General features: G+C 40.0%; 3 protein-coding genes across 4 annotated transcripts in view; 2 read left to right on the plus strand and 1 right to left on the minus strand.

Moving 5' to 3' along the window:
• Window positions 1-3,544: 3,544 nt before the first annotated feature.
• Window positions 3,545-28,774, plus strand: tmem164 (transmembrane protein 164). Its single transcript, XM_004557320.5, has 6 exons — window positions 3,545-4,431; window positions 14,673-14,722; window positions 17,070-17,136; window positions 18,771-18,849; window positions 24,511-24,611; window positions 27,323-28,774. The coding sequence occupies exons 1-6, from the start codon at window positions 3,994-3,996 to the stop codon at window positions 27,527-27,529; spliced, it is 942 nt and encodes a 313-aa protein (XP_004557377.1). The 5' UTR covers window positions 3,545-3,993; the 3' UTR covers window positions 27,530-28,774.
• A 9,664-nt stretch (window positions 28,775-38,438) lies between these two features.
• On the minus strand, window positions 38,439-56,628 carry ammecr1 (AMMECR nuclear protein 1). The gene is made up of 6 exons (XM_004557319.6): window positions 55,063-56,628; window positions 50,256-50,366; window positions 46,190-46,304; window positions 45,466-45,556; window positions 45,251-45,347; window positions 38,439-43,569 (listed from the first exon to the last, which is right to left on the minus strand). The coding sequence occupies exons 1-6, from the start codon at window positions 55,533-55,535 to the stop codon at window positions 43,455-43,457; spliced, it is 1,002 nt and encodes a 333-aa protein (XP_004557376.3). The 5' UTR covers window positions 55,536-56,628; the 3' UTR covers window positions 38,439-43,454.
• Window positions 56,629-62,392: 5,764 nt separating this feature from the next.
• Window positions 62,393-71,812, plus strand: part of kif4 (kinesin family member 4) — a 17,348-nt gene continuing 7,928 nt past the window's right edge. Inside the window, exons 1-19 of one of the 2 annotated variants that reach the window (XM_004557317.5) lie at window positions 62,393-62,609; window positions 63,385-63,529; window positions 63,657-63,771; window positions 63,954-64,144; window positions 64,227-64,316; window positions 64,434-64,600; window positions 66,014-66,108; window positions 66,249-66,368; window positions 67,999-68,174; window positions 68,306-68,367; window positions 68,480-68,612; window positions 68,794-68,852; window positions 69,028-69,133; window positions 69,390-69,497; window positions 69,642-69,818; window positions 70,082-70,185; window positions 70,278-70,422; window positions 71,507-71,617; window positions 71,759-71,812. The exon at window positions 71,759-71,812 is cut by the window's right edge and continues 30 nt beyond it. In XM_004557317.5, the coding sequence (XP_004557374.1) occupies window positions 63,407-63,529; window positions 63,657-63,771; window positions 63,954-64,144; window positions 64,227-64,316; window positions 64,434-64,600; window positions 66,014-66,108; window positions 66,249-66,368; window positions 67,999-68,174; window positions 68,306-68,367; window positions 68,480-68,612; window positions 68,794-68,852; window positions 69,028-69,133; window positions 69,390-69,497; window positions 69,642-69,818; window positions 70,082-70,185; window positions 70,278-70,422; window positions 71,507-71,617; window positions 71,759-71,812 (2,136 nt within the window). In that variant the 5' untranslated portion in view covers window positions 62,393-62,609; window positions 63,385-63,406. The remainder of the gene's footprint in view (window positions 62,610-63,384; window positions 63,530-63,656; window positions 63,772-63,953; window positions 64,145-64,226; window positions 64,317-64,433; window positions 64,601-66,013; window positions 66,109-66,248; window positions 66,369-67,998; window positions 68,175-68,305; window positions 68,368-68,479; window positions 68,613-68,793; window positions 68,853-69,027; window positions 69,134-69,389; window positions 69,498-69,641; window positions 69,819-70,081; window positions 70,186-70,277; window positions 70,423-71,506; window positions 71,618-71,758) is intronic. The other variant, XM_004557316.5, reaches the window with a different exon arrangement.

Raw genomic sequence — 71,812 nt, forward strand, 5'->3', positions numbered from 1 at the left:
TGCAGGTGCTGTAATACCGCTCTAACTGGTTTTAACTCATATCTTTTCTTCCTTATGCGATCTCACTGTCGATGTCAGGAAATTAGATAACCAAGAAATTATATCTTATCTATGTCATAACTTTTCAAATGAACCTCCAGTGCTCGTCCTTTCCATTTTCCACAAGGAAGCAGTTTTGGCCACAACTACAAGTAGTCAAACATGCCACCAAGCTATGGCAAAAAAAAAAAGAAGTAAGTACATGCAAATCAAAGCGAGCACCTTAGGAGACACATTAGTTTCATCCCCGGTCTTATTTTTACTGCTCTTTCTTTCCTTGCCTTATGAGTCCATTTTCATCCAATCCCCACGACATCATCCAATCCACAGCGTCTCTCCTTGCATGTTTGTGAAAAATATTTGCTACACTGAAGTGCACTCCAAACCAATTAGTGAGGAGAGTGCAGACGTCACTACCCTCTTCTAGAATGGAAATTCAATGCTAAGCAAGGAAGAAAGAAAGCAGCTTACAAATGAGTTCTCCGAGGACTTTCATGAGCCTGTTCCTCATCCTTAATAACCTGGTTTTCGAAAGGCAGTATTTTGGTCCCATTATAATTTTAATCATATAGCCTTTATGTTCCTCTGGCCTTTCTTGTCCATAGATATGAGATGATGGAGAAAAGTTTGGTGGCATGCATTGGTGGGGTTTACATGGAGAGCTGAAAAGATGGCAAATAACTGCATGAATTCAGTTCAGTTCAATTCAATTTAATTTAATTAAGTTTTATTTATATAGTGATAAATCACAACAACAATCACCTCAAGCTGCTTTATATTGTAAGGTAAAGACCCTACAATAATATAAAGAAAGCTCCAACAATCATATGATCTCATACAGTGGGGCAAAAAAGTATTTAGTCAGCCACCGATTGTGCAAGTTCCCCCACCTAAAATGATGACAGAGGTCAGTAATTTGCACCAGAGGTACACTTCAACTGTGAGAGACAGAATGTGAAAAAAAAATCCATGAATTCACATGGTAGGATTTGTAAAGAATTTATTCGTAAATCAGGGTGGAAAATAAGTATTTGGTCACCTCAAACAAGGAAAATCTCTGGCCCTCACAGACCTGTAACGTCTTCTGTAAGAAGCTTTTCTGTCCCCCACTCGTTACCTGTATGAATGGCACCTGTTTGAACTCATCATCTGTATAAAAGACACCTGTCCACAGCCTCAAACAGTCAGACTCCAAACTCCGCCATGGCCAAGACCAAATAGCTTTCGAAGGACACCAGGAAAAGTATTGTAGACCTGCACCAGACTGGGAAGAGTGAATCTACAATAGGCAAGCAGCTTGGTGTGAAAAAATCAACTGTGGGAGCAATCATCAGAAAATGGAAGACATACAAGACCACTGATAATCTCCCTCGATCTGGGGCTCCACGCAAGATCTCATCCCGTGGGGTCAAAATGATCATGAGAACGGTGAGCAAAGATCCCAGAACCACACGGGGGGACCTGGTGAATGACCTGCAGAGAGCTGGGACCAAAGTAACAAAGGTCACCATCAGTAACACACTACAACGGCAGGGAATCAAATCCCGCAGTGCCAGACGTGTTCCGCTGCTGAAGCCAGTGCATGTCCAGGCCCGTCTGAAGTTTGCCAGAGAGCACATGGATGATACAGCAGAGGATTGGGAGAATGTCATGTGGTCAGATGAAACCAAAGTAGAACTTTTTGGTATAAACTCAACTCGTCGTGTTTGGAGGAAGAAGAATACTGAGTTGCATCCCAAGAACACCATACCTACTGTGAAGCATGGGGGTGGAAACATCATGCTATGGGGCTGTTTTTCTGCCAAGGGGACAGGACGACTGATCCGTGTTAAGGACAGAATGAATGGGGCCATGTATCGTGAGATTTTGAGCCAAAACCTCCTTCCATCAGTGAGAACTTTGAAGATGAAACGAGGCTGGGTCTTCCAACATGACAATGATCCAAAACACACCGCCCGGGCAACAAAGGAGTGGCTCCGTAAGAAGCATTTGAAAGTCCTGGAGTGGCCTAGCCAGTCTCCAGACCTCAACCCCATAGAAAATCTGTGGCGGGAGTTGAAAGTCCGCGTTGCTCGGCGACAGCCCCAAAACATCACTGCTCTCGAGAAGATCTGCATGGAGGAATGGGCCAAAATACCAGCTACTGTGTGTGCAAACCTGGTAAAGACCTATAGTAAACGTTTGACCTCTGTTATTGCCAACAAAGGTTATGTTACAAAGTATTGAGTTGTATTTTTGTTATTGACCAAATACTTATTTTCCACCCTGATTTACGAATAAATTCTTTACAAATCCTACCATGTGGATTCATGGATTTATTTTTTTTTCACATTCTGTCTCTCACAGTTGAAGTGTACCTCTGGTGCAAATTACTGACCTCTGTCATCATTTTAGGTGGGGGAACTTGCACAATCGGTGGCTGACTAAATACTTTTTTGCCCCACTGTATATGTATGAATTGCATTTAAGTGAACAGCTGTTTTTAGCCTAGATGTTGCCCTTGTGGAGAAGTGTTGATATATGACTAAAGCATGTCATTTTCTCTCTCACGCACATAGATTGTATTTTCTCTTGTTTGTGTCCTTGTACTCGTGTTTTGGTGTCTTCTCATTCCCGTCATTCTCAACCAGCTACAATAGATGGTTTGGTAGCAGAACTAGCTTCTGATGGATTTCTTACACTTCAAGAAAATCTCTTCTTCCCTACTATCACTTTCTGAGTGCTTTTTCATAAGGATCATGACTGGTATTCATCTTAAAAAAAGAAGCACATTGGGGATTATTTTTGTGAACTGGTGCCAAATAAATAAAGTTAAATAGAACTGAATTGAAAGCATTAGTGATTTGTACTGATAAAGCAACGGAGACTTAAACAGAAACATTACTATGCCTGTATTGACTGGCTGCTAAATTTTTCCTCTCCCAAATGCAACGAGATGCTTAGTATTAGGTTTCCGTATTTTCCCTGAACGCCCCATCGGAAAGTGTCACGTGTGTCAAAGAAGAGACTGTTTTATGTGCCCTCAAGAGAGACTCAGGCAGTGTGTATATTCATTGAACCAAGTTAATTCCTCGGGTCACTCAAACTTTTTTTTTAGTTTCTTTTGAGTTTTTTACAATTTAATTGCACATTCAAACAGTCGTAAATATCACCTGTGAACATCAAGTGATTAATGAGACGTAACAACATAGCTTAGATATACAGACATCAATATCTCGAACTTTAATATTAGCATATAATTGAACATGGTATCGATTAATTTGGAAATTCACATAAGAGGAAAACTGCATTCTTTTTTTCATTTTGGATGTAAGATTTATTTATATTTCGGCTTCCTTCTGTACAGCTGTGTACTGTATTTATTCTTATTGTATTCTAATTTTTGCGTCATAACTTTTGCACTGTCCACTTCCTGCTGTGACAAAACAAATTTCCCACGTGTGGGACTAATAAAGGTTATCTTATCTTATCTTATCTTATCTTCCTTTAGCATTGTGATGAGCCTGTAAGGCAAAACTCGGGGTCAAATCTATAATGTATACCTGTTCGTTTCAGTAAGGCTCGGTAGATGAGCTAGCTACCTAACGGCTGTCGGCGCTGTTGCTAACACATGCTAACTATACCAGCTCTCCAGCTTGATGTGTCTGAGAGCTGATAGCCAGCGCACTGGCTTGCTTTGTATGATGCCGACTACAGTTTAACTGTCCATGCTAGCGAGCTAAGTGTGTGAGGAACGTGAAAGAAGAGAGGCTTGGCAGCACCCTCTAACACCACCACCACCACCGGCAGCATCCACTGGTAATCTTGACTACGGCTGTCTGTTGTCGCTAGCTGAAGTTCCTCCTCCGTTTGTGGATGAGGTAGTTTAGCTAGCTCAGACGAACCGGGGCGGCAGTCTATACATGTCTATCTGTCGACCACGAGGCGAGCTGCGAAAGGCAAATCTTGCAGTTCATGTTTCGCCAAGAGGTCGGTGTGGCGTCTTTTATTCCATCCTGTTCGTATCTTTTCCAACACGAGAAGAGGAATATGTCCAGATATAACATATACAGCCTGCTGGACTGGATCTACGGCGGGGTGGACCCCAAGTTTGAGGGCAACGGGGGCCCCGAGTGTGCTGCCTTCCTCGCTCCACAGCAGCGCATCAGCGAGAGTCTGGTCATCGTCCTCATCTCCTTGGTGGAGATTCTGGTGGCACTGAAGAAAATAAACATCTCCAAAGAGCTCAGAGTAGCCGGGAAAGACTGCATAAGGGCAAAGGAGGATAGTCTGGGCAAGAACCTGTTGCTGGTTACCCTGTGCATGACTTTCGGAGTGGAGGTTGGCTTCAAGTTTGCAACCAAGACTTTGATATATCTGCTGAATCCTTGCCATGTCGTCACCATGGTGCAGGTAAGCATGACACTGGAGGGAAAGAGCTGATGTGTGCCCTTTAGGATTACGAGTATGACTAGTGGGGATTTATTAGAAGATGTCATCTTCTCTTCCGAGCTGTCCTCTCAAAGCTGATGGGTTGATGGGGTATAAATTTTAGTGTGCTGGCTGGACTTCGAAGCCCTTGTTTTCATTAACTGGTTGTTGACCTGATCTCACCCATCTCCAGCTCTGGTGGAGCACCCTGATCGATATTTTGCAATCACTGTCTCTTAATGGCTTTATGGCGCCTTGAGATACATGAGCATGCTTTTTATTGAGCCATGCGAGGCTTAGAACAGGGGAAGAAATTATAAACTAATATATGTAGCACATTTAAAGCTTTTTAATAAAGTAATAGAAGCAAATTGATTCTAAAAACCACAGGAAATTCGGTAAGAAAGTACAAGTTTGAGCCTTGTTTGGACATCATTGTTCCGTGTGTTAGGGAGTTGGTCCAGTGCTGCCACGAAAGAAGACATCTCAAGTTCATTCCTTGGCTGTGAAACCAGAGCTGTCCCCCTCTTTGTCTCCAAATATTATTTTATGAAGCTGTTGTATCAACAGCCTGTAAGCCGGTGAGGTCAATTCCAGCCTGAGGTCGATGTCAAACTCTTTAATCAGCATTAGGGAGCTGTGTCTTTGCTTTTATGTGTTAAATAACACTTAGATCATGGTAAATGGACTGGTTCTTATGTAGCGCTTTTCTACTCATCTGAACACTCAAAGCGCTTTACTCAACTTGTGCATTCACCCATTCGCACAAGCACATTTTTCTAAGTGCTTTATAGCTAACATTCACACACATTCATACTCCGATGGATACACCAGAGAGCAATTTGGGGTTAGTATTGTCGCGAAATCGATCAATGTAGAGCAGTGAGACAAACCATGGAGGGCCCAGAAAAATAGGTTCCAGACATTAGTCACAGTTAATGGTACATCTTGTACATCTTTAATGGCTACAAACAGACATAGAACTTCTCTTTTCTATAACACCTTCCACACAAGGTAATAAACTTCAAGCCCTCAGGGTCTCTGGGGCTAATTATTGACTGTGGTCATCTGTTGCCAAGTAGAGTAAAATATAGTGAGACACCAAATGAGTTAAGGCCTCAGGCCTGACACATTCCTAGATTATATGTGTTATATGTATTGTAAGCATGCATGCAATCATCCTTCTATGTTCTAGTTTCCCTCAGCATGTATCACCTGGACAGTCACGCCAGTGACGCTTAAGACCCTTAATGAACCGAACATCAACTCGAAATAAGCACAAATATGCAATGTGTATGAAATCCTTCTGACCGTACTTGTTTTTTTTTTTTTTTGTTTTGTTTTTTTCTAAATGACATCAGAAACAGCAGTATGCGACATTACGTGATGGCAGAGCTTCAGTTCATCCTTTGTCATTTTTTTTTTTTTTTTTTTTTTTTTTTAATATATAGGACAGGGGGAATGAATGAGAGAAAGAGGGGGAGAGAAAGAAAGAAAACCAAAGGGGAGAAGAGACGGTGAGAAGGGGGGGGAAGAGAGAGAAAAAAAAAAAAGAACTCCTGGGTCACCTGTATGGAGAAAAAAAACAAACAAACAAAAAAAACAAACAGAGGAGACAGCAAACAACAAAGAGCAACATAATAATAGAGAAAACAAAGCACCATCACAATAAACTAGCTAGTCATAGATATCAATATTTACTAAATAATAAACGATATTGTGCAGCACGCAAGATAGACAGCGCACAGTGTGCTTTGAGGCAGCAGCCAAGAAAGCTTTAGTCCGTGTCTGTGAATACCCATGTGTGCATACCTGTGTGGATCAGCATGCTTGCATTCCAAAGGTTTCTCCATGTAATGATCTGCTAGGGAGTGTACTTGTAATAAAAGTTAACATAATGGAAGGATCCTCAAATGAACATCTTCAATAGACAACTTTAATGCAATATCAATATCCCAATAGGGCTGCCACGATTTGTCGACTAGTCACGATTACGTCGACTATCAAAATCGTCGACGACTGATTTAATAGTCGAAGCGTCGTTTGAAGCTTTGTAAGATCACAAAAGACGCAGGAATAAGTGGCAGGATTTAAGAGTGTAATAACGGACTGAAACAGAAGATGGCAGCATTGCATATACAAGGATGCCAGCTGCCGTTAAACCCCGAAGAAGAAGAAGAAGCAGCTGTGTCCCAGAATTCAAAGCGCGGCCCAGCGCAGTTTCCAACAATGGCGGCAGCTAGTTAGTTTTAATGTTACTCTTATTATTCTTTCTGGGTCACAAAATAAACGTTTAACATATTTTCAGGCGAGAATGTAGCTGTGTAAACCTCAAATATCTGCTCAGTTTATCAGGACACCACATATTTTCAAAAGCGCTCCGACGTTTTCGGAGACATCTGTTACCCACTAGCTCGTTAGCGAGCCGGTGAGAACACCGGACTCCCCGCAAATCGTTTTCAAACCCACCGCCGTCTTTCGCTACTCAGGTTAAATATATATGAGTCACTTAGATAACTTAAAATGTTATTGTTTGGCTTTTTTTTTTAGTATTTTATTTGTTCCTGAGTAAATCAGTTTGTCTGAGATTAAAGTTATAGTTTTTACACAGCTGAATAAACTCAAGCAGACAACTGATTATCAGAAGTGTGAGATGCTCCAGAATATACCCCAGTGTCCTGGGGTATATTCTGGAGCATATTCTGGGGTATATTTTAGATAGCAAGGAGTTTATTAAACTTCACCGAAACAATCTGCAAATTTCATTAAAATTTAATAAACTATCATCTTGTCTTTATTTTTAGTTAGCACAGACCTTAAACACTTAAAGCTGTAAGCTAATGATAGTTATATAAGAGCAGATGCTGCTGGTGCAATAAGCTGTAGTTTTACGTCCAATGGATGATGATCTGATTAGTCGACTAATCGCAAAAATAATCGGTGACTAGTCGACTATCAAAATAATCGTTTGTGGCAGCCCTATATCCCAAGGATATTTGGCATGCAGACTAGGGGAAGCCAGGAATCAACCACCAACCTTCCGATCAGTAGATGACCTGCTCTACCACCTGAGCTACAGCCGCCCCATCATGAGTCAAAATATGCAGTACCTGCTTGTTTACACATGCAGACTGCTTGATCTTCATGGTGCATGACTGCCATGTGACAAGTCATCATGAAAATTGAAGAGTAGAGCAAAGCTGATGTGCTCAATGATGATGGATTTTTCAGGTTTCAGGGAGGTAGCATGACAACCAGCGGACACTGAAGAATTGCTGGCTGTGATGAAAAATTGACTGACTGTAGTAAAATGTCCTTGATGTAAGGGCGAGATGGACAGCAGTGTATGTGTTGTTGGTGTTAAAAGGGGCGTGATCAAATGAGGAAATGGGTTTTAAAAGGAAGTTGTACAGCTTTCACAACTTGTGAAAATCATCTACGTATAGATTTTTTTTTTCTCCCATCCAGAGGAGGGGTGGGTGAGGGGGTGTTGACACTGGCACCAACTGATTATTTGTAGCACATGCTTGCTGGAGCTTGAATCTGATGTGGGGAGAAAAAAAGCTGGAAAAGAGAAGGCGTCATGCATTCCTGCATTCTTGCTTTATTAAAGGTAGTGCCTGTGGGCTCGGCTGTCTTTGTTGAACATTCTTCTAAAGAAATCGTGGCTTATTAATTGTTCTTTGTTTTGTTTCATGCATGCATGAGCTCCTATCGTGATCACACTTTCCTCATGTTGCATCTCTAGCGTATGGGTGTGGTTTTAATCCCTTTCAGGCCTGATGGAAACCTCAGATAAAAACATCTAAAGAGGGATGCAGAGCTCTCCAAGCACCCATTTATTTCCTGTCTCATTTGAGCTTGTTAAAGCTGTGCATCTGGAAACAATAGTGAGTTTCAGTTCACTCTTAAGTACACTCAATGAGGAACGAACACCACCTCTGTGCTGTTGAAAAGAAAATACCCTCTCGTTGCTACACTGCGTCAGTTTGCGTGCCTTTCAGTGTTGTTATGCAGCAGCTGGTTTTCATGACTGTTAACCAAATCCACATTTTGAAGAGGACTGGCATTATTCTTGAAAACACAAATTTGGTGTGCTAGTGAGTTTGATATTTTCCTTCTCCGAGCACAAAGCAATGCGACTTTGGGAAAATGTGGCGCTTGTTGGCACAGTCATAGTATCTGTAGGTGGAGGAATAGAGGCGGTGTCAGTAGGAGCTTTTACAGAGCAGCAAGTATGAGCAAATATCAAGGTGAGAAAGCCCCACAGGGGATGGAGTTTAGTGTGTGATGACTGAGTGCTTCACATCCAGCAGCACGGGTTTTTCGTACGTTTTCCACCACATAGTACCGCAGCAGTCATCGTGGCACGCTGAGGGTCTCCCGACTGATCAGTTTATTATCGTGTATTTCCGTTTGAGGCCAGCGGAAATGGGTGTGGTTCCATAAACAACTAAATCAAATAATGGGTATATCAAGTTGGAGAAATCGATATATGGAGGGGCACGCACTTTATGCTTCTTCTATGGCTTGCGATTGGTGCTAATACGAAGACAGTACGAACTTCCCCTGCCGTTTTATAGATTTCTAGATTTCAGAACTAGCTTGCACAAAGATAAAGAACAAAGAGCTTGAACATAACAGCTATTAAAAGACCTATTATACAAATTTCCAGGTTCATAGTTCTGTGTTCTGCTTATGATGGACCTCTGTGCAAACTGTTCATCAGTCCGACCTTACTGATTTACACTTCAATGGGGAATGAAAAACACCATGAACCCAGAAGGAGAAAAGTCCCAGCATTTATTTTTGTTTGTTTCCATCACGTATAATGCCAGCACTGACAGGTAGTGTCAGTGCTGGCATTAACTACCAAATGCCAGCACTGACATTTATGCTTGTAACCGCTTATGTAGGTTACGTTGTATGTTCTACATAGATTCTGTGTTGAACTCTGGTGCGGTCCCTCTGCTGTCTGAAACTGAAACAAGCCATTCTGTTTTTATCGACATAAAGAAGTTTTTTCATTGGCTCTCCCTCATAAATATGTTTGTACGTGAGCCACCTGCAGCCCACTATCACCTTAAGTGGATCAAACCAGTGAAACATTTAGAGTGAAAGTGTTTACACAGCAAGTCCCACAAATATCTTCATATAAAAAAGTGCAGTTTTAATAACAAGTCTGGTTTTCTACATGACAGAAATTCTGCTGTAAATGAAAGAAATCTGTCAGCATTTCTGAGCTGTAGCTCTAAGCTGTGTAAAATGACCAAAAATGTTGGTATCCAAGTTTTTCTTAATTCACAGACAGTGGATTCGCTCTGAAAATGGAAAATTATGTACTAAATAGTCATTATGTTATTTAAATGTTTATTTGTTACTTCAGTGCACTATAAATGGCCATGCAGGTCTTTATCAGTAGGAAAAGCTGTAGGAAAAAAATCCTATTTAAAAAATACAGTTAGTCTAAAATCCCTCTTTCACATTTTCTAGTGGGCCAGATTGGAGTCTTGGCAGGCCAGTTCTGGCCCCTGGGCCTTATGTTTGACACCCCTGACGTAGAGCCTTGGATTCTGTCTGAGCTCTTTGCTTGTCATCATGAGTGTTCAGGGATAAAGGTTAAAGGCATTTACATCCATACAGTGTAACGTTTATACGCTGTCCAAATGAGGCATCGCCTGCCACTGGATTCTCCCTTTTTCTTTTTCTTCTTTTTTTCCCCACAAGTTAAAGACACACGACCTTCTTTTATCAAGTGAACTTTCTTCCCTTGTAGATCTCGCCAGGCACAGCTGAACTCGCAGCTAACAGATATCACGTGGGCACGTGATAAATGTTGCTGTCGGCTGCAGGAAACGTCAAGTCATCTGTCTGCAAAGCAGGTATCTTGCATTTCTGCAGCAGCTTTGAATGGATGCGCGTAGGCTGCCGATAAATGGATGTATCGCAGTATTAACAGTCTGTGTATGGCAAAAATAATCAGCACCATTATAACAGATCATCGGCCTCATCGTTAGGTATAGCCACATTTAATGTAGCAGCTGTCGCAATAACCCTGAGCATCACAGTATGTTTACTCATGTGCATCGCACTCGAAACACTGCGGCATGTCACTCTATGGTTGCACTCGTTAAAAGGAAGTCTGACTTATTAGCAATGATGTATTTTAATCTATAAATAACTCCTTTATCTTTCTATGCAAACAACTTTCAGCTGTACCCTTACCTTGACACAAGTTGGTACACACTGTGAAGGTAGTTTAAATGTCCCCATCATATTCGCCCGTGCTGAACTATATTTGTCTGCAAGGTCATGTTCTCAAATTTTTTATTTATTTTGTCTTGTTGAATGACTGCTTTCCCTTTTACTCCCTGTAATTCCAGAAAATGCTTCGAGTCAACACTACTTAATTATTGTTATATTTATTTCTGGTCTTTTCCTTCTCCACTGCTAGTAGAAGGGCAACAGGAACCTGACAATATTTGGGGCACAATGTTCCAGCAAGCTGTACCTTGAGATAAAATTGTGTTTCAGCTGTAAAATTAATAGGGAAAAGCAGCAGTTAGACTTAACAGTGTCTTTATTAGTACAACAAGAGCATCAAGGCTGGTTTGACTCATTACTGTGATTATACAAGTGGAGATAATTCTATTAACTGTTGTTTTTGTTGTTGTTGTTGGCGGGGGGGGGGGCGGTATTATTGGTGCTCTGAGCTTTCTTTGCAGTCTAGACCCTTTCCCTGGCATTTATTTACATAGTCATATTTATTTCCTCATATTAGTTCTCCACATTGTGGACACTCTGCTCCGTTTAGCCATGGGTGCACCGCTGCTCTGCACAGCCAACAGCAACATGCCTGGTTCTCCGCTCATCCACTTAAATATAAAATATCAAATATGGAGTTACCTATAGTTCGTTGTATGTTAATCCTATCAATTGCTTCATCTAGCTAGTTCTGGCTAACGTTAGGGCCTTGATATCAAAATATGTTTAAACAAACAACCTGTTGCTAGGCAACCAAGGATGCCATGAGCATTTTTCATTGATTTCTATGGGTGTCAAAATGACTCTTTTAGCAATTCTTTGTTTCTTGCACACCCTGAAATTCACTATATGATGAATGAACCCATTTTAGAGTGAAATCTGACATGCTGGTATTTTTATTTCTAACAGAATTACATGGGTTTGAAAATTACAAGGGTTCTATGATATGGGAGCATTTTGATGCACTTGTGTGGTTGAGGTTTGCATGTTTTAGTGTGGTTGACGACTACAAAAACACCCACTCGCAATGCGTTGCTTGATGAGCACATGACGCACTGTGTGATGTGTTTCCTGCAGAGAAATCCTACAGCTGTAAACTGTGTAATAGACCACAAAGAACAAACTGGACTTATTACAGATTAGCTTCACCAGCTTTAGCTTCAGTGTATGTGAGGAGTGGGCCCAGTTCCAGCCTTGTTAATCCATCCTACAGCTCAGGTAACAAAACAGGCTCTCATATTAATTATGAAAAACTTGCTTCACACAATTCCGTCAGCACGCTAAATAGTTAACCAGCCCAGTTTGTTTGCTTTCAGCGGCAGAGCGAAATTCACACTGCATACCAGTCTGTCTTTTGTCACTGAGCTCGCCTCCTGGAAGGTTCATGGTCACAACTCTGTCAATGTTCACAGCAATCAGGAAGTCATTTCCTGTCAATGCCAATTAACTCAATGAGCATCGAAGAACATGCCAGTGACGACGCACGGGAGAGAACTGCGTTTCCTGAACCAGGAAATAAAAATATCTAGTACCTACTTATTAATTGATGGCCTTTCTCAGAGAGCGCAAATATGATTCATTTCTGTACCTTTTAGTTTGTTCAGTGAAAAAATGAACGTCAGATCTGGCATTAACTGACACCTAATTTTTACTGTGCATACCTGATTTGCATATTTTTGTACTTGCATCACGCAGATTTTATACCTTTTTTTTTTCCTTTCTTTGTTTTTTAATCCAGGACTTCTTTGAAAATATACAGCAGTCACTGGATTACACTTAAGTAGTCTTTCTCACCTATAAATAGGATCATGACTTCTTGGGCCAGTGTCCCACCCAGAGATCAATCCTAGTTATAGGCTTAAGTGGGATTTTGAATTGAATTAACACAGAACGTCTTTCCCTGAATACTTCTTGGATCAGACGCAACCTTAGCATAATTTCAAATGAACTCAACTTATTTTGATCGAGGAATATCAGTGTCCGTCCAAGGTTGGAGTGCCGGCATGACCACATGAATTTCTCTTTCTTTTTGCTTGCATAAAGTCAACAATCAGAAGTGTTTATGGGCTAAATCTTCTTGCTCAGTAATTTGCATGAAATCCATTTCTGAGTCTATTCCCTTGTGTGCTGTTAAAGTAGAGCTAATGGCACCGCTGGAGCCAAGACCTTTACTGCTGCCACATACAGAAAAGCATCCACTTACTTCTCTTAAAAATGTGTGCAAATACAACCCTTTATAACATTTGACATTAATGTTATTTGCTGAATGTTGACTGTCAGTTTTTTTTTTTTTTCTTAGTTGGCTCGTACTGCAAAACTGTGGAAGTTGTCGTTATAAGAAAAATACTTCAGCGAATGTTGTGAATTATATACTTCTATCCTTCACGGCATTAATGTTCAAATAAAACAATATTTTGCAGTGAAGGCTGCCCTAAGGCTCTGGCTAACAGTCAAGCAAGGAGTGACAAACATAAGAAAGGCAAATTTAATGTTCTCCTCTGATTCTGTGATGCAAAAAGTGAACAAGGTCAAGCCGTTACAAATAAGTAAAGGATCAGAGGGTAAAGTGACACTAATGCCAAAAGGGTAGCGTTACACTAGCGATTAACAGGTGCCATAAACTGGTGATTGGCTGAAAGGTGATGGAGAAAATGACGGCATCACTGCCACGTTCAGGCAAAATATTAAATCGTCACACAATATCAAAACTGATTGACACAGAAGTGTTCATATGAGACTGAAATGAGCTAAAGAAACCTTACATAGTCTGTACAACCAATTATATGCAACATTTATTTGATAATAGCTCGCAACTCTATGGCATGTTTATTTTATAACGACTTCTTATTCATTTAAAATGAGAGACTTGAGGGCTCCAAGTTGCAGAACGTTGTCTAATTGCTTTGATAGCTCAGACATGAGACAAATTATCAAAGTGACAACGTTTAACTGCCAGCAACGTATTGCCAACCCCTGTTTACAATGGAGGCTGACAGTAATGACATCTGCAGGAACCAACAAACTGTCAGCTTTGGCAAGCACGTTTTATCCACGGCAAAACATTTTCACGCATTGTTTCCTTCTCGTGACTTTATTGTGGTGTTTTAAAACGCGAAACATGACTCGCGTGTTAGAATGAGGGGGAAATATGTAGAAAAGACTGAAGATGTAAATATAACTATGAAAGTCTGAGTGTTTTTTAATAGTCCCACACACGCTGCAGATTAATAAAGTTGATAGGCACGCCACAGATCAATCCCGGAGACGCATTTAAAACAAAAAACAAACCAAATATATCAACTGTGTGTTTGGAGAATGAATCTCGGGTCAGTTTCTTTTCTGTAATTCTGTTTCCAGCCTTCAGGCAAACTAAGTTTTCGTGTGTCAGATGGTGTTTTGAACAAATTCCTGTTTGAACTATTCTCGGGGCCCAGTAGCCCAATCACCATGCACAGATTGCAGGCTGTCTTTTGATCCACTCTCCTTTACAAGAATAAAGTCAGATTGTTGGTAGAAATCATTTTTGGCAATGGAAATATATCAGGAAGTCACTTCACCTTTGTTTTCAAATGCTGCCTCCCTTTTCTTGTGAAAGCTGACTTCCAAGTAGTGAGCTGTGAACTGAGATTGTTTAGCATGAAATCAGCTCATTAGTGCCAACACCCAGCAGCTCTAATGCCTCAAATTCCATCCTAATTGTGGGCCTATCCTCTTGTCTGAACCTCTTCTATGTATTTTTTTTTTTTCTTAATTTGGACTAAGGAGACCTCACAGTTGCCTTTGGGATGTTCTGTTCAATGCTTCTGCTCTTGTGTTAGCACAAACTTGTTAAAGCAGTTCATTTTCTCTTGCAGAACTCGGAGCTGAAAGCTCTTAAAAGCCTTCGAGCTGTTCCATAACAACCGTATGAGCTTAATGCAATAATGTCGTTGCTCATTTCTCTCTGCTTTCCTCAACAGATCTTCCTGCTGGCCTGCCCGCCATGTAAGACAGCTATGGTTGTGTTCAGGTGAGCGTACGTGCACTCCTGGGTTCTTCCTGTTTAGTGTTTTCAACTTGTCGTCTACATTTAAGTTAAACTTTAAAGGTCTGAATTGGCAAAATATAGAGTTTTTTAGTGCAGACTGTAGAAAGGCCACGACTGCCATATGAGCCGCTTGTCCTGCTGAATGTAACGTCTAATGACTGGGCAGACAAAGCTCATGGTTTTTGTTTTCATATAATCCAAATTGTGGTTGACGTTGATTGTAATTACTTATTGGTTTCCCCCATAGTAAGCAGTTGTATAGTAATGTATTTGGGTTTATAGTCTCCTCTTCAACAACTCATCCGGTCTGAGCAGTTAATTATTCAGCAGAAATGACTCTGGTTTTGCCGGTGGGAACACGATGTGGGATTTACTCAGAAATAAATACAAGCAGGGTCACTTTCTGTTCCAGTAGCCCACGGGAGCCTCACAGTGAACACAGTGTACAGAGTCATAGCAACTTTATGAAACCACAAAAAGCTGGTTCTTACATGGGATAGAAATGTGAAACATGCCCCAATAAATATCCAATCGTTTGAAGAATTACTGAACTGCCAACATTATTTATCCACCAGGTCAAGATGTTCGTTCACATAGTCGGCTAGTTCATTTGTTGTCGTAACAACATATTTTAATTTGTCTCATTTATGTAAGAAATAGAGTCATGGCCTTTTGTTCGAGGCGCTTGTCATTTGTTTGTGTAAACATGGCATTTTACTCTGTGATGGTGGTGTGGAACCAGGCCCACTAACTGAAACATGCAAACCTCAAGTTTATTTCACCACATTTACAGTTTCAAAGTGACTGCCGTGTAGAATGCCCCAACTAATCCTGCTGCCCACCAAAGAGGGTTTGGTCTTCTACCTGCAATGAGCACAGCACATAACAAGTTTAAAATAGATCCTTTTTTATTATTTTAATATTTGACATTTTTGATGTGCTACATTTCCTGTGACTGCTTCACAATAACAGTCACTGTACCTTTCTGTAATGTGAAGTAGTAGCTGCTGGAAACGTTTGCTTGTTGCGTGTAAAGCTCAGATTCTCCTGCAGTAGCAAATGGTAAATCTATGTTTAAGATTACATCTTTATCCCTTTTATGTATGAAGGCAGTTCAACAACCACTGGACTGTACTTGCCAAATAAAAATTGTAAAATTAGCAGGAGCAGCGTCATATTAAATAGTTACTACATAAAGTAGATGTTTACGCTACAACAGTATCAGAGGTTCAGGTCTTGGCCTATGACATGCAATTAATTACAGTGATGGAAAAATATAAGGTCGCTAATGCTCGTTACGCTTTGTAAATTTTGAATTTGAATGAACCGCTTTTCAGAAGAGTGACAGCCGGACTTATTTGAAGCGGCATTACTTCGGCACTGCTGTTTTCCCGGCGACCTCGTCTGTCACAACAGTTATTTTGGCTCATTTGACAAAAAGAGCAGTCACAGGAGATAGATGGAGCTCCACACTCTGACACACATGCTCCTTGGCTTCTGTTCTGTATTTGGAGCCTCTTAACATTAATGTTAGTTCAAAAGACACATTTTTCCTTATGCTGGGTTTATTTATACAGGTTTACTAAATAAGCATCGCAGCTCCCACTAGGAGCAGATAGGCTATATGTGTGCGCTGGATGGTGCAACTAAAAGCTTCAAACCAAATTATACTAATTAGTCTGAATGAGTAGATGGATGCACTGATTTGTTAAATCGTGACATCAAAGCAAATTTATTTTGAGAGTGATCGCCTGAAACTTTACTGACCTGACTTTAGACAATAAGCGCTCCCACAAGAAACTGACCTTAACAAAGAGTAAGAGACAGCTGCTGCTAACAGCATCAGGGAGGAGTCTGATTGGTTTTCGGCAACATGGGATAGAATCTAAGCTGTCCTCCACCTGTTCCTCTGTCCCTTATATCAGCTGGAATTGATTCATATGTCAGTAGTGGCAGAGTCTTCTATGGGTTGAATGCTTTGGGGAGGGCAAATGGCCTGCAGAAGTCAAGAGGGGAGTGTAGTAATAACAGCCCTTTTCCCTCCCTCTCCTATTCTGTTTTTTCCTCTTTTCTTTCATTGATGATAAATCTGAAAGAGATGCTTTAGACAGACTCACACTTGTTAGAAAGCCTTTATTGTTTTAACCATAGCTCAACCCCGGTAACTTCTCTCCTCTGCGCTGCTCTGTGTCTGGAGAGGGAAGAGAGCAAAGTGAAACCAGAAGGACAGGAGAGAAACTAACATGACTCAGAAAGGTTTACACAGATTAGGTAAATAGCAAGTGACCTTGTAGGTATTTTTAATGTCTGACATTTTTATTGTTTTCAGGCTGCAGGTCCACATGTTGAATGGTGCATTACTTGCTTTAATGTTCCCTGTAGTCAACACCAGACTGGTAAGTAGACCGTGATCTTCAGATCTCATTTATGAGCAGCCCTCTTCTAGCCTTTGTTAGGTCTCCAAGGTGTACAAGGTTAAGTGTCGCACTCACTGAGCAGCTAAACGAATGTTATCACTTACCTCTGGAACGGCGATGTTGTGTTGAAAAAGACTACACTGTGTCTGTGCAGGTATCATTGGTTTCCTCTATAATATCGTAAGCTCTAGAACTTGCTGTGTAAAGAGACCTATGATGATGATTATGTTATGATTTGGCGCCGTATAAAACGATTGAATTAAAATTGAAAGCTCTGACTCACTCAAGGCGCAGCTTGAGTGGGTGCAGGAGATATTTCACAAATTTAAACTTGATCTGTTTGAATGAAGTCACTTTGGTAAGTTTTAAACTTAAAAAAAAAAACCAGCATAGCCATTAAGACTAAGTGCTTTTCCTTTTATAACAGTTCTCACAGAAATAAGGCTGAGCTGTTCTGCCATATCTGCAGTTCCCTATCAGATAAACTTGTTTTTCTCAAGCAGGGAATGAAGGCTTACACAGCTGTTTTGCATTTTATAACATCAATAAACTTTATGTCAGTATTTCTTACAGAGCACACTAAACTATGATTGCACCCTGAACATTACGTGCCTGCCAACCAACAGGAAAAGAGGCAGTTTACATCAGTCACTTGTAAATTAAAAAAAACACTGTGGACAAAGATCTCATGCGTTTCTTGAGTTATACCATAAAAGGGAACCCATATTATGCTTTTGTGGTCGACACAGTGGATCATCTGTCTCCATCTAAGCCTGTTCCTACCATTCTCCTCGGTCACACCAACCCTTTACATGTCCTCCTGCTTTACATCCATAAATCTTCTCTTTTGCCTTTTCCTGCTGCCTGACAGCAGGACAAACAAAGGGTGTAGCCATATTCAACATCTGTTGTTCAATATTTGCACTGCATCTGTCCTCTGCACATATCTAAACCATCTCAGCCTTCCCTCTCTAACTTTTGTCTTTAAAATGTCCATGAGATTCACTTGTTTCTAAACTATCCATCTATCTTGGGCTCTGCAGCTCTTCCTGCTGTCTTTTTGGTTGCGCCACTGTTTCTAAACCAGACATCATAGCAAGTCTGACTGCAATCTTGTAAATCTTCCCTTTCACTTTTGCTGCCATTCTTCTTTCACAAATCACCGCGACACTCGTCTCCACCCACTCCACCCAGTTTTAAAAAAACAAAAAAAACATGGTCAACATATGTACACGTAATCCCTGAGAAACGAAAGCTCCAACTTCAAACTGCTGTAAACACTCAAGTTTCATACAATTTTATTATTATTATTATTATTATTATTATAGATTTTGTATGATGACAGTGATCATTAATGAGGCCATACATTTTTAGAAGAAAGGTGCCTTATAAAGGCAGCTAAAATAGACAGACGGTGTACCTGCTGTTCTTCCATCTCTTTGTTCACTTGGGTAATGTTCTGTCATGGTTGCTTGTTAAGCAGTAGCATAGCTGGAGACTGTAAGGCCACAGGTCTTTAAGATTTCAGGGCCCAGAGCAAGTTGGGGGCTGTTCTGCTATATCTGGGTGCTGTAAAAGAATTAAAGTGGTTTGTTTGCTTTTCATTTTCTCAGCTGCCATTTGAGAAAGAGATCTATTACATCCAGCACTCCATGATGTACCTGGTGCCTGTTTATCTTTTCAGGAAAGGAGGTAGGTGTTTCTTCATTCTGACTTTTCACATGTCAGCCGAGCAAAGTGATAATATCTCCATGGATGGATTCACTTTTTGTCTGTGTCATTTGAGATGCTGTGGATACCAGCTTTTTGTTTTGTCTGTTCAGTGTCTGTTAATGAAAGATTGTTTGGTCATTTCCACTTACATAGATGATACTGAAGAGCAACTATAAAACCAGTTTAACTAAAAGGAGTTCTCTAAAGAGCTTGGAAGGAAAAGCGTCTGGACTTCTTTAAGTTGCTTGAAGACGTTTCACCTCTCATCCGAGAAGCTTCTTCAGTTCAAAGTTCAAATGGTGTCGAATCCCAGATTTAACATGTGTCCTAGGGGAGTGTCCCCCCAAGAGGGTCATTCAATTCAATTCAATTCAATTTTATTTATATAGCGCCAAATCACAACAAAAGTCGCCTCAAGGCGCTTCATAGATACAGAGAAAAACCCAACAATCATATGACCCCCTATGAGCAAGCACTTTGGCGACAGTGGGAAGGAAAAACTCCCTTTTAACAGGAAGAAACCTCCGGCAGAACCAGGCTCAGGGAGGGGCGGCCATCTGCTGCGACCGGTTGGGGTGAGAGAAGGAAGACAGGATAAAGACATGCTGTGGAAGAGAGACAGAGGTTAATAACAGATATGATTCAATGCAGAGAGGTCTATTAATACATAGTGAGTGAGAAAGGTGACTGGAAAGGAAAAACTCAATGCATCATGGGAATCCCCCGGCAGCCTACATCTATTGCAGCATAACAAAGGGAGGATTCAGGGTCACCTGGTCCAGCCCTAACTATATGCTTTAGAAAAAAGGAAAGTTTTAAGCCTAATCTTAAAAGTAGAGATAGTGTCTGTCTCCCGAATCCAAACTGGAAGCTGGTTCCACAGAAGAGGGGCCTGAAAACTGAAGGCTCTCCCTCCCATTCTACTTTTAAATACTCTAGGAACAACAAGTAGGCCTGCAGAGCGAGAGCGGAGCGCTCTAATAGGGTGATATGGTACTACAAGGTCATTAAGATAAGATGGGGCCTGATTATTTAAGACCTTGTATGTGAGGAGCAGGATTTTGAATTCAATTCTGGATTTAACAGGAAGCCAATGAAGGGAAGCCAAAACAGGAGAAATATGCTCTCTCTTTCTAGTCCCTGTCAGGACTCTTGCTGCAGCATTTTGGATTAGCTGAAGGCTTTTCAGGGAGTTTTTTGGACATCCTGATAATAATGAATTACAGTAGTCCAGCCTGGAAGTAATAAATGCATGAACTAGTTTTTCAGCGTCACTCTGAGACAGGATATTTCTAATTTTAGAGATGTTGCGCAAATGGAAGAAAGCAGTCTTACATATTTGTTTAATATGTGCGTTGAAGGACATGTCCTGGTCAAAAATGACTCCAAGGTTCCTCACAGCGTTACTGGAGGCCAAGGTAATGCCATCCAGAGTAAGAATCTGATTAGATACCATATTTCTAAGATTTTCAGGGCCGAGTACAATAACCTCAGTTTTATCTGAATTAAGAAGCAGAAAGTTAGCGGCCATCCAGGTCTTTATGTCTTTAAGACATTCCTGCAGTTTAACTAATTGGTGTGTGTTATCTGGCTTCATGGACAGATAGAGCTGGGTGTCATCTGCATAGCAGTGAAAATGTATGCTATGTCTTCTAATGATACTGCCTAAGGGAAGCATGTATAATGTAAACAGAATTGGTCCTAGCACTGAACCCTGTGGAACTCCATAATTAACCTCAGTGTGTGAAGAGGACTCTCCATTTACATGCACGAATTGGAGTCTGTTAGATAGATATGATACAAACCACTGCAGCGCAGTACTTGTAATACCTACAGCATGTTCTAATCGCTCTAATAGGATATTATGATCAACAGTATCGAACGCTGCACTGAGGTCTAGCAGGACAAGCACAGAGATGAGTCCACTGTCAGAGGCCATAAGAAGATCATTTGTAACCTTCACTAAAGCTGTTTCTGTGCTGTGCTGAGCTCTGAAACCTGACTGAAACTCTTCAAATAAACCATTCCTCTGCAGATGATCTGTTAGCTGTTTGACAACTACTCTTTCAAGGATTTTTGATATGAAAGGAAGGTTGGAGATTGGCCTATAATTAGCTAAGACTGCTGGGTCTAGAGATGGCTTTTTGAGTAAAGGTTTAACTACAGCCAGCTTGAAGGCCTGTGGTACATAGCCGATTATTAGAGATAGGTTGATCATATTTAAGATCGAAGAATTAATTAATGGCAGGACTTCTTTGAGCAGTTTTGTAGGAATGGGGTCTAAAAGACACGTTGATGGTTTGGAGGAAGTAATTATTGAAGTTAACTCAGAAAGATCAATTGGAGAAAAAGAGTCTAACTTAATATCAATGGTACTAAGAGTAGCTGTAGATAATATTACATCTGTGGGATGATTATTGGTAATTTTTTCTCTAATGATAAAAATTTTATTTGTGAAGAAGTTCATGAAGTCATTACTAGTTAACGTTAAAGGGATGGTTGGCTCAAAAGAGCTCTGACTTTTTGTCAGCCTGGCTACAGTGCTGAAGAGAAACCTAGGGTTGTTCTTATTTACTTCAATCAGTGATGAATAGTAAGATGTTCTGGCTTTGCGGAGGGCTTTCTTATAAAGCAGCAAACTATTTCTCCAGGCTAAATGATGATCCTCTAGATTTGTGACACGTCATTTCCTCTCCAGATTACGAGTCATCTGCTTTAGGGTACGTGTTTCAGAATTATACTCCCTGTTGATCCTCCACCTAATCACACGAGCCAAGATGTGAAAAGGGGTGTAGGTCACAATCAGCCAAGGTTTCGGGTGAACCCGCTATAAAAACCTAGCTCTTTAGACTACAATGACCTGGATGACATAAAAGGAGTCTCATACAACCATATACAGGAGGCCCTTTAATACAGCTAACTTTCAAACAGTACTACTAAATTGCTCAATCTCTATATAGCAGATTTCATACTGCTTATGGCTGAAAGTACTGCACCTCTTACATGTTACATCTATAGGAACTGCCATTGGTGCTTAATGTCAGAGAAACCCATACTACGAAGCACCAACTGCAGTTTCTGTGCTGACGATAATGTCAGAGGAGGTTTGGGACTCTGCAGTTATCATGTAATTTTGACAGCAAATTTTGATTTAGTTAGGACCTATTTGGACCATTAAAACAAACACACACACACACACACACACACACACACACACACACACACACACACACACACAGGGGCAGATCAAATGTGCTCATCCAACCTTACAGTACAAGGAGATCACTTCCAAACTTGTCTTTTCTTTCAACACAACTTGATTATGTCTGATTTGAATTGCATCTCTCCAGAATATTTTCGTAAAATGTTTAATCACTGAAGTGTCAGTACATTTCATCATAGTTTTTGCCCTCCTACATTTGTTTTTATTTAGCCATCTTCTTATTTTCGCCCGATGATAAAAGTCATGGACAAAAACTATGACGAAAATCATTGGTCAACAAAATTAACAGTGGTGTCAGAAGAGTGTTGGTGAATTTTGCATATAGTGCATTTCAACAGTTGTGAACCCCACTCTGTAGCTTGGCATGGGCTGAAGTTTCTGTCGCTCCTAGATGCAATAAAACCTTTTACAGATAACTGTGAAATTTCATCCCTCCCAGACATTTCAAACACTGACTTGTTGCAACGGTGGCTTCGTATTACAACAGAGCGAGTACAGAGCTCTGTAAAACAACCTATTTTTCTGCAAGTGTTTGTGTATGTGGTAATAGGCGCCAAAACACCTGAATTTCAAAGATTAAAAGACTTTGTCCCCCTTGTCCATGTGGTGTCCCGACTGACAATGTCTGTGGTAAAACTTAGTGGACAATTACAAGTAAGCACAAAGGGAAAAACCAGTGTGTCCAAGCCATGTGACTGCACAACTTTGAAAAAAATTCACTGACAGTTATTTTGTTCACACACCATCACTTGAACCCAACCACCAATCCCCATCCCAACCCGTCATGGCAGATGCCTACCCCTCCCTGAGCCGCCTTGTGCCAGAAGTTTCTTCCTGTTTAAAAGGGAGTTTTTCCTTCCCACTGTCGCCAAGTGCTTGCCCATAGGGGGTAATCTTTTTTGATTATTAGGCTTTTCTCTGCATTATTGTAGTGTCTTTACTTTACAGCGTAAAGCTTGAGGCCACTATTGTTATGATTTGATACTGTATTAGTTAAAGTTTAACTGAATTATTGGACTAATTTTTTGATTATTTGGCAACAGTAGATCTATTATGCATTAGACATTATTGAAAGCTCAGTAAAGCACAATAGAGAGCCTTTGAAAGCTGGATATGGACTTGGGTTTAAAAAAGCGACCAGGTTATAGTTTCTGATTATGGACTTGGTGAGTGATGCCTTTTTTTGTAGCTCATGGTGATCCACACTCAGTTATGTTTACTCTCTGGAAGTTTCACTTCTAGTTTGTTAACTAGTCTTATTTCCTTGTTGTGTGCCTCTTTTTGATTTTGCCAATCTCAGTAAACTAGTTAACATGGTTCCTAAAAATTGTTTATGCAACGTGTTGTGAATGCAGACAGATTTGAACATGAGCACAGCTCTTACTGAAGACATCTGAGCTGTTAAAACCCAGGGGTTGATAAAAGGAACTAAATGAGTGAGTCTAAAGCAGGACATCAGTGGGAGCAACGTTTATTCAACTTTATTCAAACCTTGATCTGTAAGCACAGATGACAGTTCATCTTGTTTAACTGGTAAAACTGACATCGATGCAAATTTTCAAGCTTGTAACCCAGTAATAGAATAGAAGTGCCTGATCATGTTTATTAGCAATGTAACAGTAGAGCTCAACAGATGGGGTTATTTTCTTGCCTATGCAAATCCAATTCCAGAAAAGTTGGGATGCTGTTTAGCATATAAATGAATGCAGAATGCAATGGTTTGCAGACCTCAAAGCTGTAATTTCTTCACAGTAGAACACGTTTTAAATTCACACATTTTACATGTGAAAAATATTAGCTCGTTTTGACTTTGATGGCAACAACAAAAAGTGAAAATGGGCAGCGGTTCTCCATTCTGCGATAAATTGCATTTCAGATTAATGTTCCTCATCTACAGTGCATCTCTATCATCAAAAATTCAGAAAATCTGAAGAAATCTCTGTGCGCAAAGAACACAGAAAACCAATATTGGAAACCTGTGATTGTCATTCCCTCAGTGTGCATTGCATTAAAAGCAGGAATGATCCTGTCAGAGCCTAATTTCTGTCCCATTCATAAATGCAGCTTAAAGCATTAAATTGCATTACATTTACAGCATGCCAATATCTTCAGAATTAAGGTTGTACAATTAGAGCACATTTGATACGACTTCCTGGTACTTGTCCTCCGAATGCCAGCAATGAGCAAACAGGAAAAGCCAGTTTGACACCATATCCTGTTTCTTGTTTTTTCTGCGGTTCCACTTTCTCTCTATGAACTCTGCTGACGTGTTAAGGACACATAAAAGAGGAAGTGTATAGAAATAGCTTTTGGTTCTTCTCTAGATTACATGTCGTCAAACAGGTGGCCAGGACTGGCACATATGACACATTTTGTGTGTTTGCTGTCTCTTTAACTCAAAGTGTTTCTTTTTGCAGGTGTGTACAAGCCTGAGCCTCTGGGAGATATGTGGTGGGCTGTGCTCTCTACAGGCATCCTGTTCTTCTATCACTTCACCTTCCTGCAGCTCCTTGGCCTGGTAAGATGGAGCCCTCTGCTGGACACTGTGTGCTATTTCACTATATTTTTATTACACCATCACTGCCTTAGACATAAAGTTGTGGTAAAGCTTTAAGATTTAAAAAACAAACAAACTGAAATTGTAGGTTTTTGTTTTTAAAAAAAAAATAATAACATAAACCTAAAAAATAGTAGTTACACAGGTACAGAGGGAAAAAAGTATTTCAGCATTGGCCTAGACTGTTAAGGTCTAAGCTTAATGAGCAAACCCTTGTGAAAATACTAGATATTTTTGTTTAGAGTTCACAGTGTAGCTAGAGCTGTTCATCCATTCACCCATCCACTCTGTCATAGGAGGGGTTGGAGCCTGTCTCAGCTGACATTAGGCGGGGTACACCCTGAGCAGGTCAACACTATCGCAACCATTTACTCTCGTATCCAACTTAAAATGACCAACACGCATAACTTTGAACTATGGGTGAAAACCCACACGAGGAGAACTATTGGTCAATTTAAAAGTGAAGAAAATGTATATTTGGATTTAAAATTATGGCCTTTTATCTAGAGCTAAAAAACATTACACACTGCAGTTGATAAAATGGAGCTTAGTTAAGTACTCTGGATGATTTCTCATTGAGCAACATGCATACTTTTCCCCCAATATGTCCTGGATAGTTAATCATCTGCCAATTTTTGGATTGGTCTGCAGCAGGCAGCTAAACAGAGACAGCAGGTATAATCATTGTCATGTTTTTAATCCATGCATGTCTGAACTGGTCCCCACAGTGATGCACACATGTTAGGCCTGTTTCTGAACATGCGACGTGCTTATGAACACCAACAAACAACCTCTTTTTCCCATTTTACAAAGTTAATACTTAAATTTTCAGATAAATAATTTACAATAAGTAAATATTAAAACCGAAAGAGCTGATTCAGATCATTTTATACCAGCTTGTACAAGCAAACTGTAGGTGCATTTCCTTTATACTACTCTTAAAAATAATAAGTGAGTAATAAAAATAAACTAAACAGGGTGTCACTGGGGTAGAAAGGGAAGAGTGAGGTTTATTTGTAATAGAAGCAGGAAAATTTGGCAGGCGTAGGCTTCTGAGCGATGAGGGCCAAACTGTGACAGCACAGGCTCAGAGCTTCATGTGGACTGTTGTCAGCATGCTGTTGGTAATACTTATCAAAATTCTTCAAGGAAGGACAACCTGTGTACCAGTTGCTGCAGTTGCTGCAGATGATACAAATATCCTGTTGTATCAAATCCCAAAGGTTCTCTATTGAACTGAGATCTGGTGACTGTGGAGGCCAGTGAGTACAGTGAGCTCATTGTTGAAGAAAGCAGATTACGGGGTACGCTGTGATTATAGAAGGATGGACACGGTCAGCTCCCTGTTTGGCTTGTTCATGCAGGCTGTGGTGTTTGAATCGTGCTCACTTTGGTACTAAGGGGCCCCACCTGTGCCAAGAAAATATCCACACCATTACAGCACCAGCAGCCTGAACCACAGTCTGACTCTGACTCTACCATCTGAATGACACAGCAAAAATCAAGAGATCAGACCGAGCAACGTTTTTCTAATCTTCTGTCCAATTTTGCTGTGCAGTGAGAATTGTAGCTTCAGTTTCCTGTTCTTAGCTGGCAGCAGTGGTAGCCATCCGGTTAAAGGTTTGACATGCTGTGCGTTGAGAGATGCTCTGCTGAATACCTACAGTCCAGCCATTCTCCTCTGACCTCTGGCATCAATGACACATTTTCACCAGCAGAGCTGCTGCTCACTGGGTATTTTCTTCTTTTCAGACCATTCTCTGTAAACCCTAGAGATGGCTGCGTGGGAAAATTCCCAGTTGGGTCAGCAGTTAATGAAATACTCAGACCAACCAGTCTGGTGCCAACAACCACATTCAAAGCCACTTAAATCACCTTTCTTCCTCATTCTGATGCTACGTTTGAACTCAGATTGTCTCTACCATGTCTACATGCCTAAATGGTATTGAGCTGCTGCCACGTGATTGGCTGAGATATTTGCATTAATGAGCAGTTGAACGGGTGTACCTAACAAAGTGTGTGTGTGATATTGTTAGTCATAAATCCTGAGATATTAACACCTAATTATTGATGATCCACTGATGCTCCCTGTTTGGCTTGTTCACAACTTTAGAGTTTATAGTAAAAAATTATGCAGCCTGTTGCCTCCAAATTGATCTCCTATTTTGGACCAACATTCAGTTTATTTTCTGCTGGATGCAAATCAGCATTATTCCCTAACAAAGCAATTCATCAGCTTTAAGTTCCAGGGTGTTTCTGGCACAAAGAGGGCAGAGAGTAGCTGCTTGATTGAAAAATGATAGTACAGAGTAATCAATGAATTGTGATTGTAAGGCCCACAGTGCTGATGTTTGTCTTTTCTAGCATGTGCTGACTAAATGGTTGTAAAACCCCTGAAAATCTTTAGTAATTACAATGATACGACTCATTCAACAGCCGGTTAATAAGTCATGGAGGATTTCCAGGCAATGAAGTCTGACATCAGTCAATTAAGTGTCTGCTTTTTGGAGCTGAAATCTATTGGAAGAGAATGATTGTAAAGATATGTACAGCAAAGTCAACCATAATGTTTGCTTAAAAAAATTAAAATAATGAATTATCCACTGGATAAATTTGGATTCATATTGGCATCAAATTAGGTCTTACTCTGTCTCGTCTCTGCTCTCCTCCAGGCGACTGAGGTCAACTTGAATAACATGCTCTGCCCGGCTGTGTCCGATCCATTTTACGGCCCTTGGTACCGGGTTTGGGCGACGGGCCACCAGACCTTGCTGACGCTCATCCACGGGAAGCTCCTCACACTCCTCTCGCAGCACAGCGGCACCGCCTGCAGATACCTGCTGGACACACTCAGACTGCGCAGCAAGAAAGTTGACTGAATGTCCACGAAGGTGCATTCAGACCTAGCCTTTCACTCCTTTTACTCCAAATGCCTGCTTTTACAGTGTCTTTTTTTTTGTCTTTCTTTTTAAATCAACATTTTAATGCATCTTTTAAGACTTGTTTCACAGAAACAAGCGAGCATTTCAGGGCCAGTGAATCTTCGTGTCATTCTTTTAGCGTTGTAGTTGGCTTGCATGCACAAACGTACCGGGCATTTTAAAGCTGGCACTTAGAATTGTGGCGTTGGCCAGATTTTAGCCCTTGTTCGTTTTTTTTTTTTGTTGTTGTTTTTTATTTTCAGAAATATGTCAGCGAATTTGTGGCAATTACTCCAGCTGCTTCTTTTTAAGCTTTGAGGACAGAAAATAGGGGTCACCCAAATGTCACTACTGATCTCCAGCTGTTACACTTTTCTGATTGTTGTCGGGGGTTTTTTTTAAAGTTGCACTAGATCATATGTTAGCGAGTTTATTTGCTTCAAACTTGAACTTTGGAGCTGAATGAAAATCTGAGCAGTTGTAAAAGTTACTGCCTGTGTATAGCGTGAGGATTTCTGTTTGACACTCTGTGTTGTTACGACTGAAAGCTTTCTGGCGTTCTTCTGTTCCCACTTGACTCCACGGCTGTGCGGGTTATGAAAGCATCGCCGTGGAGGTTTCTTTTGCCTTTCTGTCTCCAACTTGTTCAGATCATTCCAGTTGTGATAATCAGGGGACAGGAGGGTGTATTAGATGCTGCGACTCAAAGCAGTGAAAGAGGATCCAGAAATCTACAGTGGGATGTTAATATTATCTCTGTGAAGGAGTTTTTTTGTTTATTAGTCTTTGTTTTATTGTGCCGTTAGACCATAATAAGTGAGGTATAATCTCGAGTGGGAGGAATTCGGTGTTTCCCAAGATAAAGTGTCTTTCTGGGTTGGATTAATGTATCTTACAAAACATCCATTCTCTCCACCGCAACTGTAACGAGCCACACTCCAGTTTGTATTTTAAGAAATGCATCTGATGTTCTGCATCAGGTCACTGTGGGTCATTTATTCATGGCCCGTTTGAAAGGAAGTATTAACTGATAAGTTAGAAGATGTCATTCATGGTATGTATCATTTCAAATATGAGGGATGTGTGTGTATATTACTGTAGCATATTCTAAACTTCACTGCAAAGAAGGGATAAGAGGAACTTTTGTATTTCTATCAGTTTGAGTGTATGTGCTGTATTGAAAATAAAGGTGATTGTAGCTCATCACAGTTCTCCTTGTGTGTATGTTTAAGCGTGTATTTTTTGCCTTTTAACCATGTTGCTTGCGTTAGTATTAAATCTGAATTTATTCTGCTGACGACCAACAGATATTACCACTTTGTGTCTCCGTTAATACCGTGATCATGAATTGGAGCTCGCCAAATAGACTGGCATTGTGGGAAATGTGCATATTGTTACAAAGAGCTGAGAAGATTAAGAGGATTTGCCATGCAGCCAGCATGGAAGTAAAAAGGTATCTAAGCTCTACACTGCAGAAAATGCCCTGCTTCAAACAATATAAATTATAATTCAGGATTTCACACCACAGCGCTCATGCTGATAATGAGGTCCATAGTTTTTTGTGGGGTTTTTTGGAACTGTAATACATATTTTTAAAGTTTTTCCTCTGTGCACTGTCACAGTGGATTTTAAATCAAGTGTAATGAAAATAGAGACTTTTAGCTTTAATTTAAGGTTGGCTAAAACAAAATTTGCATCAGTTTTTTAGGAATTTTTGCAGAACTAACTGTGCAGACTCTTTTTGTCTGCCACATTCTAATCTGACTTTATATTGTAGCGGTTTACACCGTGTTTTCACATTTATGGGGCAGGACGGTGGTTAGCACAGTTGCCTCACAGCAAGAAGGTGCTGAGTTCAATTCCACCATCACGCCAGGGCCTTTGTGTGGAGTTTGCATGTTCTTTCCGTGTTTGTGTGGGTTCTCTCCGGGTACTCCGGCTTCCTCCCACAGTCCTAAGACATTCAGTTAGTGGGGTTAGGTTATTGGAAACTCTAAATTAGGTGTGAGTGCGAATGGTTGTGTGTGTCCAGGAGACCTGTCCAGGGTGTACCCTGCTGGGATAGGCTCCAGCGCCCCCCGCGACCCTGAAAAAGGAGACGTGGAAGTGAATGAATTAGGCATGTGTTGATTTCACACTGAGACAATTTTAAAGTCTAAAAAGTGTCCTTGGGTGTTCATGATTTGGTTGATGTTGTTTTTCTGAACCAATGAAAGAATACTGTAGTTCTTCTGTGACCTTACAGTGAGCTGCTCACTGCTTTTCTTATTTGCAAGAATGTTTCAGATTGTTGATTTGGCCACTTCTACATTTCTTTTTTTTTTTTTTTTTAATTTATGAGGGCCTCCCTCATTTGTACTCGTATCTCTTCGTACATCATATTGAGAGTTTTGATGAAAAGCTACAAATTGCACATTTATCACTTGGATCAACTCTATTATCTGCTTAATTTCTCATAGAATAACAAGGGAACCGGTCTGAACCTGCCCTACTTGCCCATCAACTATCCAATTGCTTTTGTCTGACAATGGGAGACTATAAAAATGGATGTAATATGCTTGTCAAATATCTTGAATTTATTTATTTTTAGAAAAAAAATTACCCAAGATGACATACTAAGTTCATTATTTTTATGAATTGACTTAAAACTCAGACAGAACAGAGAGACCGCAAAGTTTAAGAGCTGATCTAATTAAGCTCACTAGAAATGAGCGATGGAGGTGGCAAAGACCAAATTACTCATCTTGTTAGATTCAAGATTGACAACCACCGTCGGCCTATTTTAAAAACCGGTTTTCTCCCAGTCCCACCAGTATTGTCTGTTACTCTCTCTGCAACCTTGATATCCGTAGGAGCATATTTGACAGGCAGCAAGCACAACTCGACAACAAACAGTGACATGCTAGATTAAATTTGGACAGCCATCCATCAAACATTCTGCCCCTATTATTGTTGCGCCTGTTAATAAGGGTTGCACACACGTTTCATACACTGAGCACAAACTGTAGTAACATAGCCAGTATAAAAGGGAACACCACAGCCAAAAACCAACTGGATTATTCAAACCAAATATCAAACCAAGTTGAGAGAGAATCCTAAACAGTGAGCTTGTCAGAGACGGTGGTGCTATGCTACAAGAAGTTACTAACAAAGTCTCAATTCATGTAGCTACAAACTAGGGAAAAAATTTTTTTTTATTTTTTGTTAAAAAGCCATCATCACAAACCAACTGAAGGCTAAGATTAAATAGGGAGACCACAAAATTCGTTTCTTCTCATTTTACATCTCTGCAAGAAGGGAATGAATTTGTCCTAAATTGTCAAACTGTTCTTCAGATAATAAGACCTTCAGATATACTACAAAATCCGTTTGCTGCCAAGTTGCAGCATGACTCATGAGCACTCAAGCCTCAGCACTGTACGTTATGGTTGGCTGTTCTCTCTGAGGCCAGACAGGGTAAAAAGCTTTAAGTGCAGCATATTGACTGAAGTGAGCTGCAGAGAGTCTTCACGGGCCTGTAGCACCTCATGATTCCAGACAGTCAAGAGTGGAGGTTGATCTAAAACCACCGCAGTGGCTGCAAAGAGACGCTGGATTACAATACACGTTGCTCTCCTTGAAATACTGGTAAGCAAAGTAACATACTGCTCGGCCAAGGAGGGAACTTTTTGATTTGTTATGGTTGATTACGGAACTCGATGGCATGTTTTGTAACTCTTGGCACATGACGTATAATAATTGCTCCGAATTATAGAAAATGAATCCAAGAGAAATTGAAAGAGGTGGCGTTTCTTGCATTTACACCACCACCATTAATTTCCCTCACTCACCGATATCATTTATTCTGGCAGATGGAAGCCCGGAGGCAGACTCAGGAGAGAATGTGATGTGTCGGACAGATTTGACCTCACGCCAGGGTTCACGTGTGCTTACATGCAGGCAGCAGACTGAGCCACTCAACTGTCTCTGAGCTCTTAGCCCCAAAGTGTCATGTAACAAGTATTTTCAGATACACCTGCCCAGACTGTGACGGGAGTGCAGCTCAGACATTTCGGTGGGAGAAATAGTAGAAAAGTAGAGCAAGTATGTGAAATCTCTTATTATGTTCACAGCTCCACACAACCCCTAACACACACACATTTGCTTTTTTTTTTTTTTGATTTATTTTCATGAGAACACAAATATAGAAATCTGTCAGATGATGCATTAATAATGATATCCACTTTCTAAATATAGTGTAGATTCTACATGCATTTTACAACAGAGAGAACCGCATAGCGCTGCTTTTATGTCTCATTGCAGAGATGCTTAGTTTGACTTGTATTTCCTATATATAATTAGTATAAATTATAGCATATGCAGTGCTATGCAAAAGTCTTGACCCACATTTCTTTACAGTTTGCAAGGAAAATGGGATATCAGTGCAGGGATTTATTGAAATGTGCCAACATACTTGGAAATACATTGTTAGGCACTACTCTTTTAGACAAGCTCTCTTGTAATTTCTTTAGGTAGCCTTTAGGAATAGTTCTCCCGGCTCATCGAAGGACATTCAAAGATACAAAGGAGTATTATGGCCAGATTAAGGAAAAATAATATTATTGTTAATTTTGAGAAAAAGTCAGAGTCAAAATTTAGAATTTAAAGTAGTCGTTTCAAGTCAAACTACTGCCATGGCCGCTCTACGCATGTGACCAGCTCTCATGTGGCTTCAACAAACCATAGACGGATCAGCTGAAGTGCCAGAGGTGACTGCTGTTTTGAATTGGTGCTATGTAAATAAAATTGAATTGAACAGAATTTATGCTACCACTTCTTCTTGTTTCCTGTAATGTCCAGTTTCCTCAGTTTCTAGGGAGACATTGCACACCATGCTCAGAATCACCTTAGTGTACAAATACAATTTTGTGCCTGTCAAAAGTGTTTTTGTGACTGGTTGCTAGCACCTAAAGATAAAATTAAAGCTGGTTCTTTGCTAAGCTGTCAGTTAAGTTTAGGCACAACACTGGTTCATCCCTCGAATTTTTTTATGCTTGAGGGATTAATAGGTCAGCAAAACATTCCTCTAGAAATGGTCAGGTACAAAGAAAAGCCGTGTCCAAAAAAAGACCTTCAGAAAGTCAGGGGAACTGCTGCTCTAGGCCACTTAAAAAAATTGAAAGTGTGTCCTTTGGAGCAAAATATAGAGAAATGAGAGGGGCTCCAGACATTTGCACTGTACTGGATCCTGTTAAAAATAATTGCATTAAAAGGCTAGTCATGCTAGCTGTACTGACCTAACTGCTAAACAGGTGCGTTCTGACTTATTGTAAACTGATAGCTTGTTATAGAGCAATACAAGTGCAACCAAAGCTAATGTGGATGTCAATCATTTTGTTGGTATTTCATCATAATGTATTGAATAAATGGAGAAAAGTGAACATTTTTGCCATGCTATTTCAATAAATTCTTGTGGAGTATTAATTATTTCTACAAAATTCGGTAGTTACATGTCCAAGTTGAAGTTGAAGTGTCGGATAGATCAAAATTGTTACTAGCTATGCATGTTTCAGCCCTTCATCCCATAGGGTGCAGGCCATCAACAAGATCTGTTGTTGGGTGTTATTTAGAGTCTTTGCCTTTAGCTGGTTCCAAGTAAGGCCCACTTTCTGGGAGTTTGCCTGGAGGTGTAGCTTGACCTTTCTTTCTTTCTTTTCCCTTGAGGAGTTCTATGTCAGGGCCTCTCTGGTAATGCTCTGGATTCCATAGAATGTGCCCAATCCAACCTCATCATCTTCTCACTCATTCCAGGGCAGGGTCATGTTGTACTTTTGCATTTCTACTCCTGTTGGTGTAGTCTTCCCACTCTGGTACACAGTCTTCCATATCCCACGAATTAGGGTGTCAGAGAAAGAGTGTTTGGTCCTGTGGCTTCCAAGAACTCCTGGCTTTCATTACACAGCATCATATTCTTCAGATGCCCATCTTAGAGTCTTGGAGTTTTCTACCATTGATGTTTCTTTTTTTTTGTGTGTCCCGTTTGGATCTTTAGCCATCAGAATTGTTGTCTTAAGGCCAAGAAAGATGCCAAGCAGATTTATTTTACCAAGTGGATCATCATGGCCTTGCCATATTGGTCCATTTGATTGACCTTTATTATAATTATGAATTTATTTTATTTTCGGTTGCTACAAACGGGACAGACATGACTGGGGGTTAGGACAGGGAGAAAGAATGAAAGAAAGAGAGGGAGAGAAAGAAAACCAAAGGGGAGAAGAGACGGTGAGAAGGGGGGAAGAAAGAAAAACAAAAACAAAAACAAAAAAACACATGGATCAGGTGTATGGAGAAAAAAAACAGAAGAGAAAGCAAACAAAAAAAGAGCAACATAATAAAAAACAGCACCATCACAATAAACTAGCTAGCAGTAGATAACAGTAGATACTAAATATTAAACGCTATTGTGCAGCACGCAAGATAGACAGCGCACAATGTGCTTTGAGGCAGCAGCCAAGAAAGCTGTAGTCCGCGTCTGTGAACACCCGTGTGTACACCTGTGTGCATACCTGTGTGGATCAGCATGCTTGTATTCCAAAGGTTTCTCCATGTAACGATCTGCTAGGGAGTTTGGGGAGCCATAGCCCCGTCCACCAGGGTATGAAGCAGGTATGGAGGAGATCCAGGCCCCAGATATCCAGAGGCCCCAGAGTACAAGGACCCGAGGAGGACCACCAAAGGGGGGGAACCGTGCCACCCTCCTGGGAAGAGCTGAGTAGAGCCCCAAAGGAGAGGTCCCCCCGCAGCTACGGAGCAGAGGCCAGAGGGGGTTGCAGTGGCGTGCCCGTGGGCTCTGCTGGCAGCCAGCTGTGCCAGAGAGTACCAAGCTTCAGGCCCAGAGGCCCGAGGGCATCCCACCCCCCGGAAGGGGCCCAGCCAGGCCACAGGCGCCAGGCCCCGCCAATCGGCCACCAGGAGTGAGCCGGTAAATACATGAGCGCCCAGCCCCAGACGACAAGGACCACCAACACACCAACGTCTGAGGGCATCAGCCACCGGCAGGGAGTGTGGTGAGGGGAGATAGGCCTCCGTACTTTAGAGGGCCTGAGATGTACCCAGAGAGGTTGAGTCTAAGACCCAACCTGACATATAGACACAGACGAACAGGCGCACGCGGACACAAACGTGCATTCCCACCCCATATGCACAACCAAATACTCGGCACTCACCCAACGTGTAGACAGACACAAATAGACACTGCACAGACAGTCGCACTCCCCAAACATACTCTATATCCCAGGTCCAGGTACCCCCGCCCTCAGAGGGGCAAGCCGCACCTAGACACAGGAGATGTAACCCTTCTCTCTAGGGTGGAGGCACACGGACCACCTCCTACCATTGATGTTTCTGTTTCAAAATAATTTTTATAGGATAAGGGTCTCGACCTGGAATCAATCCTTGCTCCAAGCTCCTACCCTTTAACCTGTCCATCATGGGTGACCATAAAAGGCACAGCTCTTAGTGTCCCTATGGCACGCAAGCTCCCTGCCCATGACAAGGTGGCAACCCAGAGAATGCAGAGACTGAAGAAGCATGAAGAAAACATGCAGATTGGACAAACTGATGCCAACAGTAGTGTATTATGAAAATAATACTTGTGTATTTGTGAGCTTTACAATACATTAATGCCACGTTTGTCAAGTTTTCTGTTCTTAATGTTGAAGCAACCAGCTGTTACATGCTTTGAACAAGACAACACAGTTTCAATTTACACCTTGCGTATCAAGTTGGTGGCACATATTTTTGAGATAGATATCTTTAAGTCGTTGTTAAACACTTTACTAGGAACATAATGCTAATATTGGGTAGAGGCTCCTTTTGCTCAAAGGATCCTTAGTTTTGAGCAGATTGTACAATATTCATACCACATCCCAAAGATATTCAAGGGATTCACATGTTGTGACATGTGGGGAGGCCATTAAAGTCCAGTGAATTCACTGGTATGTTCGTGAGACCTTTTGAAGACAACATGATGTATTAACTTGCTTTAGGTCATAGGTGTCAAACTCTGGCCCGCGGGCCAAATTTGGCCCGCAGCCTAATTACATTTGGCCCGCGAAGCCATACCAAATTACTATTAGAGCTGGTCTACTGGTATTATACAGCTAATATATATATTGTTTAGTATTAAGCTTTGCTTGTTCCATATTCAGTTTTTCAGCAAAGCTTGTTTGAGTCCATAAGAAAAGATTCATTCTTATATCTGGAGGAAGATTTTTTTTTCAATAAATATTAACGTTAGCCCGCGACTTTGTTCCAGTTTTGAATTTTGGCCCACTGTGTATTTGAGTTTGACACCCCTGCTTTAGGTATTCATTAAAAGATAAAAGCTTACAGAGTAGTAATTCAGCATGTGTGGACTGTAATAACGTTCAAACCACGATTGATTGGTATTGAGGGGCCAGAGTCTGCCAGGAAAACCCTGCACCATTTCACCATAACCTGCCTACACTGTTAGCACAAGGCACAGTCAATGAATTTGCACTGTTGAAGCTAAATCTTGATGCTTCAACAGTAATTATCTGCTTTTAAAATTAGGCTTTTGAAAAAGTTTGCACTGCATTTAATCATTAGTTGTTTTTAATCTATGGCTCTTCTACAGTGTGTCTATTGTCCTGTCTTCCTCACCTCACCACAGATAGCTTCCCCCTCCCTGAGCCTGACTCTGCCACAGGTTTCTTCCTGTTAAGGGGAGCTTTTCCTTCCTGCTGTTGTCAAGTGTTCACTCATACGGGGTTTATTGCTGAGGTTTTCTCTTTTTTTGTAATATATCTTGAGGTGACTGATGTTTTAATTTGGTGCTATATAAATACGACTGAGTTGAACTGAATTGAAAATAGAGATTTATGAGACCAGACTACACTTTTCCTGCCTTCAACTGGCCAGTTATAGTGAGACTATGCCTACTGCAGCCCCAAAGTTTTGTTTTTGCCAGGTGGGAGTGAAACCTGAAGTGGCGTTCTGATGTAATCTATCTGCCTCATGATTGGCTCTGATTTTATGATTACCACATTGTTCTTGGGTTTTAAAGTGTGATCTGGCGCACATTTTCCTAGCAAAGATGGAACTTTACACCCTGGTACAACACAGCAGGACTTCAGGGAAATACTTAAGTTTTAAAAAAGCAGTTATGATTGTGTTGATAATTTGAGCTTTGGATCATTTCACGATGCCTAGTGGTTGCAAAATGCAAATATGGCCCAGTTTTGCGTTAAATTATTGGAGCCAGAAATATCACATCTTCATTTAGCCCATTGTCTCAGCATGTACCCAGCATGCTCCATTGCTAATCCAAACATCATAAAAGTATGTGTTGCCTGAAGTCATTTTGAATAATTATAGAAAAGCACTGATAGAACACTGCATACTAACATGAGGCTACAGGGGGATTGAAATGTGATCAAAATTTAAAGGGCCAATTCACATATGCTTACAGCCAATTTATTAGGTATACATTGTCATCTGGTTGTTAACGACAAAATCTTAACAGCCAATCATACAGGCAGGTAGACATGGACCAGAGAACCTGCCAAAGTTCAAACTGAGCTTTAGAATGAAGAAAGGTGATTTAAGTGGCATTGAACATGGCTTATGGTACCAGACTGGCAAGTTAGAGTATTTCAGAAATTGCTGATCTAGCTGGGACTTTCCCACATAACAATCTCTAGGGTTTACAGAGAATGGCCTGAAAGAGTGAGCAGAAGTTCTCTGGGTTAAAAATGTCCTTGTTGTTGCCAGAGGTCAGAGGAGAATCAACACACAGCCTCTCAAACCTTGAAGCAGATGAGCCACTACTCCTCTGTCAGCTAGCAAAAGCAGAAGCTACAGATCTCACAGGTGCAGACAACAGAAGAATGCAAAAACGTTGCCTACTCAGGTGAGTCGTGATTTCTTCTGCGACATTCAGATGGTAGGGTAATAATTTGGTGCTAACAGTGAAAGCATGAATCCATCATGTCTTATATCAAGGGTTCAGGCTATTAGTCATGGCTTAATGGGGTAACTCGGCCTCAAGAGTCGGTGTCATGCAGGTTTTAGATGTGTCCTTGATCCATCACAGCTGATTTAAATTGCTAAATTAGCTCCTCAACATGTCCTGAAGTTCTCTAGAGGCCTGGTAACGAACTAATCATGTGATTCAGGTGTGTTGACCCAAGGTGAGATCTAAAACCTGCAGGGACACCGGCCCTCGTGGACTGAGATTGCCCACCCCTGCACTAGAGCAGCGTTGGGATCCGCAGCATTAGTAGATTTGTATCATGTGTGTACAACAACTGTGTCAACATGGACCAAAATCTCAGAGCAATGTTTCCAGCACTGTGGTGAATCTCATGGATTTTGTTTTTTGAGGATTTGCCTGGAAATTGCCCTCCACCCCATCACAGCAAGGGTAAAGGAAACATAATGTGCTCTTAGTAAACATACCATTCACAGTTTTCATTAGTGGAAACCTCCATGTACAATGCAAAACAATGAGAATTGCTGAGGGCAAATTTGGTGTTTAAAAAGAAAATAAGATGCCAGAACACTCACGGGGGATCACATTGTTCTGCCAATTACACCAAATATTATCCTGCTCCATTACTGAAGACCATACAAGTTAACCGGACTCTTGCCCATGCTGCCTTTAAACTGGACCATGTTCCCTGAAAAATAAATGTTTAGGCATACATTAGTTCAACACGTAATTAAAGCAGGACAAACTGTAACTGTCCAAACAGCATAATGCATAGGTGTAATATAAAGTTTAGACCACCATCAGTCAGCTGAAGATACTGGAGGTTAGTTTAGCTAATTTAGTGTACATGCTGCAAGAAAGTAGAATGACACGTTCTCTTTCAAGTTGATTTTGTAATTTTTTTTATTGAATAAATGATTTTAAAAGGTAACAATGTTTAAAACTACATGATCTTCACAGCCATTGCTTACATACTCAGATAACCCATCTATATATATTCTTTCAACCCTCCCCACACTTGTCTTTTGCAATTTTTTGCTAATTTCTTTTTTTATGGTTTTTTTTTTTTTATTGAGTCATACTATCATAATAAATGCCCATTTCAAGTCTTGTCACACTAACAGCTATTCAATAGGAAAAAGGGAAGGGTCTAGCTCTACAGGGGTTGGATTTGAAGTTCCCAGTTCATATTATTCCATCAACAATTTGTCAAGTTACTAAAGCAGAAGGAAAAAAAACAAGGATCCAAAATGTTTTTTTGTTTTTTTTAAAGAAATGAAATAAAAGTTGGTATGAGGAGTTACACCAGGTAACCCTCCCAGCCCATCAGGCCACTGCAACAGAAAAAAGTCATTTTGTACAGTGACACGTCTTAAGAAGTCAGTGTCTCAAAAATTCAGAACATAGAAAACCACTAAAATAATTTTGAAACTAGATCCAAAATATTCCTTTGAAAAGAATTTATTTTGATGTACAAAAACAGTCATTTTCCTTTTTTTTTTTTCTTAGGTTTTTTTTTTTATAATAAAACTCTCAAACACAAGTTTATTGTAGTTCTTATTTCTTTTGTCATTATTATTATCATTATTATTATTATTATTATTATTGATTCATTTCTTCTTTTTTTCTAAATTCATCTATCAGTGCGATTGTATACCAGTGCAGCTACTGGGTCCAGAGTAAAGAAAACAGGCTTTTTCATCTTTAATGGCATAAAAAATAAGGAATAAATCCATAGTTCATACAAAGTATAACTGCTGGTCTTTAGGGGGAAAAAAAACATTTATAAACCCATAAAGCTAGGAGGCACACCATGGGATTTTCATTTTTGAAAATTATAGCAATAATAATAATAATAATAGTAATAATAATAATAATAATATTAATAAAACAAAACAAGTAACAACAACTTGCAACCATTTTTAACCATCCTTGAGGCCAATTACGGCTTCAGAGATAGAGTCAATGAAAAAAAATCATTGAAAAATTGAGTTGCTTATTAAGTCAAGACAGTTGAGAAAAATCGCACATTTAAAACAAACGAAAAGAAAAGAAAGAAAAAAAAAAAAAGACAAAACATTTTGTCAATTGCAGGGTTTTTTGTTTTTTTTTTTGTTTTTTTGGAAGGACAGGAAGCCAGGCCTGAAGAGCAGCATTTGGGCATGGCCGCTGGCATCTTTGGTTCAGTCAAACATACGAAGGTAACACGAGCTTGAGCATTCCACGAAATATGAGAATGACCACGCAAGGAATGCTGAGGCTGAACTCTAACCCTGGTATGGAACCAAAACACAATCTGCTACAGACAAACTACAAATGTCGTTCCATAAGATCCCATGAGGTATTAATGCTTTAAACAGTTAAACCAGTACAGAAGCAGGACTGTTTTCTGTGTCCTTACGTAAAATATTAACTCTCCGTCCCATTTTAGGAGATGCTTTCCTTCAACGTGGCTTAAAAAAAAAAAAAAAAAAAAAAAAAAAAAAAAACCAGGATCGTTCACTAGTCAACAACTCAAACTCTTTGAGGAGGTCAAACGATTCAGCAGCTAGAAGAAAAACTAAGGATTTGTTGTTTTCTTTTAAAAAAAAGAAAAGGGAGAAGAAGAAAAAAAAAAAAAAAAAAAAAAAAAAAAAACAGCATCAAATTTTGCAGGAGGAGGCTAAAGACGACCACGACTACTGTCACCATCTACCGAACGACATACATCACACACCTTGACAAACTAGGCCATGAGGCTGGGCCACAGTGTAGGGAGCGATCAAGGGGAATGAGGTCAACTTGTGACTTCTTGTCCTTTCAAACCTGCAAGGGGTGTTGACTTGCACTGGTAGGAAAAAAACTAAACAAAAACAAACAAAATACAAACAAAATAAAAACACCTGTTGAACAGATCTGCATATATCAAGGATAGTAAAGGTAAAACATGTAAGATTTTCTCTTAATATATCACTGGTAAATTGTAATGACGACCGCAGACAGTACATTCCATAGCCCCTGTAACGTGTTGCTTCTGGGACTTTTCCTTCTTCACTATATTCCGTATTTCCCATAGGGAATTGATCCCAAAATAACCCACAGTGAACTTCGTGAAAGCAGAGGTTGCTGGGGGCTACTGTATGAATTGGTGACTATCATACTTCGGTATTAAAATGTGCCGTCATGACTCATTTCACAGGAATGTACTAAAGAGAAAATCTTATATGTATCATCTTTAAGTATGATATGATCAATGAGTCCGCATGACCAGTCACGAGCTGTGACCACCCCAATATGAGGTCAGATAGCACCATATTTGTCTTAAATCTCTTAATGGTTAATAAGAGTGTGTAAGCCATAGATCAAGCATATCATGGATAAAACCATAGGTCTCATACTCATACATACATGCAACAAAATACATTGCATGTGTATACAAAGACATATGTAAAAGAGCATGGTCAATTTGGTTTTGCAGCAGAAAAATTCAGGTTGTGCTGTGTTTAAATGGACCAGGAAATGACCACCTGGCTGTTCCTCCTCGTCATGTAGTGTACAAGGAGACGCAGTTTGAACACCACAGCGGCTGACGTCACCTTTAAGAGCAGGGGTTGGGTTTTTTTTTTTTCGCCAGCTGGGTGAAAAAACTGAAGGCTGCGGGCATCCAGCTGCCCTCTTAGAGAGAGCACTGGCATTCTAAAGCAGGAAAACGTCATGTGGCTCTTTCCTACGCTGTGGTGTGATGATGGAAAAGAGAAGAGCGACAGAGGGACACTCAGGGCATCATCTACTGGTCCATTGTTTTTTTTCCTTTCTTTAAATCATTCATTTAAGGCAACACAACTGAAATCTGGGTCATTTCGGGTTACTGTGGATGGAGTGCCAAAAGCCCTTGACATTTTTGCATAAAGAAAAAAATACCTGTCAGTTAGTAAAGGCTGTTACAAAGAAAGATGTTGGTCAAGTAACAAGAACCTCTCAAAAATTCCAGTTAGCGAACTAAAACCCGAAACAAGCGACCCGCACGACGATCCTCCAAGACTCAAACGTTCTGACAAGTAAAGCCAACTATCCAGGTGTGTGTGCGGATGAGACTCACAGCAAGTAAATATCTGGATGGGAGATGGCTTGTTGAGTCTTTATGTGTAGGCTTTTTCATATATACGTAGACCTCGACTGCGAGCCACTGAGCCCCGTGCAGAGAATCTGTTCCAACTAATTCAACTGTGTTTGCTTCAACCTGACTGCCCATACAAGCTGACAAAAACGTTACTAGCGCCGTGGACACACAAACAGGATCAATGGGATCTCACTAAAGTACCGGAGCAGAATGGCAGTAGTGCAGTTTCAACAACTACGTTGACTGGCTGCACTTCTAAACAGCACAATGACATGAACGTCTACATGACACAAACATGGTAATGAGATCACTTCCTTTGTGCGTCTTCAATGGATCAAAATGACAGCTTTGATACATAATACTTTGTGGACGAGTGACCATTGTTAGCTATAATGTAAAGAGACGAGACAATCTTTCCCCATTAGCGTGGGCAACATGCAGCACATTCAGCAAATGACTAAACCCACCTGGTTTGACAAGTATATCAAGTGATGCGGTCTGTCTCGAAACTGGTTTTGCATTCAGAAGCTGGAGACTTGATACATCTACCAGAGGTTAAAGAATGCAAAACCAAACAACGGACTACAAAGTGTGGAATAGAGAGAAGACATTATGGCTTTGAGTAGTTATAGCATGTCCCTGTCAAGTGACTCCCTGCCAGTAAACTCAGAAACAAACACATACGTTCAACTTAAATCTAAGTATTACTCAGCCATGCTTTTTGGGGTGTTTTTCCTCCCCTCTGTAGGGACCTGTAGTTGTGCCCGCTCCCCCTCTCCAATGCAGAGAATTTTACACTGTTTATTAATAAATCACTGGGACACGATTATCCCTGGACAAAATGGCTTCCTCCAGCAGTTACTTTAAACTGAAAGAAGTTAAAAAAAATGATTAAAACAAAAACCGATAAGGGACACAGCTGTTCATGGTTTAGAGCTTCCACACCAAAACACTACAAATACTCAGAGGGGGAGGTTTCCAAACTCTTTTGTAGGGGAATCTTTAAGTATCATCCAATTTCTACTAGTTTTTTGTCTTGTGGCAGACCAATGTCTATATCCACACACAGAAATCACACACACGATTGTGAGCTCAATCAATAAATATTGCCAGCAAAAGCTGGTCAAGAGGCACCACAATCCTACCATCTATACTTTGGAGTATACATATTCCAATACATAGTTCCAACTACAACACTACAAGAGTTTACAAGCTAAAACAAACCTCAGTCTTTTTTTTTTGTTTTGTTTTTTTGAGAGGAATCAAGAAGAGACGACAGCCTTTGAAAACTGCAGTTGCCTTGCTACATGGTGTTACATGTTTAAGAGTAGGTTAACGTAAAGATTAAGAAAAAAAGAAAATTCTTAGTAAATGTAAAAATTGTAGCAAAGCTTAAACAACAGAAGCGCGAGACTAATCCACTCGAAGAGACTTCCTTCCATCCACAGACTTAAACACCTGATTAGGTTCGCTGAAAAGATTAATAAAATCTAACGTTTGATTAAATTTCCAAAAATATGAATGAACGGGGGGTTTCAGATATAGGAATACATATGCTGCAAAAACGTAACCACAGGCAAAGAAAAGGAAACGTGTGGATTTCTTGTCAGAATCAAATAACGCTTCGTTGCCACCCGTTGCCATGTCAACGTCTGGGAGACGGCCAGCATGGCAACGGAAACTATCATCATAAAATGGTACAGTAGTAGAAATAGCTAGACCAGGAGGGGGCGGGCTCTCCTGGGAAAAGGTCCGCGGAGAGGTCCAATGATTGGTCATGCGGCTCGCTGTCAGGAATAATGGTTGTAGGGTGGTAGAGGGTGCCCAATGCCATTCTGGTAGTGATGGTGCTGGCGGTGGGCGATGTACTCTGCATAGCCCATCGTCATCTTCTCGCTACGGTACCTGGGGACAAAAAGAGATGTGTTGTGATGGCTAACTGCTCTAATCCAGTGTTAGGAGAGTCATGATCACTCTCACTTTGCTCTTCATATACAGTCCAGTGTCAGTGCTAAAATAGGCTGCATGTTCAGTAGCTATCAAAACTAAAGCAGCAGGCCCACAGATGATACTTTACTTGTATGCGTGATTTCTTTTACTAAACCTGACTCATACAATAACCATGATGCAACTTCCTGGAAAGAATTACGTTTAAAACAAAATTTACATAAAAGATGGATGTAGGCAATGTGCATCACACGTTGGCTAGCAACGTGAACATTTTCTAAACTTCAAGCTCAGCATTTCCACTGTTGCCATCTTAGCTTTTTGAAACCAGACATCAGTATCACTCAAAGAGACAGACAGCGCACACACTGCAGTAAACCATACATTAACTTTCTTTTTTTTACTAAAGGGGACCATAAGTTACTAAATGAACATCCTGTTATATTCAGCAAGGCTTTTAACTAGTAACTGAGACCAAACAGGAAGATATTTACTGAGGATATAGATTGAGGAAAGTCAGGGACATCTTTCCATATATTTCAGTACAACTGGTCTTGTTTGCCACCAGGGGTCAACCCTTGCTGGCCATTAAAAGATTACAGATTTCTAGCACTTCTGTTAATACAGTCTGCTAATACAGTCTACAATATGGACTTTAGCTGTGTTATGCTAATGAGGGCTAATGTGGCCTCAAGAAGGGATATTCAAGCAGAGGAGAGTCTTTTTTTTTAGTGTCCACGAAGTAGCAACGAAAACTGCAGCCAGAAATTTCAATTAACCTCCTAGGACCTGGTGTCCGCATATGTGGACATCACATTTTGGGATGTCTAGACCAAAAATACTACATTTTTCTCTACAAGAAAATACAAAATTTAGGTTAAAAAAAAATAAATCTGCTAATTCTTTGTTTTTACATTCATCAGGTCCCAATCAATCCAAATAGCAAAGAAAAATTCAAAATGCATGTCATGAAAGAGTTCGGGTTTTAGGAGGTTAATGGGAGCTCTAAAAGCAAATGAGTCACCGCAAACTGATAGTTTTATACCAGAATATATTTAATATTTTATATTTACATCTAAATATTTTATAGCCTAGTGCAAGGCAGAATGCATTACTGGTGAAGTTATGATCCTGATTTTTATATTACTGAAGAGTAAATAGCAGCTAGCCACAGTAACTGGATGCAGCTTGATAGTGTTAGCTGAAACTTTGTCCAAAAAACAAAAAACCCTTGGACAAAGCCCCTTGAGCTAAGGTTTTAAACCATTACTTCACATAACAAAAGGGTGATGTCACTGTGGTTACACCCATCTCTTACATCCTGGGTTTTCTTCTTTTGCCTGCCACTGTCTCACTTCAGCCTCAACAAAAGTGGCATGGCAGTTCCTGGAACATTTGCACATAGTTTCCTCAAGAGCCACAAAAGGTTTAATCAACAGACTCAACATATGCCTTTTCACATATGCACATAGGTACATCCAGACACACTGACGTATACAACTATTTGTGCTGGTTCTGTTAAGCCTTGTGCACGTCAGGTAAAAGGATCTAAATGAAAGTGTGCTGCAAGAACAGAGTACAGCAGTGACGCATTAATGTTTCAGCATTAGATAATTCAATCAATTAAATGTAATCTTACCTGGTTAACTTAATGGTCTTCCTGAAGTCATTTGTGATGGGAGCTTTGTAACCTCCCTTTCGTAGTAAGGAATCTATGGTTTGAATGTGGTCCCAACCTAGTTAAAGTAAAAGGAGTGAAAAGCAATTCCACATATTCCCTACTCTGTTCAATACAACTCAGTCTTTATTAAAAGCAGAGGAAGCTAGATTGTTAGAGGCACAAGAAGATCTTACCTTGCTCCTTTGCAACCTCTGGTAGGTAGGTGGCGGTGCGTTTTGATCCTTTTTCATTGAAAAATTCTATCCTAATACCGTGAACACCCACCTAGAATTCAAGACAGGCACAAAAATAAATCCCTATAAATCTCTTCATCCAATGAAGACAGAGCTGTGGAGAAACAGGTTATTCCATTCAAAATGCACTTCCAAGTTAATGATGGAATCTGTTTTACATTTTTCATCTAAATGCAATGTACTGCATGGTTGAAGCTCCAGTTTATTACACGATATTCTCATTTCTGTTCACATATTATTCTTAATTTTCAGTCTTCTGCTGGAAATTAAAACTACAATTAAAAAATGGTACTATTGATCAAACTGTAGCTCCAAATCATATTTATTTTCACAGATAACAGCTGGTAAAGACATCTACTGATGTTTTGGAAAAGCATACAGCACCCAATCAAACTAATCCAATTTTGAAAGCCAGAAAACTTTAATTTAAAGCAGACTTTTTTCTCTTTTATAAATACAATGCTTTAGAACTATGCTGCCACTTCAAGAATGCTGGGTATGCCTTCAAGTGACAAACCCAGAAATAACGTGTGGACACATTCGTGTACAATAATAGCTTGAAGAATGAGATGCACGTGAGTCTGCATCAAAGCTGCAAAGCACCACAAAAGTGCGGGGGCAAAAGCCTGTGCTCAGCCATGTTCAAGCAAATAACATCTCTTACCTCCCAGTCAAGGTAATCACCGACGTCTTCAAAGTTGGTGAGAAGAGACACTGAGCAGAAGAGGCGAGGCAGCTCATCCCTTGTCATAGGGGGGAAGCGGCTGTCTTTAAGGGCACTGGAGACATCAAAGTACAAAAGCAAAACAGCATTACAAGAGGTGACTCAGCACAGGGATGCAGGGTGCTGGTATGTAACAGATATAGTAGCACACTTTGCAACAGAATGAAATATGTTTTGCTTGTTTTGGGGGGGGGGTTTGTCTTTTTTTTTGGGGGGGGGGGGGGGGGGGGGGCGACTAGTGGACTTTCCATGTCCACAAGTCTGTGTGATATAAATTTCCTCATCAGACAGTGAATGTGAAGACCCATTCGGATGGCCAGCCGGCCTGTTTTGTTTTTGTTGACTTGTCCACAGAGAATTTACATTACAATGTATCAACTGCACATGCACCTCAGGTGGCGTTCTTCAAAGGAGTATGACAGGAACGACTATTTAGCCATCGGGTCTCCAGCTGTCCGCATCCACAACAGAGTATAATCGAGGCAGTCTCAGTTACACCACTTGCACCGTTTGCCACCACAGTGGCAAAAACCAGTAAAAGGTGGTTTAGCCTCACCAAAAACATGAATTACACCACTGTTTACTGATAACACTAGTGGAAGATCCATATGTCTGATTACCCCACCTTTCTTGAATTGATTGGGAGGATCTGACGCTTTTCCCATGATTGTTTGCTTAGCATAAGATGCTCCATTCCCAACAACTTTCTATCTATTTATTTCCTAATCCACTACGGTTTCTTGATCTTTTGCCACTCAGACAAGTTTTTGTGCAGATTGCACACTTTTTAATTGTCTTAGGCCTAGAGCTGGGCGATAGAACGATAACGATATGTATCGCGATATAACTTTTACTCGATAGAGAAATTAAGCTATCGCGATAGACCTCGCCGCTCTTGTCCTCTTAAAAAAAAAAAAAAAAAAAAAAAATAATAATAATAATAATAATAATGTCAGCCAATCCAAATTAAGTAGCGCAGAGCCGAACCAATCACAGCCGCAGCGTCACGTCGCGTGACTTGTTAGTACAGCACAAGTGCCAAGCCGCACGTGTGTTTGTTTGGGAAGCAGCCAGCGCGTAATGGAGGAAATGAGTGTGCCGACTAGAAAAATCAACCGAGCGTGACCGAAGAGAAAACAGATGATGGTTCCAATGCTGGAGAGATTGTCGAACGGAAGAGCCATAGGCTACGTTCACACTGCAGGCGAAAGCGCATCAAATCCGATTTTTTGACCCTATGCGACCCATATCCGATCATGCTATGACAGTGTGAACGGCGCAAATCCGATATTTTCAAATCCGATCTGGGTCACTTTCGTATGTGGTACTGAATCCGATACATATCCGATGTTTTAGAAAGCGACTGCTGTTTGAACGGTCAAGTCGCATTAAATCCGCCTTTTACGTCACCGACACAAGACATACGCCAATTATCAGCGCCCGAGAAGCGCCCGAGAAGACATCGCGAACGCTTCCTGGCCATCCACTGTAGATGTCAGTGAAACTGTTGGGAAGACAACGTAAACATTTTATTTGTACTGTATAATCTGCAGATTCTGACAGAAATCTACAGCTATCCTTTGAAGCACCGCTCCTCTCTTAAACGGCAATAAGGATCATTATTAGGTTATTTACATTATTATGTAAATAACAAAATAACTTAAAGCAAAAATTGGGAAACGTGAAGACCGAAGTCTTTATATTAAGGGCCATCAGTCAAACAATACTGTTGCTCTGGGTCTAAACAGAGCGCGTTGTGTGTGACATCTTCTTTTGCGCATGCGGGCCGCTTTGAGCGTTCACACTAGAGAGCGTTTGGCTGTCGCATTTTATTTGTAGTGTGAACGAGCAGACAAAAAAAAATCGGATTTGATCAAAAAATCGGAATTGAGCATTAAGACCTGCAGTGTGAACGTAGCCATAGAAGTTCCGTAGTGTGAAGGTATTTCGGCTATTTCAAGTCTGACAAAAAAACAAGTAGCGTGCACTGCAAATTGTGCCGAAAGCAAGTCTGGAAATACAATAAACTGGTGCATGCGTCACACTGCGCCACGTTATTGTTTCGGTGAAATGAATTTCTACAATACTGTTACTGTTAATTCTACTCTCTGCAGTGTTTAAATGCTTACATACCGTATACACACAGTTACTGTCCCTCCACACATACGACTCGGTTCTGCTTCTATGCCCCAGCTTTGTTTACTTTTTCCCACCGAGGCTTCTAGACTTCTGATTGACCAATATTTCTGCACGGTTAGGAATCTAGCGCCACCTGCTGCTTTGGCATGTTCATAGCAGCGTTTTCCTTCATTTCTGCCTTTATGTGTGGACGGGATTATTTTTTTAAAACGAAAACGGAAAATCTCCGTTTTCAAAAATACCCGTGTACGTGTGGACGTAGCCTCAGTCTCTGACTGGAAGCGCTAATTCGTCATTCGGCTTTTGTCAGACTAAAGTAACTGTTAAAACTGTTTGAAAAGCTCAGCTATACAACAAGGAGAGATTGAGAATTTCCTTTTAGTTCTCAGTTTATTTGATATTGAGAAAAGTTAGTCAATTTTGTCTGTTCTTCTGTAAAACAAACTAAGATTTATTTTTAGAATTAATATTTTGTTTCTAAGTGGAATTGACAATTTAGTCTGTTTCATTTGTTCTATTTTGAAACTTAAACGCTTTAGCGGCTGTCTTTTGTGTAGTTTGCAATATTTGCCTTTTATTTATCTGAAAAAGTCTCATGTTCCTTAAGTACATCTACCCTGTTGAACTTATTATGGGAAATAAATATTTAAATAAAAACAAGCTGCTGATTATTTCACATTTTACTTGTGAGCAACGGCACATTTAAATCTTACAAATATAGTTATTTGGCTTATATCGTGATAGATATCGTTATCGCCTGAAATGAAAAAAACATATCGTGATATGAAAAAATCTCATATCGCCCAGCTCTACTTAGGCCTTTTTTAAGCGATTTTGCCTTTTTCTTTTTTTTTTTTGCTTTGGTCATTCATAATCATCACAAACGGGGGTAGTTAAGACTTGGTGAATGTGAGTGTCATTCTACAGACACGTCTTAGCAAAGACCAACACAGCAGTTAAGACCAGCTGTTGAAACTTATCCAAGATCCTAATGGAGATAGATTACATGCCAACACATACCACACACAGGCAGTGTAGTTCAAGAACAGTGATGCGTGGCACAAATGTCCTAACAACTGCTAGTGAATGGTGCACTTTCGTGTTGTTTAGCCTTGTCGCATGGACAGTGTTATGGCACCTGCACAGAGACAAGACAACTGCATTTTTGCATGAGCATAAATGGTTATGTAGCATTCTGCTTGACAAATGACAAACACAATCGTGGCACTGCACATTCAGAACCTAAACAGTATTTTTATTTGTCTTCTTTAGACAAAGGTAAATCTTTATGTCGCTTGTTTTTAATACCAAAAGAAAAGGTGGTCACAAGATAGGAGACCTCCATGTATCTCCAGAACAGCTTCAGTCCATGTTGGCATTGATTCTCTCAGTGTTTGGAAGTCTACTATAGGAGCAAAAACACTGTCCACAGTGTTCGGCATCTGATAACCGAGGGGAAGAACTAACGTCTTTCCAAAAAGCCTACGATGACTTCTCCTTATTACACCCTTCAGTGATCTGCATTCCTGGGATTCAAGGGTTCATGTTTGTCCTTTAATCACACTACTTTTTTTTCCCCCAAATAGATGTCATTAATTCAAACCTTTACGGAAAACTAAAGAACATTATTGTGGAATATTTTCCAAGCCCCAGGATCAGGAATCAAAGACAAACATCAGTTCCACTCAAAACGCAGCACAAATGAAATTTAAAAAATAAATGAATTAAAAAAAAAACCTTCAATATGACTTCAATTTACTCTTTTTTCCCCACTAATAACATTTTGTGCCATTTCTGAATGTTTCTTCTCTGTGACAGAGGTCTGCAGCTCTGAAGCACAAATTAGCGAGTCCCCATTTTTGCTTACCTGGTAAGGGTGTACTCCCTGAGTCCTGAGTGCAGATTCATGGCAGAAAATGTACCTATACAACCCCTCAACCGCTTGTCTCTGCCTATTTTCCATGTGACAAACAGCGGGCTGAAAAACAACAGACGAACAAGATACTGTGTTAAAGTAGTTGAACATTAATGTGTTTACACAAGATGAGAAATGCCTACTCAGGGCTTATAAAAGCTCATTAGAAGTACACATCGGCGAGTTTTTTGCAGCTAGTAAGACAGACCTTTTCACATTGGACTGAAATGGGACAAGTGTCTCACATTATTACGGATTAATTGTCATCAAAGACTTTAGCCCATAGCACTGGGCCATATGTCCAGCCACAACAGAATAACCCAAATCTCTTTTTGAAACAATGATTTTCTACACTTACTACATTTTCCAGCTTTTATGGTAGCGGGTAAAAAAACAAAAAAAACAAAAAAAACAAAAAAACATACTGGAAAAAAGAAACCAACTACACAAGTTTTTTGTTTGTTTTTAAATTCCTCATTGGACTCACTGTGTGGAAAAACACCGAATTACTTAGTTACATGCTGTTTCACTGGAGCCAAAAGTGCATTAGGCAGAGAACAGGACAGTAAAAGGTACACACCTCCTTTTGGTTTGCATACATTCATCAAGCATTGCTGAGTACAACAGTCAATGCTGGAAGGCATCATGGCATGTCCATGGCAAAAACCATGCAAAACCGGGTGTATGGCCCATGGAGAATTATGGAAATAAGAACACACACCCCATCTACCCTGCATACCTTTTTGTCATCTGTCCAATGTGTGTCTGAAACACTATACTTAAAGGGTTTTTTTGTCATCTATAGCTTCACATTGTAAAAAAACGAAAAGAAAATAATAAATACATAAATTTTATATACACACACTATATATGTATATTGCATCATGTACAGTCATTTGATTATGTAAAGTTATATTCTCACATGCCACTGTAGGGCTCCAAATGATCTCTTTCCAGATTAAAACCACCAGTCAGATTCTAAGTACAGATAAAAATAATTCAGCATTCAATTCAAAATTCAGCATGACACTTTTACAGTTTAGCTACAAAGGTTTCACAGTATTATTATATCCCTGCCAAATTATTCAGTGACAGAACAGTCTTTTCCAGCATCTCTGAGTTCACTCCTAAAATATTGGACATGCGCAAAGCCTAAGAAAAAAAAAAAGGGTGTGTTTTATCTGAAAACATTTAAATGATATTTTATACAAATCAAAATGACTCCTGGTTCAATGAAGTTTCATTTATCTAAAAAAAAATAAAATACATTTAAAAAACTAAAACTTAACTAGTTTAAGTGGCTTCAGCTGGCAACAGAAGTGAATGATTTTCTTCCATTAGATGGTAATGTAGTCAAAAAAGGAGCCATTATTCATTTATTCTGGTAACGCAGTGATCAGTACACTTAGCATGATTTCTACATTTTAATTTTTTATTTTTTTTTTAAATTGTAAACCTTAAATTTCAGTGGCTGCTTCACTTCAAAACTTTTACAAAATTTGTATCCAATAAAACATTTTATTAAGCAATGCCTACCCATTCAACATTGCTCATTCCTACTAGGGGTCCACTATGCGTGTAGTTCCCAAAGCGCATATGGATGCATCTCAAAACCAGCTCTCTGCTTTACTAACAACACACGCCGAGTCTATTTTTAATGGGAGCCGGGTCAAGCTGCACAAACCAGATGGTGAGGGCAGGAAGTCAGATGCAGGAACGGCACAGAGCATCCGGTCTGGAGTTTCAAATTAACCTCACCCAGACTAAAGGGTCTGGTATGATTTGAAAGAACTGAACAAAACGGTCACAGTCACGAGCACGCCATATTCCTGCTGTGTCAGCTAGCAGCTAGTCAGCTAATTTAGCTGACGAGCCTTGCTAACATGACTGTGGGAGCAGCTGGTGGACGGCATAATTTATTAGTCTCCTTGCAGTAAAAATACAGCAAATGTATTTTAAATACACTCAAATATTTCATTACATTTAAAGCGGATGCTAAATAGCTGTAAATCCAAAACTAGATAAACAGAAAAAAATGCAGACAATGTTTAATGTTGTTTGATCATTGAAATGGATGCACGGGAAACACAACAAACTCATGTTTATGTCTTCAGAACACACATTTTTATCCCTCAAAATTTTGATATCATCACAACTAATGTGACTTTGCAGAGCTGATCGACTAACTGCGCAGAGCAGTGCATCTATGTCAAATACAGCAGCATTGTTGCAGCATTTAAATAATTCAAACTGACAATGGCCCCAAGAGAAGGGCATGTCAAGGGCACCCAAGACCATGAGTTGCTCAAACCTGTGGGAGTTTTTCTGTGTGGCCATTAGCATGCTACATTCCTAGACACGAGTACATGTCTGGGTTTAATCTGAAGGTTAAGCCCTAGCCCAATGCTCAGCCTTAAAGACTGGCCAGCCAGAGTTAAAAATGGACAAGATTTGTGCCTTTAAGAGAGGCTCCCAAATGTAAATATTGCATGATCACTTCAGTAAATTTGTTCTGCTGTGGAGAATATACCCTTACTGCAATATTTAGAAAGTCAGCACCAAATACTCGCCATTTATTAAACTGCATGACACTTTGCTGGACACGGAAATATTCAGTAAATATGGGATTTACCAAGGTCTGTGCCCCATTGCTGGCATTTCAAATACTCATACTCTCCTTGCAGTGATGCACTTATCCTGATTACCAACGCAATGTCGCTTAATGTTTGAGGGGTTTTTTTTTGCTAAGAGTGGACAAGAGACTGTGGAGTAATTTGCACTAATTTTTTTTTCACAGTTTTTCCTTCTCCATAGTCTCTTATTGGGAGGTACAACAGAAAATGTGGGCTTGAGTGTATCATCACTGGAAACACCTATATAGGCTGCAAGACCAGTATGGGGGCCAACATGAGGAGAATTCTCTTATGAAGGATTTTTGCATTTGTCAGTGCAGTCCTGGAATTAATGAGCAAAAAAATGACTACAACTTAAATATGAAAAATAAACATTTTTTAGTTTTACCACCAAGAATGCATTTCTTATTTAGCTTATTGTGCATTAGGTAAGTCTAGCAACATAAACTCTGGCCTAACAAGCTCTATCTATTTTGTCAGAGACATGTCAGGTGACACCCACCACTGAGTTTTGAGCAATCTGTATATTTGAATGTGTAAGCATTTCTGCCTACAGTTTTCTGACATGCAGTTGAGAGAGACTTGGAAATGTCTGACAGACTTCGAGGATGCCCTTTTATCATTAAAGATTCCTGCAAGCTGGATTTCCTTTCAGCGGTCAAGATGTCAAAATCAGCATCTCTGCATATTCAACACAATAAATGCAAATAAACACTTGCAAAAAGCAGTGTGTACAGGGGACCGTTTGCCATGGTAGGTAATGATTTCCATAAACACTGGAACGTTTGAGCTGGTAGATACAAACAACCCACAGCATGCATACACCCAACATGTATACAGCAATGTAATTTATTGTCTGTCTAAAGGGATAAGAATGCCTCTGTGTCACGTGACAGTACAATGGAAAGACAAGATTTCTCATTATTTTAGTAATGATCACACAAGATCAAAAAGTTATTTCAAAGTCATCTGGTCTATTATATTTATAATGGTTAATGAAATTGTTGGGTAGGGCTGCCAATGTAAACAACCGTCTTACAGGCTTATGTTGGGTTAAACAACCGCAAGCCAGACGCTATAACATAAGGTGGAGACAAAATGTCTCGGTTGAGGGCGCAGGAATCATACATTTATTGATTTTTTTTAAACAATTAATACAAAAAACACCTCGTTCAACGAATGCTTCTTTTAGCTCTATTTATCTAACGCCGCCACTGCTCTTCTTTTATCGCCGGTTAAATTAAGCAAAAGATTAGTGCTGCTAAGTACTTAGCAAGCACCACCTTTTCTTTGTTGTTTGGTGCCAAAAATCGGGTATTTTTATGTGTTTCTACACTGGTCTTGTCCACACTACACAAAAACTTGCTGTGAAACCCGCCGGCTGGTTTCGTAGTCATGGTAGCCGAGGTTCTCAGCATATTTACCATTAATTTAATTCCTAAAAGCTTGTTAATACTTCGTTACTAAGCTAATGTAGCTCAAAGCTAAGCCTAGTATGTGGCAAAGCAGAGTTCATTCAGGGCGACTTAAAATATTCTTGATATTAACATACAAAATATTAAAAGTTAACACGTTGAGTCGTATGTTTCACCTAACGAAGCTATCGGTGTTACACTAAAATAAAGTCAACGACGTTATCTTCGTTCAAACCTCTATGATTTTAGACTAAGTGGCTAGCTGGTAACAGCTAAAGCTAGTAGCAAACACCCTTAGCTTACGTTAGCAGTGTTATTAAAGAGTTCGTCTGACAGCACTGTAAACGGTTTCTTTCGCAAAGTGCCAACAGGAAATATAAGAGTGACCTTTCACTCTATCCAGTGACATAAAAGATTACTTTATAAGCACTATATCAAATTCGCTGTAGCGTTAGTGGTCAGCTAGTTTAGCGACAGGCCAGTGTAGACAGTCTCTTCGACAAGGCCCGATATTCCAACTTGGCCAATTCAAGCTGTATTCGCGAGCTTTTCGGTGTAAATTCACGAGAAGCAAAAGGGTGTTTCGAAGTGACAGTTTGAACAGAACCCGGAGCTGAAGCCACGAAGCGTGCTGCCACATACATTTTCTGGGAGAATAGCATAGTGAGCCTTTGACATGCAGCAAACAACAGCAGACAAGAAAATACTCACTAGGGATCATTTGTAAACCTGGGTGTTCTCGGAGGTTGGTATCCGTACAGATGGCAATAAAGCACGTCAAAACAGAAGCAGCACATCTCCGCCGAAACGACCATTTTTCTGCCTCCACTTCCCGAACCAGGTCCTGGGCTGAGATTCGGGGAGAGGCCGGATGTATTATATCCGGCCGGGGCTGGGGACAGAGCGTTTGTGCCGCTGCTACCACTACTACTACTGCCGCTAACGTTACCCCCGGGTCCCCCCAGGCCGTTGGCTCGGCTCACGTTCGCCGCCGCTGCAACTGTCGCGGAGGAGCCAATCCCCAGCTCCGAGCCACAATGTCCGGTTCCTGCCACCCCGCTTCCCGCCCCCACCCCGCCGGGACCCCCTGATCCGGGCGATCCCGACAGTTTCTGCTTCTTCACCCCGCAGCACCCGGCCGCCATCTTGGAACAATCTGCACCGACACACCGCTTCCGACCCATAACCGTCACCGCGGGAAGGGTGGGGGGGAACGCCGACCAGACGTAGAAATCCCACTGCGTTGATACGTACGACGGACAATACTCCACTTTCACTCTTTTATTTTTTGTCGGACGACGAAATAACCGATGTGGCGAGAAGACTGCAGTGTCACCCTAGCGTTGCCTTTAAAAATGCGTGACTTTGCTACGGAAAATCCATAGCTGGGATAAGCAGTTTTTTTCTCGAGTAGTCAGCCAGTCCAGCTTTGGATCTCGGTGTTCCAGTGGATCACCTATAACGTCAACTCCCAGCCTAATAGCCCCCCGTTCTCCCTAACACGACACCATCCGCATCCGAGGAGATCACAGTCAGTCCCCCTTAAAACACACAAGTTCAGGGTGGGCACGGTCCGAACAGGCCGCAGATGACAGTAGCCAAGCGGTCCAGATGTGAAGCCGACAGCCAGTGCGCTGTAGCCCCGCTGCACACCTCTCCAAGTGGAAGCCGGGAGCTTGAGTACGCAGGACCCATAAGCTTCAGCACAAATTGCGCACAGTGTCTTGGACAGCGTAGCCCCTCATTGCACCAGCTTGTTTGCTACTGCCTCACGAACTTCTAATTACACAACAGGCCCAGTATGTTGGAATTCCAGACGCTGGGATAGCGCAGAGTAAAATGGCATCTGACAATGCAGGGTTGTCATGGCACAATGAAACGCGTCAGCGCCCAGCAAGTCATATCAGTAACGTTAGCCCACAGTTTGCACCTGCATGATGCCTTTTTCTTGAATCTGGTGAGAAGGAGGGGGGAAGAAATCTCAATAACACCCCCGCGTCAAACGGACAGCTGAAAGTTTTCAGTATAGGTTTGTTTGGAGGTTGTCATCCGTTCATGGGGATACACAGAGAAGAGCATTCTAGTCCGTGAGCCGTGAGAAATCCTCTGGATTTGACGAGCCCCGCATTCGTCTCTCAGCTGCTACAATTCGGTGCTGTTCGGGTAAAAGCCCTGTGATCAGTCTGTGGGCACGGGCATCGGTGTCGTCGGCACACCGGAACCGGATTCAGAAAACGTGTTGCGCCCACTTGCTACACATAATGCGTAGCTTCTGGGGTATCAGATTTGCAATTCAGAAGAAGTGCACGGGGCCGTGGAAGCATGCGCGCTCTTGACGTCCATGCGTGTGTATGTGTATATGCGTGCGTGCATGGTAAAGTATCGGTGCCGACGCCCCCCAAGTTATAAAAGGCATAGGAGCCGACTGACTGCTGTAAACTGATTTGACAGTGTCTGGATTTCACAGCGCTGTGAGTTCGGATAAAGTTACGCACACCGATGCACGTTCTTTTGAGAAACTGCCTCTAATGTAATCTATTCCGAGTGGCCGATTTGAAATGTGGCACACAGACATATCATATGGCCGCTCTCGGGGCTGCTGCTGCTGCTAGAAATGTCGTGGCTTCATCTCATCCAGGACCCTGGAAGAGTAAACAAATAAATACATCCACACACGTCTAATGTCGAGTTCTGTGTTTCCTGAATCGTTCTCTTACCCCACCTCCTTCCCATTCTGCCCTTCAGTCAGGAATTAATATATCAATAAAGAACGGAGTGGGTAGACATTAAACACTGCATGTACAGCAGAGGGAAATAATGCTTAGATGCAGTTGGGAAAGGACATCTTCTTTTCTACGGGCTCTGATAAAGGATGTAGACAGTGAAATTAGCACCTTCACTCCCGTATATTCAAAATACTTGCAGTCAGCTACACAAATACACCTGCCATTAGGTTCACTTTCATTTGAAGGGGGATCACTGATGTCTGTCATATTTAAGACAAGTATTATTTAGACCATTTGCTGCTTTGAACCAGAGTCAAAAAACCAAATTTTTAACTAGATGCTTTGACCAGATTCAATTACATTTGTTTTACAATGTACTTTGTAAAGAAATTACATGCAAAATTTAGATGTGATCAAATTAATTAAAGTCAGCATTTTGGGCTTTGCCTGTGTGTAGGTCTTATCAACACCTACTCCATGATGCAAAAATGAACAAAAATATAACATTCTCATAGATATGTGAACATAACAATAATAACAGGCGACAGTAATATCATTATGACCACAGTGAGAACTCAGAAAAACAGAGAAGTCAAACCACTTATTTACCAAGCCAGCTCTTCCTCATATTCTTTGTTTTTTGTTTTTATACAGCTGTGTGAACATAGGCAGTGACATGCAAGTTTTTGTTTCCTCTGTGCAGTTATTCCGCAGTTTTAGTCTCTTGACTGTAATACTGAAATATTTACCATAGGTTCTTACAGCCTGTTTATTAAATATATAGTTTTATGATACTACGTGATGTTTTTGTCTAACTTGAAACAAATTCTTTATATTTGTGCGTTTGGACAGTTTTAAGCTCAACCAGGTCATTAAATTAAAATGTTCATCTTTAATTTACTTAACTCTTTCCCCAGTGCATTCAGAAGTTGTTCCAAATTATTATCACAACATAGAAGTTTGGTGTCATCTGCAAATAATATTGTTTGTAGTGATCTGGAAATTACACAATGTCATTAATGCATAAAATGAACAAGAATGGTCCTAATACAGATCCATGAGGAACCCCCCAGTTTTAAGTTGTTTGTTATTAATTTGAACAAAAGATGTGTTTGATAAAAGGAGAAAAAGATGTATGTTTGTCAGTATAAATTTATTTAATTCCATTTTATATGTGTTGTATTATCATTTACCCAAACAGAATAAACAACAGTTTTTAGAATCTTTTAAATTTAAGTGTATCAATTTCAGTTTTAACCAAAGCTGAATTACTAAATTTATATGGCAAAACAATTTCTATTTGAGGGACTCAAACAAAATTACAATTTGGCCAACTTTCTAACTCTGAATAGTTAAAATGTACAAAATAAACCCCCACAAAAAACCCCCACAAAAACCCAGAAATAGTGCAATTAATTATCAATTATATTCTAAAATAACCATGTCCAGACAATACATGAATGCAATTTTTTTAAAAAGTTAACAGTTGTGATCTTTACCAAATGTCAATATTCAACAAACGTGAAGTTGAATGAAAGCAGAAAAACATATTTACTTGGATACATCTGTGCCACATCAGAGCTAAATTTAGCTCTGATTTGGGTCCCATCAGACCCCGAGAACAATATTAGGCTTTTTAGCTGATTAACTTTCCAGCAGCCAATGACTTTTTTTTCTGTCAGCTGTTTGTTCTGTGTTACAGTGGGCTTACCAAAGCATTTTCTTTCTTCTTTTTTTTGCTGGAAACGGTGCTGCTGAAAGCAGTTTCTTACAGATTAAGGTGTTTTTCTGTGTTTTTTTCACTTACATAAGCAGCAACATCTAGTTTGACATTTGCTATCCTTAACATTATATAGTCATTTGGTGACATTATTACTTGACTTATATTTTTTTGTGCTGGATTGTGATATAAGATGAAATCCATACTTTGAGCTCCAAGATGATGTTTTGCAGGTTCAACACAGCTAACTGTCGTCTGCTAAATATGAGAACAGACAGCAGAGGGGCAACATCAAACTAAAGTTACTCAGTCTTTGTTCCTTTTTTGTGCTACTAAACACATAATACTATAATAACACTATGATAATACTATGCCTATAAGATAACTATTTTTGCTATATTCAGAGCTAACGACAACATTGTCATTTTACAAAACATGGCTACGGGTACTAACACTCTCTTAACCAGGTGTCATGCCTTAACCCTCGACTGTTTGGCATTTCACATTCTCTCACATGTTTTTTATGTCCATACATCTGTATGTTTTAAAATAATCATTTATGTTCAACAGTGTCAAAGGCTGTTTTTTAATCTATAAGTACTCCACTGGCATATTCCCCAATATCAATTGCTGTTGCTGTGTTATCAGTAAACTCTAAGGAACTTTATTGTAACCATGGTCAACAAAAAAAGAAAAATAATCAAAACAATATTATTATAGTATCTACAGAAAGTTTAAAAAAATAATTTAAGTAATATTATCAGCTAAATTCATATATAACTTTGCTTGTTGTGTGTCTTTTTATTTGTTTTTTATGGCAAATAAATCTCAAAATTCAGTCAAGTTCCTTAGAGTCCAACTGTAACGACAAAAGCACTGAAAAAGAATAATTACACAGTACAATATTTTCATATGTGCTTAAATTAAACATCAGTATATCATCCTTAAATATTACTGTCAGCATCAGTTCAATGCCAGTGTAGCAACCCAACAGCATCCTCTGTTCTTCCAGAGCCAAAAAATTTATGTCAATTTCTGTAATGCTGCCTATGCCCAAAGTATTAGTATGCTTATACTTATATTATCATTGACAGTATTTTCCTTGATTTGGCTTCACCTCCTTGGCTGTCAAGTTCAGACATATTTCTGTTTATCAGAGCAGTAACCTACAGACACCGCTCCCATAAAGTGCCTCATGACTGACTCAGCATAAGGCTTCAAACCTCTTTGAAAATGTACAACTAATTATTGTTGGCTGTGCTGCTGACTGATCCCTTTCCGGCTTTCGCCTCCAAACAGGCTTTCTTGTGCAGAGCACTGCAGGTTTTAAGTGTTCTAAGCTTCCATTTTCCTGCTTGGCTGAATTGCTTGCTAGTTTTTTCTGTTGTCCCTTTTATGGGGAAAAACATGTAACCCTAACATTGGATATAAATGTAGTCATATTATATACTCACATTTTGTATCTATGCAGGTTCCTGAAAGCACTCAAAAATGATGTGAAGTGCGCAGACAAAACAGTTGTAAAAAATTGTTTTAAAAGAAAAATAATAGTAAATGAAAAAATGCAGATGCCTGCATTTATTGTATTACACAATAAATGAAGCAAGTAAAAATTGTCTTGTGTTTTCTTATGTGGCAACATATAATTTCACTTATTGTCACATGGACCTCTACACAGTCAGTTAATCTCGCTGACATCTCAGTGATTTATTTCTGTAGGCAATTGTTCAAGTTTACTCAACTCAACAGATATTTAGCATATTTTTAATTATTAATACATTTTTGTGAAACAGAAATGAGTTTGATCATATGTTAAACTTTCCGTGGTTAATGGCAAACACCATTATGGGGCTTTTAGCTCAGTAGAGCATGAAGCTGGTATGTACACATAGCTTAGTGCAGCTGAGCAGACTGTATTCTCTTTGAAACCCTGTTCGTGTAACCATTGGAACTGAGGCACGGGTGATGTCATTGCAATGCAATCCACCACGTCCAGATTATCTTTTGAAGCTGCAACAGGAAAGGGGGAAGCAGGCTGAATTTCCTCCCCTTCTAGCTGCAGTCTAAGTGCGTGTACTGTTGTCAAGGTCGTGATGGCTTTAAGTAACCCCCACACTGAGAGAATTTATCACTGGCTCTGCAGTTTTACCTTTTTAAGAAAAATACATGTATCTGCACTAATCATTATGTGAATATAAATGGAAAGATTAGGCTGTTTTGTTCCATTCATTTACTGTCTGCTCTATTCCTGGGAGCTGGGACTGTCTGGCATGTTGTTATTACGCCTTGTGGTGGAATTTCCCACAGCAGCAGGACTCACTTGCCTCTGAGATCACAGCTGAGAGGAGACATGATGATGAATATGATTCACATAAGCATGGAGTTAGGTATAGGGGCAACACCAGGGTTTTCTGGTTTTTTAAATCAATAGTAAGGATTCATTGGTTCTCAAATCTCCTTCAACATATTGTGACAAACGACTCAATAGCAAAACAATCACTTAATGGTGAGCAATTGCAAAATACCTCTATTTCATAGCACTGTCAGTGTGTCGTAACTGTAGGGTTTTAGAAATGGCAGGATAGTGGCTAATTCATTATTATTATTATTATTATTATTATTATTATTATTATTAATTCTTAGGATGAATATAGGACATGCCCGTGGTTGATATGTGTTATTATATTTCATTTAATCACACTGCAAAAATGTGATATGAGGTCAAGAGCTTCAGTCAGAGGAGGGGTGGGGCTGAGTCAGACATCTGTGTTGGCTGGTGAGGATAAGCTCTATTGGCGCTTATGCTTCTCCCAAGGAGTTCCAAGTATTGACAGAGGTCAAAGTTTGCATATGGTCCAATTATGTGCTCACTTGTCCCATTCATTCAATAAATTTCCTTGATGTGTTTGGTTGGACTGGTTACTGTCATAAAATGATACGTTACTGCATATTATCAGAAACACATAAATGCAATGTGAATCTGTGCCCCAGTTTCTGCTGCTCTTATTGTCAGCTTAGCTCTGTCTTCCCTGCAGAAACCTTGTCATCATCGTTTTATCTGGACTCAGCTGTTTTCCCCCTCTGGCTCCCAGCGTAATGACCTTTCTCTTCCAGCCAGCAGACAAGAGTCACTCCCCCATTTCTCCATTGTAGGCTGAAAAACTCATCTCATCGAGTGGGGCGTTATGTCACTCACCCATCTCTCCTTATATTCCTCCTGTCTTTTTGAAAAAACAAATAGTCCCCTCTTGCGCTTTCATTCTTTTGTTCATTTATTTATTTGTGTTTATTAATCCTGGCATCTCTACCTTAGCTACTGAGTTTCGTGTTGTTGCCTGGACAGTAAAACTCTAGTGCTTTCCTCACTGTGTCTGTGGTTAATTACTTTTTTAGTATGGCTATTTAAATATCAAGTAGGGATTTCATTTACTAATCGCACCTTCAAGTATATTTCGAAGTTCAGAAACATTGAGGAGAAAGGGTGTAACGGATAACACAGAACAACGTACTAACGCTGTACTCTTCCGTTTATCCTGTAGAGGTCGGTAGCGTTGCGTTTCTGCATTGACTCTGCAGTAAAATTACAAGTAGAAGAAGAAACAGGAGGCGGAGCTGAGTGTTTGAAAGTGGCGGGCAGTAACAACTCTTAGGGACCTGGCTTGAGTAAAATTTAAAAAGTCGAGGAAGTTAGCGTTAATAATTTGATATATTTAAGGCTTAATGTTTATTTGAGAGCGTCTATCAGGCAGAACCAACGAATGTAGTTTTCGCTATACTTAATTAAACACTGGCTCTGGAGGAAACGTGTGAAGGTAACGTTAATGTCAATGTTTGCTGATAACTCCCGCTAGTTAGCTACGGTTAAGCTGTCGCTGGTTTCAGCTGAGCTAATTAACAGTCATCTTGATGCATTTTTGGTAGTGCTTTCTGTTCTGGAAAAGTAGCACCGCTAACTATGAAATGTGAATTGCTCGAGTGGACTTAAAGTATGGCTGCTGTTTGTGTCCTCCAGACAAACAGTTAAAATTTATCGTCAACGATACAACCCCCTCCGTGGAAAATGGTAGATTTCCACCAGGACAGGGAGTCATTGCACAGCTCTGTTTTGTTCCGATTAATCTCCAGAAGGGCTGAAAGCTGTGGTGCACAGAGACTGATCACGGAGTCGCAACATAGGAAGTCAATAATGGAGCAATTTTTTAGATACTGACACCACCCATTGTTTTATTAAGTCATTTTCACAAATAAGCACTTATGTAAAAAAAAGGACAACCGCATAAATGTTTGACACTCAGCCATATAAAGTGTGTAACCGTAAACTATCAGAAGAGATTTCTATTTTATTTCTAGGACGTTTTTTTGGTCTGTCAAATTGTCTAGCAAAAGTAAAGTCTTATATTTGAACATACAGGGAGTCCCTATTACACCACCTGCCTTAATATTGAGTACTCAGAACTTTTTTTTATTTTGTATAAATTATAAAGTTTTTTTTAAACATATTTGTTCTGCAAATATATAGTAACATGCCTTTTAATCACATCAGTGCCCAGCTTTTTTTGGTAATCCCTTCATTTTGTTGTTTTGCAGTTATTCATTGGAATATTGCATCATGACAAACGAGGATGAGAAGGTCATTCCGGTGCGAGTTGCCTTACGATGTCGCCCACTAGTACCAAAAGAAATCAACGAGGGATGTCAGTCCTGCCTCACTTTCGTCCCTGGGGAGCCACAGGTGCTCAACTGCCTTTCTTTTACAGGCATGCCTCACAATATATCAAAATCAAACTACACTGTGTTTTCGTTTTGTACTTACATTGCATGTTGTGTGTAAAAACTGCTGCATGTTTGTTTGGTTTCAGGTGATTGTTGGCACAGAGAAGGCATTCACTTATGATTATGTATTTGAGCCCACTGCTGAACAAGAAGAAGTCTTCAGTACAGCGGTTTCCCCTTTATTGTCTGGGCTTTTCAAAGGTAGCTTTTAACTTGATGCTTTTTAAGTGAATGTCTTAAGATTTAATCTTCTTCCTGAGACGTGATTATGTAGGCTCGAAAAATAAAATAGCTGTGTTTATTTTTTGTATTCCTTTAAATCTATTGAATAATTTTGCAGCTAATTATGCTCCATCCATCATGTGATGTTATTGTTACTGTAGGCTACCATGCCACAGTTCTTGCCTATGGACAGACGGGATCTGGAAAGACCTTTTCGATGGGAGGAACCTATACAACGGCTCAAGAAAACGAGCCATCTGTTGGAGTCATTCCTCGAGTTATCAGGTGCATCTTTGCAGAAAAGGAGCAAAGGACAGACTGTGAATTCTGTCTGGCAGTGTCTTACCTGGAGGTTGGTGAATGTTTTTGGTTTGTGGTGTGCATGTACAATAGCCCTATAAAGTAAAGTAGTTAAGGTTTTCTTTTGATTGTAGATTTATAATGAAGAAATATTAGACTTGCTGTGTTCATCCAAAGACAAACCTGCTATCAGCATTCGGGAAGATCCTAAAGAAGGCATCAAGGTGAGTGACTCGTATGTTAAAAGCAAATTCAAATTTTTTGACAGCCCACCTGAACCACATATGTGCATTTTTCTCCATCTTTAGTTGAACTTTTATTAAAAATGTCCTGCTTTCCAGATTGTCGGCTTAACTGAGAAGCAGGTATTTTCTGCCCCTGAAATGGTGAGCTGTCTGGAGCTTGGAAACTCTGCTCGTACCGTGGGCTCCACAGCCATGAACGCTGCCTCTTCACGTTCCCATGCTATCTTCACCATCACACTGGAACAGCGCAGAGGGACAGATAAGTCAGTTTGGCTCCCTTTTTCCTTGATAAAACATGTTTCATCTTATTGTCCAAACATTTTTTTCTGATATAGACACAGAATACCTGCTCACAGTGCTCAGATATAAGGTGACAGTCATTTGAATTCTGTACATTTTCATATTCCTGTTATGGGTATTTGTTATAGAATTGCTCTAAATGTTACAGTTTTAATTTAACATTTGTCCAGTAAAAACTTTGCCTTGGGTTGTTATTATATTGTCAATCTTTGATTTACTGGAACCGGCTTTGGACACTATGTTTCTGTTATTTTGCCTTTGTACATCACCACAGCAGGTTGTTGTTTTTTTTTTTGTTTGTTTTTTTAATGTAATCCTCAACATGAGGCATTTGGTTCTATTTCAAGGGGTATTATGAAAGAACTGTATGAACTGCTTAGGAATTAAAGTTGTTTTTGTACATAATGCCCCACTGTCAAAGTGTCAAAAGAAACTGGACAAGCTGCTTCATGACCGGGTGTTGCTTGTTGCCTCATTAAGAGATTAGGCAGATAAAAGATCTGGAGTTGATTCCAATTGTTGAACTTGCATTTGTTGGTTTTTCATAGAGCTGGGCGATATGAGATTTTTTCATATCACGATATGTTTTTTTCATTTCAGGCGATAACGATATCTATCACGATATAAGCCAAATAACTATATTTGTAAGATTTAAATGTGCCGTTGCTCACAAGTAAAATGTGAAATAATCAGCAGCTTGTTTTTATTTAAATATTTATTTCCCATAATAAGTTCAACAGGGTAGATGTACTTAAGGAACATGAGACTTTTTCAGATAAATAAAAGGCAAATATTGCAAACTACACAAAAGGCAGCCGCTAAAGCGTTTAAGTTTCAAAATAGAACAAATGAAACAGACGACTAAATTAGCCTGATAAAAACATAGTGAATACATCAGACAAAGAGAGAAAATGTATGAAGTTGCTGAATCAACAATCTAGTCCGTTCTTTAAAAAAAACCCAACAACAACCTAATCCACTCACCAGCTCAGCAACACCAAAAGGACCACAGAAGGCACCACCACAACCTAAAACTAACAGCAAATATTCTTGTTTTTTAATGTCATTATAAGGTGTTTGTTTGTTGAATTTTGAGGTGAAAAATGAATCCATGTTCGAATAAGACTGTAACATGACAAAATGTGGAACAAGTGAAGCGCTGTGAATACTTTTTAGATACATTGTATCAGCTAAATTGTTGATTTACACAGAGGGTGGGCCCAGAATTTCAGTGTTTCTCTTTTGTAAGCTACTATAATATTTTCCCTTAAACTGGGTTAGTGTGTTTGTGCACGTCCTCATTCTACAACACCCAACAGGCATTTCCAAAATATTGCCTACTGCAGTCTGAATATTTGTACAATCCTTTGTTTCAGGGCTGATTCAGTTGTTTCAAAGTTGCATCTTGTGGATCTGGCTGGATCCGAGAGACAAAAAAAAACCAAAGCAGAAGGAGATCGTTTAAAGGAAGGTAACCAAGATCAGTTAAAAGTTGTAAGCCTTTAATGTGCGATTATCACGGAGACATGTGCTGCTATGTAAGGTGTATTAAGCTACATTTCTGTGTTTAATAACAGTACTTCTGGTCATGCCGTCCATATTTATGTGCAGGTATCAGCATCAATCGTGGCCTTTTGTCTTTGGGAAATGTGATCAGTGCTTTGGGGGATGAAAGCAAGAAAAACACCTTTGTTCCTTACAGAGACTCTAAGCTCACCCGCCTGCTGCAAGGTAAGCTTTGATGTAGATGGCCAGATGTTACATTATGGTCATTAGGTCAGACATGGATACATTCTCACTGTGAGGATTTTCAAAGTCAGTCAGGGTTTTATTTAGGTTTTCAGAAGGCTTAGGCTACGTTCACACTGCAGGCGAAAGCGCATCAAATCCGATTTTTTGACCCTATGCGACCCATATCCGATCATGCTATGACAGTGTGAACGGCGCAAATCTGATATTTTCAAATCCGATCTGGGTCACTTTCGTATGTGGTACTGAATCCGATACATATCCGATGTTTTAGAAAGCGACTGCTGTTTGAACGGTCAAGTCGCATTAAATCCGCCTTTTACGTCACCGACACAAGACTGAAGCCAATTATCAGCGCCAGAGAAGCGCCCGAGAAGACATCGCGAACGCTTCCTGGCCATCCAGTGTGGATGTCAGTGAAACTGTTGGGAAGACAACGTAAACATTTTATTTGTACTGTATAATCTGCAGATTCTGACAGAAATCTACAGCTATCCTTTGAAGCACCGCTCCTCTCTTAAACGGCAATAAGGATCATTATTAGGTTATTTACATTATTATGTAAATAACAAAATAACTTAAAGCAAAAATTGGGAAACGTGAAGACCGAAGTCTTTATATTAAGGGCCATCAGTCAAACAATACTGTTGCTCTGGGTCTAAACAGAGCGCGTTGTGTGTGACATCTTCTTTTGCGCATGCGGGCCGCTTTGAGCGTTCACACTAGAGAGCGTTTGCTGTCGCATTTTATTTGTAGTGTGAACGAGCAGACAAAAAAATCGGATTTGATCAAAAAATCGGAATTGAGCATTAAGACCTGCAGTGTGACCGTAGCCTTAGATGCCTGGAGTCCAGGATTGGTGATGCTTTTATTTACCTTTAATCTTGAATTTGAAGAAAAATGCAAGAAATAAGACTCATAATTCACAAACATGAATTTAATTTGAGTTAAACTGGATATGTGCTGCCCTTTTCTTTTTCTTTAAGTGTTTCTTTGTTTTGCTCATTATATTCTCTAGCAAAACCAATTTTATTAAAACATTTTAAATCTGTCATATATTTTGTCCTGATTCCTTTAAAGTTGTATTTGTGGACTCTGCTGGAGTCGATAATTCCATTTTAAATCATTCTTATTTAGCTTATACCAGACTTTGGTGTGATTCCTCGATTCTTCCACTGTCTGAAACAAGACTTTTAAGGTCCCTTTCATATGAGGCCTTTAAGCCAGCTATGTTCTGAATGGCTGCATTCTGCAAACAAGGTTTGAACAGCAAGTGGAGGCTGCCATTCTACTTTCAGAAAGACCTGTATGACTGAGATGATCATAAGATGTTGTCACATAGGCCCGCTTCTACTTTCAGCAGACACAAACATTATGCCTTTCTATGGTAGGGCTTGTAGTATGTGGTATTTTCTTTTTTCCTGCTTGTTTCACTTCCATTACCATGAAAAACTGAAACATCTTCAGACTCCTTGAACAGGATTCGCATTAAGCTTAGGTTTTTATTTATTTGAGGGAGAAAAGCTACGGGTGTTCAAAGTGGTAACAAGGCATTGTAGAACTTAACTGCACCCCTGTAAACGTATACATGTATATGTGTGTTTGTCCTCAGATTCTCTGGGAGGCAACAGCCACACTTTGATGATTGCTTGCGTCAGTCCTGCAGACTCCAACATGGAGGAAACCATCAACACGCTGCGATATGCTGACAGAGCTCGCAAGATTAAAAATAAACCAGTTGTCAACATCGACCCCAGAGCTGCAGAAATGAACCGCTTGAAACAACAGGTGCAAAAATGGGTGTTGGCCCTCATTATCATCAGCACTCAAATTACTAGTGTTGCAGTTTTTCATTGAGTGGTTTAGTTTGAAAAAGATTAAAGCATGTTCCAAATGTTTTCAATGGTACCCTGGTGTAGGTCCAAGAGCTGCAGGTGATGCTACTTCATGCACGTGGAGGAGTAGCTCCGGTGCTCTCTGGGTAAGACAGCTTTCTCAGTAAACCTCAGGGTTCAAAGAGGATGCCAAATAAATGCAGCCAGGATAAACATCACCTATAAAGCAAAAGGCCATAATAGTTGCCCCTGTTGCAGGTCAGAGAGTGCAGAGAACGTGACTAAACTGCTGGAACGAAACCGCGCTCTGCGGGATGAGAACAATAAACTGAGCAGAGAGCTGAGTGAGGCAGCTGGACAGACGGCCCACATGTTTGAGAAGATCATTATGGTGAGCCTGGTCACAGCAGCATCCTGTTATTACTGCTTATGAAAACAAAAGGATTGGATTTGACACGAACAAAAACAGTTGCAAATTATTTACAGTTGATCTTTTGACCTTAGTTTCTTTCTTACATTTCCACTGTTTTGCATCATCATAGTTTTTATATGCTGTTTGTTTTATTTTGTAGACAGAGCAAGCAAATGAGAAAATGCAAAGCAAGCTGGAGCAACTGCGGCACCATGCAGCGTGAGTTTGCTAAAGCAAAAAGCCAGCAAAGCTTTAGAAGAGGTCTCAAAAAGCTTTAACAGTAGCTGTGCTGAAATCTGTTCCTACAAAAAGCAGTTTCATTTTTTAATTTGACTCAGGATTTCAGCTTGTCAACAAATCCACTGAGTCACATTGATGTCCGATGGTTTTTCAGATGTACTGTAGATCTGGAGAAAGTGATGAAAACGCTGGAGGACCAGGAGCTCAAGGAGAATGTTGAAGTGATGAAGAATCTGCAAAACATCATCTTGGAGCTCAAAGTATGGATGTCTTCTTACATTACAATCCAGTCAAAGAAATATAAGTCAAGTAATAATAGAGTAAATTGGTGCTTCTTTTTTAAATAGAGAGCTTTGCCTGATGTTAAATATAGAAAGAAATGGGTTAAATAAATTTGATGACAACTTTCTTTTGCTGCTGTGTTATTAAACTATTTTGCAATTCTTCAATTTTTCCACTATTAAATTTGAATATTCTTCTTGAATGTTATGGTTTACTCCTTGTTTGCTTTGTCAGAATGAGAGTGCGGGCATCGCCGCCTCCATTGATGCAGTGGCTGCAGGAGAGGATTTACCTGAAGTGTCTGGGAATGGCAATAAATGTTCACCAGAGGGATCCCCATCAGTATGTTTTCAGTTTTGTTTTCTTAACGTATCTTCCACGAGTAGCGGAGCATCACATTTCTTTTATCTTGGCCAAACTAACTTGACTGAAGACTGAACCAGATGTAATTTTAGATGTTTTCCAACTCTAATACTCTCCAAATAGGATGCCACTGCCCTAAAGGACTCCCCAGAAGCCTTCACAGCCCATCATGCATTGCGGCAAGCCCAGCTCTCCAAGGAGCTGATTGAGCTTAACAAAGTCTTAAGCCTGAAAGAAGCATTTGTTAAAAAAATGTGCCAAAATGACAGCCAGCTGGAGCCGATGCAATCTGAGCACCAGGTCAGCATTACAGAGTCACTTAACTGTCATCTCACTACAGTAGACAAGTTTAAGCGAGGTGTTATTGACTGCCAAGTCACAGTTTATTATTGGCATTTTTAAACTTTGCAGACGTTTCCACTTGAATAACAAATTCTAAATGGTTTTATTAGTAGAGGCTGTCACATACACAGATCTCAAAGTGTAGTGCAAATACGTGTAAGCCATATTTCAAAATATCATGAAACGGTAGACACATTTTAATCTTTCGGACTCTCTTCCAGAAAAATGTACAAACTCTACAGTCTGCTGTGGATTCACTGCAGAAGGAGAAAGAGGAACTCGTTTTGGCCCTTCAGTCTGCAAAGAAAGACACCAACCAGGCTAAGTAGGAAAGCCCTTTCTTTGTTTTGGTGCTTGTTGTAATATACGTGCAGGTTCTTATACTTGACCTGACTTGACTCCACCATCCTCGCCCAGGCTCAGCGAGCAACGGAGGAAGAGACTGCAGGAGCTTGAGAGCCAGCTGGTAGACATGAAGAAGAAACTTCTCGAGCAGTCCAAACTGTTGAAACTCAAAGAGTCGTCTGTTCAGAAAGTTAGCAAGCTCATGGAGGAAATACAGGTAACGGTTTATTTTCCTTTAATGGTGTGTTGAATATTTTGTGTGGCATGGGTTTTGTTTTGTTTTGTTTTTTAAACTGATCTTTAAATTGAAGTATGAGACAAAACAACACAGTTGGGAATTGTGATATAAACCACAGCTGAGATGCTTAATCTAACACTGAGTCCTGTAAAAGCAGGGTGTAGGGCTGGGCTATTAGTTAAATCTTATTTCTAATTGTGCTTTTTGGCTTTAGGGGATTATGAAAACAAGATGGTTGATTTTTTTTTTTTTTTTTTTAAATCTCTTTAGATTTGTTTTCATTACAAAGTTCTTGTGATACCAATCCAAATCTCAACTGGCCTGTTATACAATACATGCTTTTATTTTAGGTTTAGAATTGCTTTATGTCATATTTACCTCTTTCTTTGCGTTTTAAAAAATTTGATCTCCTTCTTTACCGTTTTTGTGTTGGCTATTTTTAATGGGAGAAATACTTTAGAGCAGCTTTTTTTATTTTTTTATTTTTTTTTATTTTTATTTTTTTAATTACTTTTTCCTTCATAAAATCGCAAACTAACAAACAGTTTATTTGGCTTCAGCCATGATGACAAGTCTTGATGAACAAAGGCTCTCTTTCTGTCTAGTGAAAGCTAAAATTGTAACAAGATCACAAGTTGTGAACCTTTGGAAGGATCATTAACTGCTGCCTGCAGCTGATTTGTCTGCAGATCACACACGAGAGCCTGTGATCGTATCTCCATATCAGACAATTATAGTTTTTGTTTATATTAAAAATCTCTGGCAGAGTTTTCAGATATTGTTTTTATAGTCAGAAACTAATTAAGTCAATGTGATGAGAGCCACCATGTAACTGATGAGTCATTTTTGGATCATCAAGCAGCCTCAGTAATAGATGTAATAGTTTATCTATTATCTTTGTTCAGTAACATATTTCTCTTCTGCATTATATGGCACTTTGTGAGCATGCAGTACAGAAACCTTTTGTCACATGGCGTCATCGCGTGTACTCTGAGCTTTGTTTTTCTTTAAAGCGTTTGAGTAACTACAGACACAAGTTTCAAATGTCGCTGTGTTCTCACAGGCTATGAAGACCCAACGTACACAGCTAATGCGGCAGATGAGAGAGGACTCTGAGAAATTCAGGCAGTGGAAGAACAAAAAGGACAGGGAGGTACTGCAGCTGAAGGAGAAGGTGAGTAGAGATAAGACTCTTATGGAGACATAAGAGGGATGACTTCAGTTGTTGCACTCTCTAGCCTTTTCTTGTCAAAAACCTGTTTATTCTGGAGGTTCTTTGACTTCTGTAATCCGTTTATTTTGTATTTTTTTGCAGGATCGTAAACGGCAGTATGAGCTGCTTAAACTGGAGAGAGATTTTCAGAAACAA

The sequence above is a fragment of the Maylandia zebra genome, linkage group LG10, assembly GCF_041146795.1.
Source record: "Maylandia zebra isolate NMK-2024a linkage group LG10, Mzebra_GT3a, whole genome shotgun sequence".
NCBI classification, from domain to species: domain Eukaryota; kingdom Metazoa; phylum Chordata; class Actinopteri; order Cichliformes; family Cichlidae; genus Maylandia; species Maylandia zebra.

Coding starts and splice junctions, on each gene's coding strand:
- tmem164 (XM_004557320.5), top strand. CDS start 3,994: ATGTTTCGCCAAGAGGTCGGTGTGGCGTCTTTTATTCCATCCTGTTCG. Junction 4,432..14,672: donor ATGTCGTCACCATGGTGCAG/GTAAGCATGACA, acceptor TTTCCTCAACAG/ATCTTCCTGCTGGCCTGCCC. Junction 24,612..27,322: donor TCCTGCAGCTCCTTGGCCTG/GTAAGATGGAGC, acceptor GCTCTCCTCCAG/GCGACTGAGGTCAACTTGAA.
- ammecr1 (XM_004557319.6), bottom strand. CDS start 55,535: ATGGGTCGGAAGCGGTGTGTCGGTGCAGATTGTTCCAAGATGGCGGCC. Junction 46,305..50,255: donor AGGGAGTACACCCTTACCAG/GTAAGCAAAAAT, acceptor TGATGTCTCCAG/TGCCCTTAAAGACAGCCGCT. Junction 45,348..45,465: donor AGAGGTTGCAAAGGAGCAAG/GTAAGATCTTCT, acceptor TACTTTAACTAG/GTTGGGACCACATTCAAACC.